The sequence below is a fragment of the Haliotis asinina genome, chromosome 11, assembly GCF_037392515.1.
Source record: "Haliotis asinina isolate JCU_RB_2024 chromosome 11, JCU_Hal_asi_v2, whole genome shotgun sequence".
NCBI classification, from domain to species: domain Eukaryota; kingdom Metazoa; phylum Mollusca; class Gastropoda; order Lepetellida; family Haliotidae; genus Haliotis; species Haliotis asinina.
In genome coordinates this window covers 30,648,669-30,720,757 of record NC_090290.1, presented here as the reverse complement: position 1 = coordinate 30,720,757, position 72,089 = coordinate 30,648,669, and positions in this window count along the sequence as shown.

Sequence of the window (72,089 nt, the reverse complement as noted above, 5' to 3'; positions counted from 1 at the left end):
GTCAAAACACAGTTTCGTGAAAGTCAACTTTGGCACCCCAGGAAAAGTAATCACGTGAAAGGGGAAAGTGGATACATCATGTTTTGGAAATAGGTAAAAATGTGAATCGGAGCTACAGCTCACACAACCAGCTCAAATGATAGAGGAGGGTTCCTTACGGAGTGCTAGAGGGTCCAAACACAGTTTTGTGAAAGTCAACTTTGGCACCCATTGAAGGCTAATTCCGTCAAATCGTAATAAGGGACACATCATGGTTTGGAAATAGGTAAAAAGGTGAATCGGAGCTACAGGTTTTAAAACCACCTCAAATGATAGGGTAGTGTTCCTGTTGGAGTGCTAGACAGTCCAAACACTGTTTCGTGAAAGTCAACTTTGGCACCCCATAAAGGGTAATCCCGTGAAAGGGAAATAAGGGATACATCATGGTTTGGAAATAGGTGAAAATGTGAGTCGGAGCTACAGGTTTTAAAACCAGCTCAAATGATAGAGGACGGTTCCTGGTGGAGTGCTAGAGGGTCTAAACACAAATTCGTCAAATTTAGCTTTGGCACCCCAGGAAGGGTAATCCTGTTAAAGGGTCATAGGGGATACATCATGGTTTGGAAATAGGTGAAAAGGTGAGTCGGAGATATAGTTCTAAAAACCAGCTCAAATGATAGAGGAGGGTCCCTGATGGAGTGCTAGAGGGTCAACATACATTTTTGTGAAGGTCAACTTTGGCACCTCAGGTAGGGTCATCCCGTGAAAGTATAATAGTGGATACATCATGGTTTGGAAATAGGTAAAATGGGGAATCGGAGCTACAGGTTGTGAAACCAGCTCAAATGATAGAGGAGGGTTCCTGATGGAGTACTAGAGGGTCAAAACACAGTTTCGTGAAAGTCAGCTTTGGCACCACAGGAAGGGTAATCAGGTCAAAGGGTGATAGTGGATACATCATGCTTTGGAAATAGGTAAAAATGTGAATCGGAGCTACAGCTCTCAAAACCAGCTCAAATAATAGAGGAGGGTTCCTGATGGAGTGCTTGAAGGTCAACACACATTTTTGTGAAAGTCATCTTTGGCACCCCAGGAAGGGTAATCCCGTGAAAGGGACATAGGGGATAGATCATTGTTGGGAAATAGGTAAAAATGTGAATCGGAGGTACAGCTCTCAAAACCAGCTGAAATGATAGAGGAGGGTTCCTAATGGAGTGCTAGAGGGTCCAAACACAAATTTGTGAAAGTCAACTTTAGCACCCCAGGGAGGGTAATCCCGTGAAAGGGTAATAGTGGATACATCATGCTTTGGAAATAGGTGAAAAGGTGAATCGGAGCCACAATTCTAAAAACCAGCTCAAATGATAGAGGAGGGTTTCTGGTGGAGTGCTAGAGGGTCAACACACTTTTTTGTGAAAGTCAACTTTGGCATCCCAGGAAGGGTAGACCCGTGAAAGCGTCATAGTGGACATATTGTGGTTTTTCAAAAAGGTAAAAATGTGAATCGGAGGTACAGTTAAAAAAACCAGCTCAAATGATAGAGGAGGGATCCTGATGGAGTGCTAGAGGGTCCAAACACAAATTCGTGAAAGTCAACTTTGGCACCCCAGGAAGGGTAATCCCGTGAAAGGGTAATCAGTGGATACATCATGGTTGGGAAATAGGTAAAAATGTGAATCGGAGGTACAGCTCTCAAAACCAGCTGAAATGATAGAGGAGGGTTCCTGGTGGAGTGCTAGAGGGTCAACACACATTTTTGTGAAAGTCAACTTTGGCACCCCAGTAAGGGTAATCCCGTGAAAGGGTCATAGCGGATACATCATGGTTTGAAAATAGGTGAAAATGTGAATCGGAGCTACAGCTCTCAAAACCAGCTCAAATGATAGAGGAGGGTTCCTGATGGAGTGCTAGAGGGTCCAAACACAAATTTGGAAAAGTCAGGTTTGGCACCCCAGGAAGGGTAATCCCGTGAAAGGGTAATAGTGGATACATCATGGTTTGGAAATAGGTAAAAATGTGAATCGGAGCTACAGTTCTAAAAACCATCTCAAATGATAGAGGAGAGTTCCTGATGGAGTGCTAGAGGGTCCAAACACAAATTTGTGAAAGTCAACTTTGGCACCTGAGCAAGGGTAATAACGTGAAAGGGTCATACATCATGGTTTGGAAATAGGTAAAAATGTGAATCGGAACTACAGCTCTTAAAACCAGCTCAAGTGATGGAGGAGGGTTCCTAAAGGAGTGCTAGAGGGTCAAAACACAGTTTCGTGAAAGTCAACTTTGGCACCCCAGGAAAAGTAATCACGTGAAAGGGGAAAGTGGATACATCATGTTTTGGAAATAGGTAAAAATGTGAATCGGAGCTACAGCTCACACAACCAGCTCAAATGATAGAGGAGGGTTCCTTACGGAGTGCTAGAGGGTCCAAACACAGTTTTGTGAAAGTCAACTTTGGCACCCCTTGAAGGCTAATTCCGTCAAATCGTAATAAGGGACACATCATGGTTTGGAAATAGGTAAAAAGGTGAATCGGAGCTACAGGTTTTAAAACCACCTCAAAGGATAGAGTAGTGTTCCTGATGGAGTGCTGGAGAGTCCAAACACTGTTTCGTGAAAGTCAACTTTGGCACCCCATAAAGGGTAATCCCGTGAAAGGGAAATAAGGGATACATCATGGTTTGGAAATAGGTGAAAATGTGAGTCGGAGCTACAGGTTTTAAAACCAGCTCAAATGATAGAGGACGGTTCCTGGTGGAGTGCTAGAGGGTCTAAACACAAATTCGTCAAATTTAGCTTTGGCACCCCAGGAAGGGTAATCCTGTTAAAGGGTCATAGGGGATACATCATGGTTTGGAAATAGGTGAAAAGGTGAGTCGGAGATATAGTTCTAAAAACCAGCTCAAATGATAGAGGAGGGTCCCTGATGGAGTGCTAGAGGGTCAACATACATTTTTGTGAAGGTCAACTTTGGCACCTCAGGTAGGGTCATCCCGTGAAAGTATAATAGTGGATACATCATGGTTTGGAAATAGGTAAAATGGGGAATCGGAGCTACAGGTTGTGAAACCAGCTCAAATGATAGAGGAGGGTTCCTGATGGAGTACTAGAGGGTCAAAACACAGTTTCGTGAAAGTCAGCTTTGGCACCACAGGAAGGGTAATCAGGTCAAAGGGTAATAGTGGATACATCATGGTTTGGAAATAGGTAAAAATGTGAATCGGAGCTACAGCTCTCAAAACCAGCTCAAATAATAGAGGAGGGTTCCTGATGGAGTGCTTGAAGGTCAACACACATTTTTGTGAAAGTCATCTTTGGCACCCCAGGAAGGGTAATCCCGTGAAAGGGACATAGGGGATAGATCATTGTTGGGAAATAGGTAAAAATGTGAATCGGAGGTACAGCTCTGAAAACCAGCTGAAATGATAGAGGAGGGTTCCTAATGGAGTGCTAGAGGGTCCAAACACAAATTTGTGAAAGTCAACTTTGGCACCCCAGGGAGGGTAATCCCGTGAAAGGGTAATAGTGGATACATCATGCTTTGGAAATAGGTGAAAAGGTGAATCGGAGCCACAATTCTAAAAACCAGCTCAAATGATAGAGGAGGGTTTCTGGTGGAGTGCTAGAGGGTCAACACACTTTTTTGTGAAAGTCAACTTTGGCATCCCAGGAAGGGTAGACCCGTGAAAGCGTCATAGTGGACAGATTATGGTTTTTCAAAAAGGTAAAAATGTGAATCGGAGGTACAGTTAAAAAAACCAGCTCAAATGATAGAGGAGGGATCCTGATGGAGTGCTAGAGGGTCCAAACACAAATTCGTGAAAGTCAACTTTGGCACCCCAGGAAGGGTAATCCCGTGAAAGGGTAATCAGTGGATACATCATGGTTGGGAAATAGGTAAAAATGTGAATCGGAGGTACAGCTCTCAAAACCAGCTGAAATGATAGAGGAGGGTTCCTGGTGGAGTGCTAGAGGGTCAACACACATTTTTGTGAAAGTCAACTTTGGCACCCCAGTAAGGGTAATCCCGTGAAATGGTCATAGCGGATACATCATGGTTTGAAAATAGGGAAAAAGGTGAATCGGAGGTACAGCTCTCAAAACCATCTCAAATGATAGAGGAGGGTTCCTGGTGGAGTGCTAGAGGGTCCAAACACAAATTCGTGAAAGTCAACTTTGGCACCCCAGGAAGGGTAATCCCGTGAAAGGGTAATAGTGGATACATCATGGTTTGGAAATAGGGAAAAAGGTGAATCGGAGCCACAATTGTAAAAACCAGCTCAAATGATAGAGGAGGGTTCCTGATGGAGTGCTAGAGGGTCCAAACACAGTTTCGTGAAAGTCAACTTTGGCACCCCAGGAAGGGTAATCCCGTGAAAGCGTCATAGGGGATATATTATGGTTTTTGAAATAGGTAAAAATGTGAATCGGAGCTACAGTTCAAAAAACCAGCCCAAATGATAGAGGAGGGTTCCTGATGGAGTGCTAGAGGGTCCAAACACAAATTGGTGAAAGTCAACTTTGGCACCCCATTAAGGGTAATCCCGTGAAAGGGTCATAGGGGATACATCATGGTTTGGAAATAGTTAAAAGTGTGAATCGGAGCTACAGCTCCTAAAACCAGCTCAAATGATAGAGGAGGGTTAATGGTGGAGTGCTAGAGGGTCCAAACACAGTTTTGAGAAGGTCAACTTTTGCACCCCAGGAAGGGTATTCCCGTCAAAGGGTCATAGGGGATACATCATGGTTTGGAAATAGGTAAAAATGTGAATCGGAGCTACAGTTCAAAAAACCAGCTCAAATGATAGAGGAGGGTTCCTGATGGAGTGCTAGAGGTTTAAAACACAGTTTCGTGAAAGTCAACTTTGGCGCCCCAGGGAGGGTAATCCCGTGAGAAGGAAATAGGGGATACATCATAGTTTGGAAATAGGTGAAAATGTGAATCGGGGCTACAGTTCTAAAAACGAGCTCAAATAATAGAGGAGGGTTCCTGCTGGAGTGCTAGAGTGTACAAACACAGTTTCGTGAAGTTCAACTTTGGCACCAAAGGAAGGTTAATCCCTTGAAAGGGTCATAGTGGATACATCATGGTTTGGAAATAGGTAAAAATATGAATCGGAGCTACAGTTCTATAAACCAGCTCAAATGATAGAGGAGGGTTCCTGATGGAGTGTTAGAGGGTCAAAACACAGTTTCGTGAACGTCAACTTTGGCACCCCAGCGAGGGTAATCAGGTCAAACGGTAATAGTGGATACATCATGGTTGGGAAATAGGTAAAAATGTGAATCGGAGCTACAGTTCCAAAAACCAGCTCAAATGATAGAGGAGGGTTCCTGATGGAGTGCTAGAGGGTCCAAACACAGTTTCGTGAAAGTCAACTTTGGCACCCCAGGAAGGGTAATCACGTGAAAGAGTCATAGTGGATACATCATGGTTTGGAAATATGTAAAAATGTGAATCGGAGCTACAGTTCCAAAAACCAGCTCAAATGATAGAGGAGGGTTCCTGATGGAGTGCTAGAGGGTCAAAGCACAGTTTCGTGAAAGTGAACTTTGGCACCCCAGGAAGGATAATCCCGTGAAGTTTTACTAATATCAATCTGATCACTGTCATTGTGACTTTTGTGTATTGCTAAAGTGTGTATATGTTTTTGGACATATATTTGCTTTTGAAAATAATGGAAATGACCGCCATTTTGAATTGTCTTCTCGGCAGTTACATTTACATAAAAATTAACACCGAATGTGTCCATTTACGGCCAATGTTGATACTTTTTATGTTTTTTGACACTTGTATCTTCTAGAGTGGTGACTCGGGCACAAAACAGGTGATGTCGTAGTCTCCCCAGTACTGACTTTGTTTGACACTATCTTCAATTAGTATGATGTCTTTGGCTCATGAAAAGGCCTTTAATACTCAAGTTTTCACAGGCCATTTTATGTGGTGGAGGTCTGTGAGCATTTTCATGACATTTGGTTTGCTGGCCGACAACATCTCAAAGTTAATCATGGATAGTTTAACTAATATCAATCTGATCACTGTCATTGTGACGTTTGTGTATTGCTAAAGGGTGTAAAATTTTTTGACATATATTTGCTTTTGAAAATAATGAAAATGACCGCCATTGACTATTTGATGAAATAGCAGTATCCAAAGTATTAGAAAACTATGCTTCACGATCGATAACTGACTCTAAGCTCTCGTAGTAGCTATTCAAATGGTCTGTCAGATAACTGTTAATCACTTTTGATACATTCAGAAGCTTACAATTTGTTCAGTTTATCTGCTTTGATATAGATCTCTCTCTGATGGCATACTGACTTTATTGCATTTACTCTGTGTCAGTTCAACCATTCCATGGAGAGCAGCATCTCTCGACATCTGAACACCTGAACAGGGGTACGCTGACCATCACAAATGCTCTAACCATGGTCAACTGGTAAAGGAATATGATTGGCAAACATGCACTTGGTTGTTTACTTGCGCAATGTAATATTCTAGACTGTTGGATGTTGGTGGGAGCTTTTCATTTAATGTCTTGTCTCATCTACAGACACCACTGGATTGTTTAGTACATACATTGAACTAAAGGTCTGTGCGATGTGATCTAGTAATGTTGATAGGCTTTTGTATTGTACGTTCTGGTTTGTAGACATTAGAATACCCCCGTGTATTGATCTATTGTTTTAACGTTGGACTTGTTTCGTGATGTGTTTCTGTGTTGGCGGTGTTTAGCAGTGCATGGCAGTGTATGGCTAAAATCAAGCACTCCTATAAGGCGATAAAGTCGTGCACATCCGATTTCCATGGACAAAAACAATTCTTCTCCAGTTCACAAGTTTCACAAACAAAACAGCAAAACAAACAAGTACAATTGGACCAGCTGTGCGGATTATGTTTTATTAATGTCATCATTCCCAACATGGAACAGTACCAAATCCTCGAACAGAAACACCAACATTGTTGTCGCAGATTGTGTGTCTAAATTGATCTTGATCAAATTTGGGATTTGAACAAGGTCAAAGGTAACTGAAGCCCGACACGTAAAACCAGAGATAAAAAACATTTTTGAGAAAAAAAACTCTGGAACCGTGTTCCCTCAACGTATGCAACGCTACCTATTCTACTGGAGGGTTTACAGTAGTAGACACGCAGAGTACATTGTCACAAAATGTCCGAACAGTAAAACATCCACATGCTGCTCCAGAAGAGACCTTGATCCACCGCTGTCCACGGAATATCTTCTCGGCAGTCGTCCTGCCTCTGGGGGACTTCAGGGTCCATTTCCGCCCCCAGGACGATGGCATCCACGCTCCTGATAATAAAGGTAAACATATTTTACATCATTTGTACTGTGTGAATAAATGCAAAATGTATGATTCCACGAGAACATATCTCAAACACGAAAATCAAGTTGTGACTTGGCAGTAGACGTCATTGTACACAAGGAGGCACTGTGTGTTTTCTTTAAAAGATCGTTTGGAAGAAGACAGTGGCTTCTGCTAATAAAGGTAAACAGTATTCTGTATCATAATTTATACTTCCAGCACATATTAAGACTGCACGAGTGTCGTTTTTACACTGCTTTAACCAGCATACCAGCTATATCACGGTGAGAAACAACAAATATCGGCTCCACACATCATTCAGATATTGAAAATCGAAATAGGTTTGTTTGGAGCGTCATGAGCGAACACTTTAACCATGCGGGTATTCGACGATCCCCTTACATTTAAATGCAAAGCAAATATGTCGGGACGTGGAAAACAAAAGTCTTAAACTGAAATAGTGAATGCTTTACCAGCAGGTGGCCAGTACACTGACTTTCAAAGTGACCATCCGGGACATGCTTTGCCTCGAACTACCTATTGAAGGACGGAATGGTGGGTTAACACTAAGTTATACTATCTATAGATAGCATCGTACAGGGCATGCACGAAGGGGGCCCTATGTACACTAACCCCTAATCTACCAGTCAAGTGCAGTCAGCATTGGGTCTACTGGGGGTGCTGAAAAGACTGGGGCCACAGAGTGTGCCAACCCTAAACTAGCTGGGTTGCTGTAACAACCATCCTGACTGTACAGTCAGGCCCTAGCACCGAACCTACTCCATGTACGCTCGGCAGGGGGCTACGCGGAGAGCAGACGCACAGTGGAGCCACCATGAGACAAAAGCTCATCCCATCGGACCCTCGGAAAGCCAGTGTACTAAAGTCCAGGTGGAAGGGTTTAGAGTGACACAACACCAAATCCAGAGTGTGCCAGGGTTCCTGCGTCTGAAAGAAATGAGTCATGCATAAGCATCAGTAATCACATTTCTCGCGTTTGTAGATTGCATTAACAACAGCGAGTAAGTGTGGTTTTCTGCCGCTTTGGGCAATATTCCAACGACTTGCCTCATAAGTGGGCGTGGGACATAATATTTAAGTGAGGACTCGAACAATGGTACTGAACATGACGTGTCAACACTTGAACAACTAGGCTACACTACAACTCCGTTTACATGCAGAAACCAGTATCAACCTTTCCCATCTATACCTAAAGGGCTGTGTACTATGAGAGACTTTTTGAAGATGCATATTTTCTTCCAAATAGATATGGATACACCTACCTGTATGGTCCTCTGTCGCCCCTCCGAAGAATCCTTGAAGTCGTCCTACCTCTACAGGATTTCAAGACTTTCTGTCCCCACGACGAATATTTCACGTCACTATAGGTGGGTGCTCAAACTCCAAGCGGGCTTCAGTCGCTCGCTTCGGGTCGCTCGCTTACGCAACCTAATCCCAGTCGCCGAACCCGAAACAAAGGATTAGAGCTATTGACAGCACCTCAATCACAAGTGTTTGCACGGAGGCATGTTTTCTTATTTAGCGTGAGCCAAGTAAGACCTGGTAATATTCATTATTGAAAGAAAACGAAACAAAATTTTCTTTCATTAATTACAGATGTATTTATGTAAGACATTATAGCTAAAACATAATCAACGGCTAATACAATACAGGTATAACCCATTGTAAATTTAAAATTACAAGTTAAACCCAAAGTGACATAGGGGTATGGAACATTCAATGTAAATGAATTAAAACAAACTGTCGTCCGTGGGTGGGAATGTTGTAAATTGTGATGTGCTTATCACTGCTCATCGCTTTCGTGATTATAGTCCGTTTGCCGTGAAAGCGTACCGATGAATGTCTCTTTAAGCAAAAACGTAAATCGAATTAAATGAAATAACGATGGCAGATTTCTTATAATTTTATACCTTGCCAATTGAACATTTAATTCCCAGAAGTTTATTCAACTTAAGATGAAAGTTGTTAAACAAACGATCGTAATTTCAAATCACTTTCTTTGTTTCTATTACAGGGGGTTTGGGGTGCACATTAAATAAAACGTCGAGAAATTGGGTTGGTCTAAGTTAACGCTCATCGCGTACCGCACGTGCACTTATTTCACTGTTCTAACTGCTGCGCTTACCTCCTTGCAATACAAACCAGTAATCACGATTTGAATCTATAATCGTTTGTTAAACAACTTCTATCCTAAGTTGAATAAAATTCTAAGACTTAAATTTTCAGTTGCAAGATAAAATGACGTGGATTCGAAATATTAATTTCACTAAGTCTGGTTTACGTTTTGTTTAAAGTCAAAAAGAACATCTCAGCATCGTACATCACAATACATGTAAATGAGACACCACCATCACATTCACAAATGCATGGCGCACCACCGCCGGCATTACATGGGACACTAAAACATCCACCAATGCATGGCGCACCACCACCGGCATACATGAGTACACCACGACATCCACCAATGCATGGTACACCGCCAGCCTCATACAAGAGACATAACCATCACATCCACCAATGAATGGCACACCACCGCTGATATACATGACTACACCCCAACATCCACCAATGCATGGTGCACCACCACAGGCTTACATGAGACATAACCATCACTTCCACCAATGCATGGCACACCACCACTGACATACACCACTACACCACAACATCCACCAATGAATGGCACACCGCCACTGGTATACATGAGCACACAACAACATCCACCAATCCATGGCGCACCGCCACTGGTATACATGAGTACACCATAACATCCACCAATGCATGGTGCACCACCAGCCTCATACAAGAGACATAACCATCACATCCACGAATGAATGGCACACCACCACTGACATACATGAGTACACCACGACATCCACCAATCCATGGCGCACCGCCGCTGGTATACATGAGTACACCATAACATCCACCAATGCATGGTGCACCACCAGCCTCATACAAGAGACATAACCATCACATCCACCAATGAATGGCACACCACCACTGACATACACCACTACACCACAACATCCACCAATGCATGGCACACCGCCACTGGTATACATGAGCACACCACAACATCCACCAATGCATTTTGCACCACCATCGGCATACATGAGTACACCACGACATCCACAAATCCATGGCGCACCGCCACCGGCATCCATGAGTACACCACAACATCCACCAATGCATGGCACACCGCCACCGACATACATGAGTACACCACCATCACATCCACCAATGAATGGCACACCACCACTGACATACATGACTACACCACAACATCCACCAATGCATGGTGCACCACCATCGGCATACATGAGTACACCACAAAATGCACCAATGCACGGGGCACCACCAACGGCATACATGAGTACATCACAACCTCCACGAATGCATTTTGCACTGACACCGGCATCCATGAGTACACCACAACATCCACCAATGCATGGCACACCGCCAACGATATACATGACTACACCACAACATCCACCAATGCATGGTGCACCACCACCGGCATACATGAGTACACCACAAAATGCACCAATGCACGGGGCACCACCAACGGCATACATGAGTACATCACAACCTCCACGAATGCATTTTGCACCGCCACCGGCATCCATGAGTACACCACAACATCCACCAATGCATGGCACACCGCCACCGACATACATGAGTACTCCACCATCACATCCACCAATGCATGGCGCACCTCTAGCTTCATACATGAGACAAAACCATCACATCCACAAATGAATGGCACCCCACCACTGATATACATGACTACACCACAACATCCACCAATGCATGGCACACCGCCACAGGCATACATGAGACATAACCATCATATCCACCAATGCATGGCACACCGGCACTGACATACATGAGAACACCACGACATCCACAAATCCATGGCGCACCGCCACTGGTATACATGAGTACACCATAACATCCACGAATGCATTTTGCACCGCCACCGACATACATGAGTACACCACCATCACATCCACCAATGCATGGCGCACCACTAGCCTCATACAAGAGACATAGCCATCACATCCACCAATGAATGGCACACCACCACTGACATACATGAGTACACCACGACATCCACAAATCCATGGCGCACCGCCACTGGTATACATGAGTACACCACAACATCCACCAATGCATGGTGCACCACCAGCCTCATACAAGAGACATAACCATAACATCCACCAATGAATGGCACACCACCACTGACATACACCACTACACCACACCATCCACCAATGCATGGCACACCGCCACTGGTATACATGAGCACACCACAACATCCATCAGTGCATGGCACATCGGCACTGACATACATGAGTACACCACAACATCCACCAATGCATTTTGCACCGCCACCGGCATCCATGAGTACACCACAACATCCACCAATGCATGGCGCACCGCCACCGACATACATGAGTACACCACCATCACATCCACCAATGCATGGCGCACCACTAGCCTCATACAAGAGACATAACCATCACATCCACCAATGAATGGCACACCACCACTGATATACATGACTACACCACAACATCCACCAATGCATGGTGCACCACCACCGGCATACATGAGTACACCACAAAATGCACCAATGCACGGGGCACCACCAACGGCATACATGAGTACATCACAACCTCCACGAATGCATTTTGCACCGCCACCGGCATCCATGAGTACACCACAACATCCACCAATGCATGGCACACCGCCACCGACATACATGAGTACTCCACCATCACATCCACCAATGCATGGCGCACCTCTAGCTTCATACATGAGACAAAACCATCACATCCACCAATGAATGGCACACCGCTACTGACATACACCACTACACCACACCATCCATCAGTGCATGGCACACCGGCACTGACATACATGAGTACACCACAACATCCACCAATGCATGGTGCACCACCACCGGCATACATGAGTACACCATAACATCCACCAATGCATGGTGCACCGCCACCGGCATCCATGAGTACACCACAACATCCACCAATGCATGGGGCACCGCCAGCATCATACAAGAGACATAACCATCACATCCACCAATGAATGGCACACCGCCACCGGCATACATGAGTACACCACAACATCCACCAATACAAGCACACCGCCACTGGTATACATGAGTACACCATAACATCCACCAATGCATGGAGCACCAGCACATGCATACATGAGACAAAACCATCACATCCACCAACGGATGGCACACCCCCACCGTCATGGGCAACACCACCGGTATACATGACTACATCACAACATCCACCAATGAATGGTGCACCGCCACCGACATCCATGAGTACACCACGACATCCATCAATGAATGGCACACCGCCACTTGTATACATGAGCACACCACAACAACCACCAATACATTTTGCACCGCCACCGGCATCCATGAGTACACCACAACATCCACCAATGCATGGCACACCGCCACCGACATACATGAGTACACCACCATCACATCCACCAATGCATGGTACACCACCAGCCTCATACAAGAGACATAACCATCACATCCACCAATGAATGGCACACCACCACTGACATACACCACTACACCACAACATCCACCAATGCATGGCACACCGCCACTGGTATACATGAGCACACCACAACATCCACCAATGCATGGCGCACCGACACCGGCATACATGAGTACACCATAACATCTATCAATGCATGGAGCACCACCACATGCATACATGAGACAAAACCATCACATCCACCTATGGATGGCACAAACCCAGCGACATGGGGCACCTCCACCGGTATACAGTGAGTACATCACAACCTCCACGAATGCATTTTGCACCGCCACCGGCATCCATGAGTACACCGCAACATCCACCAATGCATGGCACACCGCCACTGACATACATGAGTACACCACCATCACATCCACCAATGCATGGCGCACCACTAGCCTCATACAAGAGACATAACCATCACATCCAACAATGAATGGTACCCCACCACTGATATACGTGACTACACCACAACATCCACCAATGCATTGGGCACCGCCACAGGCACACATGAGATAAAACCATCACATCCACCAATGCATGGCACACCGGCACTGACATACATCAGTACAACATAACATCCACCAATGCATGGTGCACCACCAACAACCAGCTCAAATGATAGAGGAGGGTTCCTGGTGGACTGCTAGAGGGTCCAAACACAGTTTCGTGAAAGTCAACTTTGGCACCCCAGGGAGGGAATCAGGTCAAAGGGTAATAGTGGATACATCATGCTTTGGAAATAGGTAAAAATGTGAATCGGAGCTACAGTTCTAGAAGAAGGCTCAAATGATAGAGGAGGGTTCCTGATGGAGTGCTAGAGGGTCCAAACACAGTTTCGTGAAAGTCAACTTTGGCACCCCAGGGAGGGTAATCCCGTGAAAGTATAATAGTGGATACATCATGGTTGGGAAATAGGTAAAAATGTGAATCGGAGCTACAGCTCTCAAAACCAGCTGAAATGATAGAGGAGGGTTCCTGATGGAGTGCTAGAGGGTCAAAACACAGTTTCGTGAAAGTCAACTTTGGCACCCCAGGGAGGGTAATCAGATCAAAGTTTACTAGTGGATACATCATGCTTTGGAAAGAGGTAAAAAGGTGAATCGGAGCCACAGTTCTAAAAAACAGCTCAAATGATTGAGGAGGGTTCCTGATGGAGTGCTAGAGGGTCAAAACACAGTTTCGTGAAAGTCAACTTTGGCACCCCAGGGAGGGTAATCAGATCAAAGTTTACTAGTGGATACATCATGCTTTGGAAAGAGGTAAAAAGGTGAATCGGAGCCACAGTTCTAAAAAACAGCTCAAATGATTGAGGAGGGTTCCTGATGGAGTGCTAGAGGGTGAACACACTTTTTTGTGAAAGTCAACTTTGGCACCCCAGGAAGGGTAAATCGGTCAAAGGGTCATAGCGCATACATCATGGTTTGGAAATAGGTAAAATGTGAATCGGAGCTACAGCTCTCAAAACCAGCTCAAATGATAGAGGAGGGTTCCTGATGGAGTGCTAGAGGGTCCAAACACAAATTTGTGAAAGTCAACTTTGGCACCCTATAAAGGGTAATCCCGTGGAAGGGTAATAGTGGATAAATCATGGTTGGGAAATAGGTAAAAATGTGAATCGGAGGTACAGCTCTTAAAACCAGCTCAAATGATAGAGGAGGGTTCCTGATGGAGTGGTAGAGGGTCCAAACACAGTTTCGTGAAAGTCAACTTTGGCACCCTATAAAGGGTAATCACGTGAAAGGGTTATAGTGGATACATCATGGTTTGGAAATAGGTAGAAATGTGAATCGGAGCTACAGGTTTTAAAACCAGCTCAAATGATAGAGGAGGGTTCCTGATGGAGTGCTAGATGGTCCAAACACAGTTTCGTGAAAGTCAACTTTGCCACCCCAAGAAGAGTAATCCTGTGAAAGGGTCATAGGGGATACATCATGGTTTGGAAATAGGTAGAAAGGTGAATCGCAGCCACAGTTCTAAAAACCACCTCAAATGAGAGAGGAGGGTTCCTGATGGAGTGCTAGAGGGTCCAAACACAGTTTCGTGAAAGTCAAATTTAGCACCTGAGGAAGGGTAATCCCGTGAAAGGGTCATAGTGGATACATCATTGTTTGGAAAAAGGTAGAAATGTGAATCGGAGCTACAGTTCTCAAAACCAGCTCAAATGATAGAGGAGGGTTCCTGATGGAGTGCTAGAGGGTCAACACACATTTTTGTGAAAGTCAACTTTGGCACCCCGTGAATGGCAATCCCGTGAAAGGGTCATAGGGGATACATCATGTTTTGGAAATAGGTAAAAAGGGCAATCGGAGCTACAGTTCTAAAAACCAGCTGAAATGATAGAGGAGGGTTCCTGATGGAGTGCTAGAGGGTCCAAACACAGTTTCGTGAGAGGCAACTTTGGCACCCCAGGAAGGGTAATCAGGTCAGAGGGTAATAGTGGATACATCATGGTTTGGAAATAGGTAAAATGTGAATCGGAGCTACAGCTCTCAAAACCAGCTCAAATGATAGAGGAGGGTTCCTGATGGAGTGGTAGAGGGTCCAAACACAGTTTCGTGAAAGTCAACTTTAGCACCTCAGGAAGGTTAATGACGTGAAAGGGTCATAGTGGATACATCATTGTTTGGAAATAGGTAGAAATGTGAATCGGAGCTACAGTTCTCAAAACCAGCTCAAATGATAGAGGAGGGTTCCTGATGGAGTGCTAGAGGGTCAACACACATTTTTGTGAAAGTCAACTTTGGCACCCCGTGATTGGTAATCCCGTGAAAGGGTCATAGTGGATACATCATGGTTGGGAAATAGGTAAAAAGGGCAATCGGAGCTACAGTTCTAAAAACCAGCTCAAATGATAGAGGAGGGTTCCTGATGGAGTGCTAGAGGGTCAACACACTTTTTTGTGAAAGTCAACTTTGGCACCCCAGGGAGGGTAATCAGGTCAAAGGGTCATAGTGGATACATCATGGTTTGGAAAGAGGTAAAATGTGAATCGGAGCTACAGCTCTCAAAACCAGCTCAAATGATAGATAAGGGTTCCTGATGGAGTGCTAGAGGGTCAACACACTTTTTTGTGAAAGTCAACTTTGGCACCCCAGGAAAGGTATTTCGGTCAAAGGATCATACCGGATACATAATGGTTTGGAAATAGGTAAAAAGGTGAATCGGAGCCACAGTTCTAAAAACCAGCTCAAATGATAGAGGAGGGTTCCTGATGGAGTGCTAGAGGGTCCAAACAAAGTTTCGTGAAAGTCAACTTTGGCACCCCAGGAAGTGTAATCACGTGAAAGGGTTATAGTGGATACATCATGGTTTGGAAATAGGTAAAAATGTGAATCGGAGCTACAGGTTTTAAAACCAGCTCAAATGATAGAGGAGGGTTCCTGATGGAGTGCTAGAGGGTCCAAACACAGTTTCGTGAAAGTCAACTTTGGCACCACAAGAAGGGTAATCCTGTGAAAGGGTAATAGGGGATACAATATGGTTGGGAAATAGGTAAAATTTTGAATCGGAGCTACAGGTTTTAAAACCACCTCCAATGATAAAGGAGGGTTCCTGATAGAGTGCTAGAGGGTCCAAACACAGTTTCGTGAGAGGCAACTTTGGCACCCCAGGAGGGGTAATCAGGTCAAAGGGTAGTAGTGGATACATCATGCTTTGGAAATAGGTAAAATGTGAATCGGAGCTACAGCTCTCAAAACCAGCTCAAATGATACAGGAGGGTTCCTGATGGAGTGCTACAGGGTCCAAACACAGTTTCGTGAAAGTCAAATTTAGCACCTCAGGAAGGGTAATCCCGTGAAAGGGTCATAGGGGATACATCATGGTTGTGAAATAGGTAAAAAGGGCAATCGGAGCTACAGTTCTAAAAATCAGCTCAAGTGATAGAGGAGGGTTCCTGATGGAGTGCTAGGGGATCCAAACAAACATTTGTGAAAGTCAACTTTGGCACCCCAGGAAGGGTAATCCTGTGAAAGGGTCATAGTGGATACATCATGGTTTGGAAACAGGTAAAAAGGTGAATCGGAGCCACAGTTCTAAAAACCAGCTCAAATGATAGAGAAGGGTTCCTGATGGAGTGCTAGAGGGTCAACACACATTTTTGTGAAAGTCAACTTTGGCACCCCGTGAATGGTAATCCCGTGAAAGGGTCATAGGGGATACATCATGTTTTGGAAATAGGCAAAAAGGGCAATCGGAGCTACAGTTCTAAAAACCAGCTCAAATGATAGAGGAGGGTTCCTGATGGAGTGCTAGGGGATCCAAACAAACATTTGTGAAAGTCAACTTTGGCACCCCAGGAATTGTAATCCTGTGAAAGGGTCATAGTGGATATATAATGGTTTGGATATAGGTAAAAAGGTGAATCGGAGCCACAGTTCTAAAAACCAGCTCAAATGATAGAGGAGAGTTCCTGATGGAGTGCTAGAGGGACCAAACACAGTTTCGTGAAAGCCAAATTTAGCACCTCAGGAAGGGTAATCCCGTGAAAGGGTCATAGTGGATACATCATGGTTTGGAAATAGGTAAAAATGTGAATCGGAGCTACAGCTCTCAAAACCAGCTGAAATGATAGAGGAGGGTTCCTGATGGAGTGCTAGAGGGTCCAAACACAGTTTCGTGAACGTCAACTTTGGCACCCCAGGTATGGTAATCAGGTCAAAGGGTCATAGCGCATACATCATGGTTTCGAAATAGGTAAAATGTGAATAGGAGCTACAGCTCTCAAAACCAGCTCAAATGATAGAGGAGGGTTCCTGATGGAGTGCTAGAGGGTCCAAACACAGTTTCGTGAACGTCAACTTTGGCACCCCAGGAAGGGTAATCCCGTGAAAGGGTTATCGTGGATACATCATGGTTTGGAAATAGGTAAAAATGTGAATCGGAGGTACAGCTCTCAAAACCAGCTGAAATGATAGAGGAGGTTTCCTGATGGAGTGGTAGAGGGTCAAAACACAGTTTCGTGAAAGTCAACTTTGGCACCCCAAGAAGGGTAATCCTGTGAAAGGGTAATAGGGGATGGATAATGGTTTGGAAATAGGTAAAAAGGTGAATCGGAGCCACAGTTCTAAAAACCAGCTCAAATGATAGAGGAGGGTTCCTGATGGAGTGCTAGAGGGTCCAAACACAGTTTCGTGAAAGTCAACTTTGGCACTCCAGCAAGGGTAATCCCGTGAAAGGGTCATGAGGGGATACATCATGGTTTGGAGATAGGTAAAAAATGTGAATCGGACCCACAGGTTTTAAAACCAGCTCAAATGATAGAGGAGGGTTCCTGATTTAGTGCTAGATAGTCCAAACACAGTTTCGTGAACGTCAACTTTGGCACCCCAGGATGGGTAATCCCGTGAAAGGGTAATCGTGGATACATGATGGTTGGGAAATAAGTAAAAATGTGAATCGGAGGTACAGCTCTCAAAACCAGCTCAAATGATAGAGGAGGGTTCCTGATGGAGTGCTAGAGGGTCCAAACACAGTTTCGTGAAAGTCACCTTTGGCACCCCATAAAGGGTAATCAAGTGAAAGGGTTATAGTGGATACATCATGGTTTGGAAATAGGTAAAAATGTGAATCGGAGCCACAGTTCTAAAAACCAGCTCAAATGTAAGAGGAGGGTTCCTGATGGAGTGCTAGAGGGTCAACACACATTTTTGTGAAAGTCAACTTTGGCACCCCGTGAATGGTAATCCCGTGAAAGGGTCATAGGGGACACATCATGGTTGGGAAGTAGGTAAAAAGGGCAATCGGAGCTACAGTTCTAAAAACCAGCTCAAATGATAGAGGAGGGTTCCTGATGGAGTGCTAGGGGATCCAAAGAAACATTTGTGAAAATCAACTTTGGCACCCCATGAAGGGTAATCCTGTGAAAGGGTAATAGTGGATACATAATGGTTTGGAAATAGGTAAAAAGGTGAATCGGAGCCACAGTTCTAAAAACCAGCTGAAATGATAGAGGGGGGTTCCTGGTGGAGTTGTAGAGGGTCAACACACTTTTTTGTGAAAGTCAACTTTGGCACCCCAGGAAGGGTAATTCGGTAAAAGGGTCATAGGGGATACATCATGGTTTGGAAATAGGTAAAAATGTTAATCGGAGCCACAGATCTAAAAACCAGATCAAATGAGAGAGGAGGGTTCCTGGTGGAGTGCTAGAGGGTCAACACGCTTTTTTGTGAAAGTCAACTTTGGCACCCCAGGGAGGGTAATTCGGTCAAAGGGTCATAGGGGATACATCATTCTTTCGAAATAGGTAAAAATGTGAATCGGAGCTACAGTTCTCAAAACCAGCTCAAATGATAGAGGAGGGTTCCTGATGGACTGCTAGAGGGTCCAAACACAGTTTCGTGAAAGTCAACTTTGGCTCCCCAGGGAGGGTAATCAGGTCAAAGGGTAAAAGTGGATACATAATGGCTTGGAAATAGGGAAAAATGTGAATTGGAGATACAGCTCTCAAAACCAGCTCAAATGATAGAGGAGGGTTCCTGATGGAGTGCTAGAGGGTCAACACACTTTTTTTGTGAAAGTCAACTTTGGCACCCCAGGAAGTTTAATTCGGTCAAAGGGTCATAGAGGATACATCATGGTTTGGAAATAGGTAAAATTTTGAATCGGAGCTAGAGGTTTTAAAACCACCTCTATTGATAGTGGAGGGTTCCTGATGGAGTGCTAGAGGGTCCAAACACAGTTTCGTGAAAGTCAACTTTGGCATCCCAGGGAGGGTAATCATGTCAAAGGGTAATAGCGGATACATCATGCTTTGGAAATAGGTAAAGAGTGAATCGGAGCTACAGCTCTCAAAACCAGCTCAAATGATAGAGGAGGGTTCCTGATGGAGTGCTAGAGGGTCGAAACACAGTTTCGTGAAAGTCAGCTTTTTCACCCCAGGGAGGGTAATCAGGTCAAAGGGTAATAGTGGATACATCATGCCTTGGAAATAGGTAAAAATGTGAATCGGAGGTACAGCTCTCAAAACCAGCTCAAATGATAGAGGAGGGTTCCTGATGGAGTGCTAGAGGGTCCAAACACAGTTTCGTGAAAGTCAAATTTAGCACCTCAGGAAGGGTAATCCCGTGAAAGGGTAATAGTGGATACATCATGGTTTGAAAATAGGTAAAAATGTGAATCGGAGCTACAGCTCTCAAAAGCAGCTCAAATGATGGAGGAGGGTTCCTGATGGAGTGCTAGAGGGTCCAAACAGTTTTTTGTGAAAGTCAACTTTGGCACCCCAGGAAGGGTAATCCCGGTGAAAGGGTAATAGGGTATACATAATGGTTTGGAAATAGGTAAAAAGGTGAATCTAAGCTACAGGTTTTAAAAGCAGCTCAAATGATAGAGGAGGGTTCCTGATGAAGTGCTAGAGAGTCAAATCACAGTTTCGTGAAAGTCAACTTTGGCATCCCAGGAAGGGTAATCCCGTGAAAGGGTAATAGGGGATACATAATGGTTTGGAAATAGGTAAAAAGGTGAATCGGAGCTACAGGTTTTAAAAGCAGCTCAAATGATGGAGGAGGGTTCCTGATGGAGTGCTAGAGGGTCCAAACACAGTTTCGTGAAAGTCAACTTTGGCTCCCCAGGGAGGGTAAGCAGGTCAAAGGGTAAAAGTGGATACATCATGCTTTGGAAATAGGGAAAAATGTGAATCGGAGCTACAGGTCTCAAAACCAGCTCAAATGATAGAGGAGGGTTCCTGATGGAGTGCTAGAGGGTCAACACACTTTTTTTGTGAAATTCAACTTTGGCACCGCAGGAAATATAATTCGGTCAAAGGGTCATAGAGGATACATCATGGTTTGGAAATAGGTAAAATTTTGAATCGGAGCTAGAGGTTTTAAAACCACCTCTATTGATAGTGGAGGGTTCCTGATGGAGTGCTAGAGGGTCCAAACACAGTTTCGTGAAAGTCAACTTTGGCACCCAAGGGAGGGTAATCAGGTCAAAGGGTAATAGCGGATACATCATGCTTTGGAAATAGGGAAAGTGTGAATCGGAGCTACAGTTCTCAAAACCAGCTCAAATGATAGAGGAGGGTTCCTGATGGAGTGCTAGAGGGTCCAAACACAGTTTTGTGAAAGTCAACTTTGGCACCCCAGGAAGGGTAATTCGGTCAAACTGTCATAGGGGATACATCATGGTTTGGAAATAGGTAAAAATGTGAATCGGAGGTACAGCTCTCAAAAGCAGCTCAAATGATGGAGGAGGGTTCCTGATGGAGTGCTAGAGGGTCCAAACACAGTTTCGTGAAAGTCAACTTTGGCTCCCCAGGGAGGGTAAGCAGGTCAAAGGGTAAAAGTGGATACATCATGCTTTGGAAATAGGGAAAAATGTGAATCGGAGCTACAGGTCTCAAAACCAGCTCAAATGATAGAGGAGGGTTCCTGATGGAGTGCTAGACGGTCAACACACTTTTTTTGTGAAATTCAACTTTGGCACCGCAGGAAATATAATTCGGTCAAAGGGTCATAGAGGATACATCATGGTTTGGAAATAGGTAAAATTTTGAATCGGAGCTAGAGGTTTTAAAACCACCTCTATTGATAGAGGAGGGTTCCTGATGGAGTGCTAGAGGGTCCAAACACAGTTTCGTGAAAGTCAAATTAAGCACCTCAGGAAGGGTAATCCCGTGAAAGGGTTATAGTGGATATATTGTGGTTTGGAAATAGGTAGAAATGTGAATCGGAGCTACAGCTCTCAAAACGAGCTCAAATGATAGAGGAGGGTTCCTGATGGAGTGCTAGAGGGTCCAAACACAGTTTTGTGAAAGTCAACTTTGGCACCCCAGGAAGGGTAATTCGGTCAAAGTGTCATAGGGGATACATCATGGTTTGGAAATAGGTGAAAAGGTGAATCGGAGCTACAGTTCTAAAAACTACCTCAAATGATAGAGGAGGCTTCCTGATGGAGTGGTGGAGGGTCCAAACACAGTTTCGTGAAAGTCAACTTTGGCACCCCAGGAAGGGTTATCCAGTGAAAGTATAATAGTGGATACATCATGGTTTGGAAATAGGTGAAATTTGAATCAGAGTTACAGCTCTCAAAACCAGCTCAAATGATAGAGGAGGGTTCCTGGTGGAGTCCTAGAGGGTCAACACACTTCTTTGTGAAAGTCATCTTTGGCACCCCAGGAAGGGTAATCCCGTGAAAGGGTCATAGGGGATACATCATGCTTGGGAAATTGGTAAAATTGTGAATCGGAGCTACAGCTCTGAAAACCAGCTCAAATGATAGAGGAGGGTTCCTGATGGAGTGCTAGAGGGTCCAAACACAGTTTCGTGAAAGTCAACTTTGGCTCCCCAGGGAGGGTAATCCCGTCAAAGGGTCATAGGGGATACATCATGGTTTGGAAATAGGTAAAAATGTGAATCGGAGGTACAGCTCTCAAAAGCAGCTCAAATGATGGAGGAGGGTTCCTGATGGAGTGCTAGAGGGTCCAAACACAGTTTCGTGAAAGTCAACTTTGGCTCCCCAGGGAGGGTAATCCCGTGAAAGGGAAAAAGTGGATACATCATGCTTTGGAAACAGGCAAAAATGTGAATCGGAGCTACAGCTCTCAAAACCAGCTCAAATGATAGAGGAGGGTTCCTGATGGAGTGCTAGAGGGTCAACACACTTTTTTTTGTGAAAGTCAACTTTGGCACCCCAGGAAGGGTAGTTCGGTCAAAGGATCATAGAGGATACATCATGGTTTGGAAATAGGTAAAATTTTGAATCGGAGCTACAGGTTTTAAAACCACCTCCAATGATGGAGGAGGGTTCCTGATGGAGTGCTAGAGGGTCGAAACACAGTTTCGTGAAAGTCAACTTTGGCACCCCATAAAGGGTAATCAGGTCAAAGGGTAATAGTGGATACATCATGCTTTGGAAATAGGTAAAAATGTGAATCGGAGCTACAGTTCTTAAAACCAGCTCAAATGATAAAGGAGGGTTCCTGATGGAGTGCTAGAGGGTCCAAACACAGTTTCGTGAAAGTCAAATTTAGCACCTCAGGAAGGGTAATCCCGTGAAAGGGTTATAGTGAATATATTGTGGTTTGGAAATAGGTAGAAATGTGAATCGGAGCTACAGCTCTCAAAACGAGCTCAAATGATAGAGGAGGGTTCCTGATGGAGTGCTAGAGGGTCCAAACACAGTTTTGTGAAAGTCAACTTTGGCACCCCAGGAAGGGTAATTCGGTCAAAGTGTCATAGGGGATACATCATGGTTTGGAAATAGGTGAAAAGGTGAATCGGAGCTACAGTTCTAAAAACTACCTCAAATGATAGAGGAGGCTTCCTGATGGAGTGGTAGAGGGTCCAAACACAGTTTCGTGAAAGTCAACTTTGGCACCCCAGGAAGGGTAATCCAGTGAAAGTATAATAGTGGATACATCATGGTTTGGAAATAGGTGAAATGTGAATCAGAGTTACTGCTCTCAAAACCAGCTCAAATGATAGAGGAGGGTTCCTGGTGGAGTCCTAGGGGGTCAACACACTTCTTTGTGAAAGTCATCTTTGGCACCCCAGGAAGGGTAATCCCGTGAAAGGGTCATAGGGGATACATCATGCTTGGGAAATTGGTAAAATTGTGAATCGTAGCTACAGCTCTGAAAACCAGCTCAAATGATAGAGGAGGGTTCCTGATGGAGTGCTAGAGGGTCCAAAAACATTGTTGTGAAAGTCAACTTTGGCACCCCAGGAAGGCTAATCCCGTGAAAGTATATTAGTGGATACATCATGGTTTGGAAATAGGTAAAAATGTGAATCGGAGCTACAGTTTTAAAAACCAGCTCAAATGATAGAGGGGGTCTCTGATGGAGTGCTAGAGGGTCAACATACATTTTTGTGAAAGTCATCTTTGGCATCCCAGGAAGGGTAATCCCGTGACAGGGTGATGGGGGATACATCATGGTTTGGAAATAGGTAAAACTGAGAATCGGAGGTACAGTTTTTAAAAACAGATTCATATAATAGAGGAGGGATCCTGATGGAGTGCTAGAGTGTACAAACACAGTTTTGTGAAGGTTAACTGTGGCACACCTTGAAGGGTAATCCCGTGAAAGGGTAATAGGGGATACATCATGGTTTGGAAATAGGTAAAAATTTGAAGCGGAGCTACAGCTCTCAAAACCAGCTCAAATGATAGAGGAGCGTTCCTGATGGAGTGCTAGAGGGTCCAAACACAGTTTCGGGAAAGTCAACTTTGGCACCCCAGGGAGGGTAATCCCGTGAAAGTGTCATAGTGTATACATCATGGTTTCGAAATAGGTAAAAATGTTAATGGGAGCAACAGCTCTCAAAACCAGCTGAAATGATAGAGGAGGGTTCCTGGTGGAGTGCTAGAGGGTCCAAACAGAGTTTCGTGAAAGTCAACTTTTTCACCAAAGGAAGGGTAATCCCGTGAAAGGGTCATAGCGAATACATCATGGTTTGGAAATAGGTAAATATGTGAATCGGAGCTACAGCTCTCAAAACCAGCTCAAATGATAGAGGAGGGTTCCTGATGGAGTACTAGAGGGTCCAAACACAGTTTCGTGAAAGTCAACTTTGGCACCCCAGGAAAGGTAATCAAGTGAAAGTATAATGGTGGATACATCATTGTTTGGAAATAGGTAAAAAGGTGAATCGGAGCTACAGCTCTCAAAACCAGCTCAAATGATAGAGGAGGGTTCCTGGTGGAGTCCTAGCGGGTCAAGAAACCTTTTTGTGAAAGTCAACTTTGGCACCACAGGAAGGGTAATCCATTGAAAGGGTCATAGGGGATACATCATGCTTGGGAAATAGGTAGAAATTTGAATCGGAGCTACAGTTCTCAAACCCAGCTCAAATGATAGAGGAGGGTTCCTGATGGAGTGCTAGAAGGTCCAAAAACATTGTTGTGAAAGTCAACTTTGGCACCCCAGGAAGGGTAATCCCGTGAAAGGGTCATGGGGGATACATCATGGTTTGGAAATAGGTAAAACTGTGAATCGGAGGTACAGTTTTTAAAACCAGATCAAATAATAGAGGAGGGTTCCTGATGGAGTGCTAGAGTGTACAAACACAGTTTTGTGAAGGTTAACTTTGGCACCCCTTGAAGGGTAACCCCGTGAAAGGGTAATAGTGCATACATCATGGTTTCGAAATAGGTAAAAATGTGAATCGGAGGTACAGCTCTGAAAACCAGCTCAAATGATAGAGGAGGGTTCCTTGTGGAGTGCTAGAGGGTCCAAACACAGTTTCGTGAAAGTCAACTTTGGCACCCCAGGAAGGGTAATCCCGTGAAAGGGTCATAGGGAATACATCATGGTTTAGAAAAAGGTAAAAATGTGAATCGGAGCTACAGCTCTTAAAACCAGCTCAAATGATAGAGGAGGGTTCCTGATGGAGTGCTAGAGGGTACAAACACAGTTTTGTGAAGGTCAACTTTGGCACCCCATGAAGGTTCATCCCGTGAAAGGGTAATAGGGGATACATCATGGTTTGGAAATAAGTAAAAAGATGAATCGGAGCTACAGGTTTTAAAACCACCTCAAATGATAGAGGAGTGTTCATGTTGGAGTGCTAGAGAGTCCAAACACAGTTTCGTGAAGGTCAACTTTGGCACCCCAGGAAGGGTAATCCCGTGAAAGGGTAATAGTGGATACATCATGGTTTGGAAAAAGGTAAAAAGGTGAATCGGAGCTACAGCTCTCAAAACCACCTCAAATGATAGAGGAGGGATGCTGATGGAGTGCTAGAGGGTCAACACACATTTCTCTGAAAGTCAACTTTGGCACCCCAGGAAGGGTAATCCTGTGAAAGGGTCATGGGGGATACATCATGGTTTGGAAATAGGTAAAAATGTGAATCGGAGCTACAGCTCTCAAACCCAGCTCAAATGATAGAGGAGGGTTCCTGATGGAGTGCTAGACGGTCAACACACATCTTGGTGAAAGTCAACTTTGGCACCCCTTGAAGGATAATCACGTGAAAGGGTGACAGGGGATACATCATGGTTTGGAAATAGGTAAAAATGTGAATTTGGAGCTACAGCTCTCAAAACCAGCTCAAATGATAGAGGAGCGTTCCTGATGGAGTGCTAGAGGGTCCAAACACAGTTTCGTGAAAGTCAACTTTGGCACCCCAGGAAGGGTAATCAGGCCAAAGGGTAATAGTGGATACATCATGGTTTGGAAATAGGTAAAATTTGAATCGGAGCCACAGTTCAAAAAACCAGCTCAAGTGATAGAGGAGGGTTCCTGGTGGAGTGCTAGAGTGTCATCACACTTTTTTGTGAAAGTCAACTTTGGCACCCCATTGAGGGTAATTCGGTCAAAGTGTCATAGGGGATACATCATGGCTTGGCAATAGCTAAAAATGTGAATCGGAGCTACAGTTCTCTAAACCAGCTCAAATGATAGAGGAGGGTTCCTGGTGGAGTGCTAGAGGGTCCAAACAGAGTTTCGTGAAAGTCAACTTTTTCACCCCAGGAAGGGTAATATCGTGAAAGGGTCATAGGGAATACATCATGGTTTGGAAATAGGTAAAACTGTGAATCGGAGGTACAGTTCTTAAAACCAGCTCGAATAATAGAGGAAGGTTCCTGATGGAGTGCTAGGGGATCGAAAGAAACATTTGTGAAAGTCAACTTTGGCACCCCAGGAAGGGTAAACCTGTGAAAGTATAATTTTGGATACATCATGGTTTGGAAATAGGTAAAAAGGTGAATCGGAGCCACAGTTCTAAAAACCAGCTCAAATGATAGAGGAGGGTTCCTTGTGGAGTTGTAGAGGGTGAACACACTTTTTTGTGAAAGTCAACTTTGGCACCCCAGGAAGGGTAATTCGGTCAAAGGGTCATAGGGGATACATCGTGGTTTGGAAATACATGTAAAAATGTGAATCGGAGCTACAGTTCTGAAAACCAGCTCAAATGATAGAGGAGGGTTCCTGATGGAGTGCTAGAGGGTCCAAACACAGTTTCGTGAAAGTCAACTTTGGCACCCCAGGAAGGGTAATCCCGTGAAAGCGTCATAGTGGATACATCATGGTTTCGAAATAGGTAAACATGTTAATCAGAGCCACAGTTCTAAAAACCAGCTCAAATGAGAGAGGAGGGTTCCTGGTGGAGTGCTAGAGGGTCAACACACTTTTTTGTGAAAGTCAACTTTGGCACCCAAGGGAGGGTAATCAGGTCAAAGGGTAATAGTGGATACATCATGCTTTGGAAATAGGTAAAATGTGAATCGGAGCCACAGTTCTAAAAACCAGCTGAAATGATAGAGGAGGGTTCCTGATGGAGTGCTAGAGGGTCCAAACACAGTTTCGTGAAAGTCAAATTTAGCACCTCAGGAAGGGTAATCCCGTGAAAGGGTAATAGTGGATACATCATGGTTTGGAAATAGGTAGAAATGTGAATCGGAGCTACAGGTTTTAAAACCACCTCAAATGATTGAGGAGGGTTCCTGATGGAGTGCTAGAGAGTCCAAACACAGTTTCGTGAAAGTCAACTTTGGCACCCCAAGAAGGGTAGTCCTGTGAAAGGGTCATAGGGGATACATTATGGTTTGGAAATAGGTAAAAAGGTGAATCGGAGCCACAGTTCTAAAAACCACCTCAAATGATAGAGGAGGGTTCCTGATGGAGTGCTAGAGGGTCCAAACACAGTTTCGTGAAAGTCAACTTTAGCACCTCACGAAGGGTAATCCTGTGAAAGTATAATAGGGGATACATCATGGTTGGAAAAGAGGTAAAAATGTGAATCGGTGCTACAGTTCTATGAACCAGCTCAAATGATAGAGGAGGGTTCCTGGTGGAGTGCTAGAGAGTCCAAACACAGTTTCGTGAAAGTCAACTTTGGCACCCCAGGGAGGGTAATTCGGTCAAAGGGTCATAGAGTATTCATCATCTTTTGGAAATAGGTAAAATTTTGAATCGGAGCTACAGGTTTTAAAACCACCTCCAATGATAGAGGAGGGTTCCTGATGCAGTGCTAGAGGGTCCAAACACAGTTTCGTGAAAGTCAACTTTGGCACCCCAGGGAGGGTAATCAGGTCAAAGGGTGGTGGTGGATACATCATGCTTTGGAAATAGGTAAAAATGTGAATCGGAGCTACAGTTCTCAAAACCAGCTCAAATGATAGAGGAAGGTTCCTGATGGAGTGCTAGAGGGTCCAAACACAGTTTCGTGAAAGCCAAATTTAGCACCTGAGGAAGGGTAGTCTCGTGAAAGGGTCATAGGGGATACATCATGGTTTGGAAATAGGTAGAAATGTGAATCGGAGCTACAGCTCTCAAAACCAGCTCAGATGATAGAGGAGGGTTCCTGATGGAGTGCTAGAGGGTCCAAACACAGCTTCGTGAAAGTCAAATTTAGCACCTAAGAAAGGGTAATCCCGTGAAAGGGTCATAGTGGATACATCATGGTTTGGAAAAAGGTAGAAATGTGAATCGGAGCTACAGCTCTGAAAACCAGCTCAAGCGATAGAGGAGGGTTCCTGATGGAGTGTTAAAGGGTCTAAACACAGTTTCGTGAAAGTGAAATTTAGCACCCCAGGAAGGGTAATCCCGTGAAAGGGTCATGGTTGATACATCATGGTTTGGAAACAGGTAAAATTGTGAATCGGAGGTACAGTTCTTAAATCCAGCTCAAATAATAGAGGAGGGTTCCTGATGGAGTGCTAGAGGGTACAAACACAGTTTTGTGAAAGTCAACTTTGGCACCCCATGAAGGTTCATCCCGTGAAAGGGTAATAGGGGATACATCATGGTTTGGAAATAAGTAAAAAGGTGAATCGGAGCTACAGGTTTTAAAACCACCTCAAATGACAGAGGAGTGTTCATGTTGGAGTGCTAGAGAGTCCAAACACAGTTTCGTGAAGGTCAACTTTGGCACCCCAGGAAGGGTAATCCCGTGAAAGGGTAATAGTGGATACATCATGGTTTGGAAAAAGGTAAAAAGGTGAATCGGAGCTACAGCTCTCAAAACCACCTCAAATGATAGAGGAGGGATGCTGATGGAGTGCTAGAGGGTCAACACACATTTCTCTGAAAGTCACCTTTGGCACCCCAGGAAGGGTAATCCTGTGAAAGGGTCATGGGGGATACATCATGGTTTGGAAATAGGTAAAAATGTGAATCGGAGCTACAGCTCTCAAACCCATCTCAAATGATAGAGGAGGGTTCCTGATGGAGTGCTAGACGGTCAACACACAGCTTCGTGAAAGTCAACTTTGGCACCCCTTGAAGGATAATCACGTGAAAGGGTAACAGTGGATACATCATGGTTTGGAAATAGGTAAAAATGTGAATTTGGAGCTACAGCTCTCAAAACCAGCTCAAATGATAGAGGAGCGTTCCTGATGGAGTGCTAGAGGGTCCAAACACAGTTTCGTGAATGTCAACTTTGGCACCCCAGGAAGGGTAATCAGGCCAAAGGGTAATAGTGGATACATCATGGTTTGGAAATAGGTAAAAATGTGAATCGGAGCCACAGTTCAAACTACCAGCTCAAGTGATAGAGGAGGGTTCCTGGTGGAGTGCTAGAGTGTTAATACACTTTTTTGTGAAAGTCAACTTTGGCACCCCATTGAGGTTAATTCGGTCAAAGGGTCATAGGGGATACATCATGGCTGGGCAATAGCTAAAAATGTGAATCGGAGATGCAGCTCTCTAAACCAGCTCAAATGATAGAGGAGGGTTCCTGGTGGAGTGCTAGAGGGTCCAAACAGAGTTTCGTGAAAGTCAACTTCTTCACCCCAGGAAGCTTAATATCGTGAAAGGGTCATAGGGAATACATCATGGTTTGGAAATAGGTAAAACTGTGAATCGGAGGTACAGTTCTTAAAACCAGCTCGAATAGTAGAGGAAGGTTCCTGATGGAGTGCTAGGGGATCCAAAGAAACATTTGTGAAAGTGAACTTTGGCACCCCAGGAAGGGTACACCTGTGAAAGTATAATTTTGGATACATCATGGTTTGGAAATAGGTAAAAAGGTGAATCGGAGCCACAGTTCTAAAAACCAGCTCAAATGATAGAGGAGGGTTCCTGGTGGAGTTGTAGAGGGTGAACACACTTTTTTGTGAAAGTCAACTTTGGCACCCCAGGAAGGGTAATTCGGTCAAAGGGTCAGAGGGGATACATCGTGGTTTGGAAATATATGTAAAAATGTGAATCGGAGCTACAGTTCTGAAAACCAGCTCAAATGATAGAGGAGGGTTCCTGATGGAGTGCTAGAGGGTCCAAACACAGTTTCGTGAAAGTCAACTTTGGCACCCCAGGAAGGGTAATGCCGTGAAAGCGTCATAGTGGATACATCATGGTTTGGAAATAGGTAAACATGTTAATCGGAGCCACAGTTCTACAAACCAGCTCAAATGAGAGAGGAGGGTTCCTGGTGGAGTGCTAGAGGGTCAACACACTTTTTTGTGAAAGTCAACTTTGGCACCCAAGGGAGGGTAATCAGGTCAAAGGGTAATAGTGGATACGTCATGCTTTGGAAATAGGTAAAATGTGAATCGGAGCCACAGTTCCAAAAATTAGCTCAAATGATAGAGGAGGGTTCCTGGTGGAGTTGTAGAGGGTGAACACACTTTTTTGTGAAAGTCAACTTTGGCACCCCAGGAAGGGTAATGAGGTCAAAGGGTCATAGGGGATACATCATTGTTTGGAAATAGGTAAAACTGTGAATCGGAGCTACAGTTCTCAAAACCAGCTCAAATGATAGAGGAAGGTTCCTTATGGAGTGGTAGAGGGTCAAAACACAGTTTCGTGAAAGTGAACTTTGGCACCCCATAAAGGGTAATCACGTGAAAGGGTTATAGTGGATACATCATGGTTTGGAAATAGGTAAAAATGTGATTCGGAGCTACAGGTTTTAAAACCACCTCAAATGATAGAGGAGGGTTCCTGATGGAGTGCTAGAGGGTCCAAACACAGGTTCGTGAAAGTCAAATTTAGCACCTGAGAAAGGGTAATCCCGTGAAAGGATAATAGTGGATACATCATGGTTTGGAAAAAGGTAGAAATGTGAATCGGAGCTCCAGCTCTGAAAACCAGCTCAAGTGATAGAGGAGGGTTCCTGATGGAGTGTTAAAGGGTCCAAACACAGTTTCGTGAAAGTCAAATTTAGCACCCCAGGAAGGGTAATCCCGTGAAAGTATAATAGTGGATACATGATGGTTTGGAAATAGGTAAAAAGGGGATTCGGAGCTACAGGTTTCAAAACCAGCTCATATGATAAAGGAGGGTTCCTGATGGAGTGCTAGAGGGTCCAAACACAGTTTCGTGAAAGTCAACTTTAGCACCTCAGGAAGGGTAATCCTGTGAAAGTATAATAGGGGATACATCATGGTTGGAAAAGAGGTAAAAATGTGAATCGGAGCTACAGTTCTATAAACCAGCTCAAATGATAGAGGAGGGTTCCTGGTGGAGTGCTAGAGGGTCCAAACACAGTTTCGTGAAAGTCAACTTTGGCACCCCAGGTAGGGTAATTCGGTCAAAGGGTCATAGAGGATACATCATTTTTTGGAAATAGGTAAAAATGTGAATCGGAGATACAGCTCTCAAAACCAGCTCAAATGATAGAGGAGGGTTCCTGATGGAGTGCTAGATGGTCCAAACACAGTTTCGTGAAAGTCAAATTTAGCACCTGAGGAAGGGTAATCCCGTGAAAGGATAATATTGGATACATCATGGTTTGGAAAAAGGTAGAAATGTGAATCGGAGCAACAGCTCTGAAAACCAGCTCAAGTGATAGAGGAGGGTTCCTGATGGAGTGTTAAAGGGTCCAAACACAGTTTCGTGAAAGTCAAATTTAGCACCCCAGGAAGGGTAATCCCGTGAAAGTGTCATAGTGGATACATCATGGTTGGGAAAAAGGTAAAAATGTGAATCGGAGGTACAGTTCTCAAAACCACCTCAAATGATAGAGGAGGGTTCCTGATGGAGTGCTAGAGGGTGAACACACATTTTCGTGAAAGTCAACTTTGGCACCCCAGGAAGGGTAATCCCGTGAAAGGGTCATAGGGGATACATCATGGTTGGGAAATAGGTAAAAATGTGAATCGGAGCTACAGCTCTCAAAACCACATCAAATGATAGAGGAGGGTTCCTGATGGAGTGCTAGAGGGTCCAAACACAGTTTCGTGAAAGTCAACTTTGGCACCCCAGCAAGGGTAATTCCGTGAAAGGGTTACAGTGGATACATCATGGTTTGGAAATAGGTAAAAATGTGAATGGGAACTACAGCTCTTAAAATGAGCTCAAGTGATAGAGGAGGGTTCCTGGTGGAGTGCTAGAGGGTCCAAACACAGTTTCGTGAAAGTCAACTTTTTCACCCCAGGAAGGGTAATCCCGTGAAAGGGTCATAGGTAATACGTCATGGTAGGGAAATAGGTAGAAATGTTAATCAGAGGTACAGTTCTTAAAACCAGCTCAAATGATAGAGGAGGGTTCCTGATGGCGTGCTAGAGGGTCCAAACACAGTTTCGTGAAAGTCAGCTTTGGCACCCCAGGAAGGGTAATCCCGTGAAAGGGTTATAGGGGATACATCATGGTTCGGAAATAGGTAAAATGAGGAATCGGAGATACACCTCTCAAAAACCAGCTCAAATGCTAGAGGAGGGTTCCTGATGGAGTGCTAGAGGTTCCAAACACAGTTTCGTGAAAGTCATCTTTGGCACCCCAGGAAGGGTTTTCCTGTGAAAGTATAATTTTGGATACATAATGGTTTGGAAATAGGTAAAAAGGTGAATCGGAGCCACAGTTCTAAAAACCAGCTCAAATGATAGAGGAGGGTTCCTGGTGGAGTTGCAGAGGGTCAAAACACACTTTTTTGTGAAAGTCAACTTTGGCACCCCAGGAATTGTAAATCGGTCAAAGGGTCATAGGGGATACATCGTGGTTTGGAAATATATGTAAAAATGTGAATCGGAGCTACAGTTCTAAAAAGCAGCTCAAGTGATAGAGGAGGGTTCCTGATGGAGTGCTAGAGGGTCCAAACACAGTTTCGTGAAAGTCAACTTTGGCACCCCAGGAAGGGTAACCCCGTGAAAGCGTCATAGTGGATACATCATGCTTTCGAAATAGGTAAACATGTTAATCGGAGCCACAGTTCTAAATCCTGCTCAAATGAGAGAGGAGGGTTCCTGGTGGAGTGCTAGAGGGTCAACACACTTTTTTGTGAAAGTCAACTTTGGCACCCCAGGAAGGGTAATTCGGTCAAAGGGTCATAGGGGATACATCATTGTTTGGAAATAGGTAAAAATGTGAATCGGAGCTACAGTTCTCAAAACCAGCTCAAATGATAGAGGAAGGTTCCTGATGGAGTGCTAGAGGGTCAAAACACAGTTCCGTGAAAGTCAAATTTAGCACCTCAGGAAGGGTTATCCCGAGAGAGTATGATAGTGAATACATCATGGTTTGGAAAAAGGTAAAAATGTGAATCGGAGCTACAGTTCTCAAAAAAAAAGCTCAAATGATAGAGGAGGGTTCCTGGTGGAGTGCTAGAGGATCAACACACATTTTTGTGACGGTCAACTTTGGCGCCCCAGGAAGGGTAATCCCGCATAAGGGTAATGGTGGATACATCATGGTTGGGAAATAGGTAAAAATGTGAATCGGAGGTGCAGCTCTCAAAACCACCTCAAATGATAGAGGAGGGTTCCTGATGGAGTGCTAGAGGGTCAAAACACATTTTCGTGAAAGTCAACTTTGGCACCCCAGGAAGGGTAATCCCGTGAAAGTGTCATAGTGGATACATCATGGTTGGGAAATAGGTAAAAATGTGAATCGGAGGTACAGTTCTCAAAACCACCTCAAATGATAGAGGAGGGTTCCTGATGGAGTGCTAGAGGGTGAACACACATTTTCGTGAAAGTCAACTTTGGCACCCCAGGAAGGGTAATCCCGTGAAAGGGTCATAGGGGATACATCATGGTTGGGAAATAGGTAAAAATGTGAATCGGAGCTACAGCTCTCAAAACCACATCAAATGATAGAGGAGGGTTCCTGATGGAGTGCTAGAGGGTCCAAACACAGTTTCGTGAAAGTCAACTTTGGCACCCCAGCAAGGGTAATTCCGTGAAAGGGTTACAGTGGATACATCATGGTTTGGAAATAGGTAAAAATGTGAATGGGAACTACAGCTCTTAAAATGAGCTCAAGTGATAGAGGAGGGTTCCTGGTGGAGTGGTAGAGGGTCCAAACACAGTTTCGTGAAAGTCAACTTTTTCACCCCAGGAAGGGTAATCCCGTGAAAGGGTCATAGGTAATAAGTCATGGTAGGGAAATAGGTAGAAATGTTAATCAGAGGTACAGTTCTTAAAACCAGCTCAAATGATAGAGGAGGGTTCCTGATGGCGTGCTAGAGGGTCCAAACACAGTTTCGTGAAAGTCAGCTTTGGCACCCCAGGAAGGGTAATCCCGTGAAAGGGTTATAGGGGATACATCATGGTTCGGAAATAGGTAAAATGAGGAATCGGAGATACACCTCTCAAAAACCAGCTCAAATGCTAGAGGAGGGTTCCTGATGGAGTGCTAGAGGTTCCAAACACAGTTTCGTGAAAGTCATCTTTGGCACCCCAGGAAGGGTTTTCCTGTGAAAGTATAATTTTGGATACATAATGGTTTGGAAATAGGTAAAAAGGTGAATCGGAGCCACAGTTCTAAAAACCAGCTCAAATGATAGAGGAGGGTTCCTGGTGGAGTTGCAGAGGGTCAAAACACACTTTTTTGTGAAAGTCAACTTTGGCACCCCAGGAATTGTAAATCGGTCAAAGGGTCATAGGGGATACATCGTGGTTTGGAAATATATGTAAAAATGTGAATCGGAGCTACAGTTCTAAAAAGCAGCTCAAGTGATAGAGGAGGGTTCCTGATGGAGTGCTAGAGGGTCCAAACACAGTTTCGTGAAAGTCAACTTTGGCACCCCAGGAAGGGTAACCCCGTGAAAGCGTCATAGTGGATACATCATGCTTTCGAAATAGGTAAACATGTTAATCGGAGCCACAGTTCTAAAAACCTGCTCAAATGAGAGAGGAGGGTTCCTGGTGGAGTGCTAGAGGGTCAACACACTTTTTTGTGAAAGTCAACTTTGGCACCCCAGGAAGGGTAATTCGGTCAAAGGGTCATAGGGGATACATCATTGTTTGGAAATAGGTAAAAATGTGAATCGGAGCTGCAGTTCTCAAAACCAGCTCAAATGATAGAGGAAGGTTCCTGATGGAGTGCTAGAGGGTCAAAACACAGTTCAGTGAAAGTCAACTTTGGCACCCCATAAAGGGTAATCACGTGAAAGGGTTATAGTGGATACATCATGGTTTGGAAATAGGTAAAAATGTGAATCGGAGCTACAGGTTTTAAAACCAGCTCAAATGATAGAGGAGGGTTCCTGATGGAGTGCTAGAGGGTCCAAACACAGTTTCGTGAAAGTCAACTTTGGCACCCCAAGAAGGGTAATCCTGTGAAAGGGTCATAGGGGATACATTTTGGTTTGGAAATAGGTAAAAAGGTGAATCGGAGCCACAGTTCTAAAAACCAGCTCAAATGATAGAGGAGGGTTCCTGATGGAGTGCTAGAGGGTCCAAACACAGTTTCGTGAAAGTCAACTTTGACACCTCACGAAGGGTAATCCTGTGAAAGTATAATAGTTGATACATCGTGGTTGGAAAAGAGGTAAAAATGTGAATCGGAGCTACAGTTCTATAAACCAGCTCAAAAGATAGAGGAGGGTCCTGGTGGAGTGCTAGAGGGTCCAAACACAGTTTCGTGAAAGTCAACTTTGGCACCCCATTGAGGGTAGTTCGGTCAAAGGGTCATAGAGGATACATCATGGTTTGGAAATAGGTAAAAAAGTGAATCGGAGCTACAGTTCTCAAAACCAGGTCAAATGATAGAGGAGGGTTCCTGATGGAGTGCTAGAGGGTCCAAACACAGTTTCGTGAAAGCCAAATTTAGCACCTGAGGAAGGGTAATCCCGTGAAAGGGTCATAGGGGATATATCATGGTTTGGAAATAGGTAAAAATGTGAATCGGAGGTACAGCTCTCAAAACCAGCTCAAATGATAGAGGAGGGTTCCTGATGGAGTGCTAGAGGGTCCAAACACAGTTTCGTGAAAGTCAAATTTAGCACCTCAGGAAGGGTAATCCCGTGAAAGTATAATAGTGGATACATCATGGTTTGGAAAAAGGTAGAAATGTGAATCGGAGCTACAGCTCTGAAAACCAGCTCAAGTGATAGAGGAGGGTTCCTGATGGAGTGTTAAAGGGTCCAAACACAGTTTCGTGAAAGTCAAATTTAGCACCCCAGGAAGGGTAATCCCGTGAAAGTATAATAGTGGATACATCATGGTTTGGAAATAGGTAAAAAGGGGATTCGGAGCTACAGGTTTCAAAACCAGCTCAAATGATAGAGGAGGGTTCCTGATGGAGTGCTAGAGGGTCCAAACACAGTTTCGTGAAAGTCAACTTTAGCACCTCAGGAAGGGTAATCCTGTGAAAGTATAATAGTGGATACATCATGGTTTGGAAATAGGTAAAAAGGGGATTCGGAGCTACAGGTTTCAAAACCAGCTCAAATGATAGAGGAGGGTTCCTGATGGAGTGTTAAAGGGTCCAAACACAGTTTCGTGAAAGTCAAATTTAGCACCCCAGGAAGGGTAATCCCGTGAAAGTATAATAGTGGATACATCATGGTTTGGAAATAGGTAAAAATGTGAATCGGAGCTACAGTTCTATAAACCAGCTCAAATGATAGAGGAGGGTTCCTGGTGGAGTGCTAGAGGGTCCAAACACAGTTTCGTGAAAGTCAACTTTGGCACCCCAAGGAGGGTTATGAGGTGAAAGGGTAATAGTGGATACATCATGGTTTGGAAATAGGTAACATGTGAATCCCAGCTACAGCTCTCAAAACCAGCTCAAATGATGGAGGAGGGTTCTTGATGGAGTGCTAGAGGGTCCAAACACAGTTACGTGAAAGTAAAATTTAGCACCTCAGAAAGGGTTATCCCGAGAGAGTATGAAAGTGAATATATCATGGTTTGGAAAAAAGGTAAAAATGTGAATCGGAGCTACAGTTCTCAAATAAAAGCTCAAATGATAGAGGAGGGTTTCTGGTGGAGTGCTAGAGGGTCAATACAGATTTTTGTGAAGGTCAACTTTGGCACCCCAGGAAGGGTAATCCCGTGAAAGTATAATAGTGGATACATCATGGTTTGGAAATAGGTAAAAAGGGAATTCGGAGCTACAGGTTTCAAAACCAGCTCAAATGATAGAGGAGGGTTCCTGATGGAGTGTTAAAGGGTCCAAACACAGTTTCGTGAAAGTCAAATTTAGCACCCCAGGAAGGGTAATCCCGTGAAAGTATAATAGTGGATACATCATGGTTTGGAAATAGGTAAAAATGTGAATCGGAGCTACAGTTCTATAAACCAGCTCAAATGATAGAGGAGGGTTCCTGGTGGAGTGCTAGAGGGTCCAAACACAGTTTCGTGAAAGTCAACTTTGGCACCCCAAGGAGGGTTATGAGGTGAAAGGGTAATAGTGGATACATCATGGTTTGGAAATAGGTAACATGTGAATCCCAGCTACAGCTCTCAAAACCAGCTCAAATGATGGAGGAGGGTTCTTGATGGAGTGCTAGAGGGTCCAAACACAGTTACGTGAAAGTAAAATTTAGCACCTCAGAAAGGGTTATCCCGAGAGAGTATGAAAGTGAATATATCATGGTTTGGAAAAAAGGTAAAAATGTGAATCGGAGCTACAGTTCTCAAATAAAAGCTCAAATGATAGAGGAGGGTTTCTGGTGGAGTGCTAGAGGGTCAATACAGATTTTTGTGAAGGTCAACTTTGGCACCCCAGGAAGGGTAATCCCGCATAAGGGTAACAGTGGATACATCATGGTTGGGAAATAGGTAAAATATGAATCGGATCTACAGCTCTCAAAACTACCTCAAATGATAGAGGAGGGTTCCTGATGGAGTGTTACAGGGTGAACACACATTTTTGTGAAAGTCAACTTTGGCACCCAAGGAAGGGTAATCCCGTGAAAGTGTCATAGGGGTACATCATGGTTTGGAAATAGGTAAAAATGTGAATCGGAGCTACAGCTCTCAAAACCACCTCAAATGATAGAGGAGGGTTCCTGATGGAGTGCTAGAGGGTCCAAACACAGTTTCGTGAATGTCAACTTTAGCACCCCATCAAGGGTAATCCCGTGAAAGGGTTATAGTGGATACATCATGGTTTGGAAATAGGTAAAAATGTGAATGGGAACTACAGCTCTTAAAATGAGCTCAAATGATAGAGGAGGGTTCCAGGTGGAGTGCTAGAGGGTCCAAACACAGTTTCGTGGAAGTCAACTTTTTCACCCCCGGAAGGGTAATCCCGTGAAAGGGTCATAGGTAATACGTCATGGTAGGGAAATAGGTAAAAATGTGAATCAGAGGTACAGTTCCTAAAACCAGCTCAAATGATAGAGGAGGGTTCCTGATGGAGTGCTAGAGGGTCCAAACACAGTTTCGTGAAAGTCAGCTTTGGCGCCTCAGGAAGGGTAATCCCGTGAAAGGGTCATAGGGGATACATCATGGTTCGGAAATAGGTAAAATGGGGAATCGCAGCTACAGCTCTCAAAACCAGCTCAAGTGATAGAGGAGGGTTCCTGATGGAGTGCTAGAGGGTCCAAAAACATTGTTGTGAAAGTCAACATTGGCACCCCATGAGGGGTAATCCCGTGAAAGGGTCATAGGGGATACATCATTGTTTGGAAATAGGTAAAAATGTGAATCGAAGCTAGAGTTCTCAAAACCACATCAAATGATCGAGGAGGGTTCCTGATGGAGTGCTAGAGGGTCCAAACACATTTTTGTGAAAGGCAACTTTGGCACCCCAGGAAGGGTAATCCCGTGAAAGGGTCATGGGGGATACATCATGGTTTGGAAATAGGTAAAACTGTGAATCGGAGGTACAGTTTTTAAAACCAGATCAAATAATAGAGGAGGGTTCCTGATGGAGTGCTAGAGGGTCCAAACACAGTTTCGTGAAAGTCAACTTTGGCAGCCCAGGAAGGGTAATCAGGTCAAAGGGTAATAGCGGATCCATCATGCTTTGGAAATAGGTAAAAATGTGAATCGGAGCTACAGCTCTCAAAACCAGCTGAAATGATAGAGGAGGGTTCCTGATGGAGTGCTAGAGGGTCCAAACACAGTTTCGTGAATGTCAACTTTAGCACCCCATCAAGGGTAATCCCGTGAAAGGGTTATAGTGGATACATCATGGTTTGGAAATAGGTAAAAATGTGAATGGGAACTACAGCTCTTAAAATGAGCTCAAATGATAGAGGAGGGTTCCAGGTGGAGTGCTAGAGGGTCCAAACACAGTTTCGTGGAAGTCAACCTTTTCACCCCCGGAAGGGTAATCCCGTGAAAGGGTCATAGGTAATACGTCATGGTAGGGAAATCGGTAAAAATGTGAATCAGAGGTACAGTTCCTAAAACCAGCTCAAATGATAGAGGAGGGTTCCTGATGGAGTGCTAGAGGGTCCAAACACAGTTTCGTGAAAGTCAGCTTTGGCGCCTCAGGAAGGGTAATCCCGTGAAAGGGTCATAGGGGATACATCATGGTTCGGAAATAGGTAAAATGGGGAATCGGAGCTACAGCTCTCAAAACCAGCTCCAATGATAGAGGAGGGTTCCTGATGGAGTGCTAGAGGGTCCAAACACATTTTTGTGAAAGGCAACTTTAACACCCCAGGAAGGGTAATCCCGTGAAAGGGTCATGGGGGATACATCATGGTTTGGAAATAGGTAAAACTGTGAATCGGAGGTACAGTTTTTAAAACCAGATCAAATAATAGAGGAGGGTTCCTGATGGAGTGCTAGAGGGTCCAAACACAGTTTCGTGAAAGTCAACTTTGGCAGCCCAGGAAGGGTAATCAGGTCAAAGGGTAATAGCGGATCCATCATGCTTTGGAAATAGGTAAAATGTGAATCGGAGCTACAGCTCTCAAAACCAGCTGAAATGATAGAGGAGGGTTCCTGATGGAGTGCTAGATTGTCCAAACACAGTTTCGTGAAAGTCAACTTTGGCACCCCAGGAAGGGTAAACCCGTGAAAGGGTCATGGGGGATACATCATGGTTTGGAAATAGGTAAAAATGTGAATCGGAGGTACAGTTTTTAAAACCAGATCAAATAATAGAGGAGGGTTCCTGATGGAGTGCTAGAGGGTCCAAACACAGTTTCGTGAAAGTCAAATTTAGCACCTGAGGAAGGTTAATCCCGTGAAAGTATAATAGTGGATACATCATGGTTTGGAAAAAGGTAGAAATGTGAATCGGAGCTACAGCTCTGAAAACCAGCTCAAATGATAGAGGAGGGTTCCTGATGGAGTGTTAAAGGGTCCAAACACAGTTTCGTGAAAGTCAAATTTAGTACCCCAGGAAGGGTAATCCCGTGAAAGTATAATAGTGGATACATCATGGTTTGGAAATAGGTAAAAAGGGGATTCGGAGCTACAGGTTTCAAAACCAGCTCAAATGATAGAGGAGGGTTCCTGATGGAGTGCTAGAGGGTCCAAACACAGTTTCGTGAAAGTCAAATTTAGCACCTCAGGAAGGGTAATCCCGTGAAAGGGTAATAGTGGATACATCATGGTTTGGAAAAAGGTAAAAAGGTGAATCGGAGCTACAGCTCTCAAAACCACCTCAAATGATAGAGGAGGGATCCTGATGGAGTGCTAGAGGGTCAACACACATTTCTCTGAAAGTCAACATTGGCACCCCAGGAAGGGTAATCCCGTGAAAGGGTCATAGGGGATACATCATGGTTTGGAGATAGGTAAAAATGTGAATCGGAGCTACAGCTCTCAAAACCACATCAAATGATAGAGGAGGGTTCCTGATGGAGTGCTAGACGGTCAACACACAGCTTCGTGAAAGTCAACTTTGGCACCCCAGGAAGGGTAATCCCGTGAAAGGGTCATGGGGGATACATCATGGTTTGGAAATAGGTAAAACTGTGAATCGGAGGTACAGTTCTTAAAACAAGATCAAATAGTAGAGGAGGGTCCCTGATGGAGTGCTAGAGTGTACAAACACAGTTTTGTGAAGGTCAACTTTGGCACCCCTTGAAGGGTAATCCCGTGAAAGGGTAATAGGGGATACATCATGGTTTTGAAATAGGTAAAAATGTGAAGCGGAGCTACAGCTCTCAAAACCAGCTCAAATGATAGAGGAGCGTTCCTGATGGAGTGCTAGAGGGTCCATACACAGTTTCGGGAAGGTCAACTTTGGCACCCCAGGAAGGGTAATCCAGTGAAAGTATAATAGTGGATACATCATGCTTTGGAAATAGGCAAAAAGGTGAATCGGAGGTACAGCTCTCAAAACCAGCTCAAATGATAGAGGGGGGTTCCTGATGGAGTGTTAAAGGGTCCAAACACAGTTTCGTGAAAGTCAAATTTAGTACCACAGAAAGGGTAATCCGGTGAAAGTATAATAGTGGATACATCATGGTTTGGAAATAGGTAGAAAGGGGATTCGGAGCTATAGGTTTCAAAACCAGCTCAAGTGATAGAGGAGGGTTCCTGATGGAGTGCTAGAGGGTCCCAACACAGTTTCGTGAAAGTCAAATTTAGCACCTCAGGAAGGGTAATCCCGTGAAAGTATAATAGTGGATACATCATGGTTTGGAAAAAGGTAGAAATGTGAATCGGAGCTACAGTTCTGAAAAAAAGCTCAAATGATAGAGGAGGGTTCCTGATGGAGTGCTAGACGGTCAACACACAGCTTCGTGAAAGTCAACTTTGGCACCCCAGGAAGGGTAGTCCCGTGAAAGGGTCATAGGGGATACATCATGGTTTGGAAATAGGTAAAAATGTGAATCGGAGCAACAGTTCTCAAAACCAGCTCAAATGATAGAGGAGGGTTCATGATGGAGTGCTAGAGGGTGAACACACATTTTCGTGAAAGTCAACTTTGGCACCCCAGGAAGGGTTATCCCGTGAAAGTATAATAGTGGATACATCATGGTTGGGAAATAGGTAAAAATGTGAATCGGAGCCACAGCTCTCAAAACCACATCAAATGATAGAAAGCATTCGTTCCTGATGGAGTGGTAGAGGGTCAAAACACAGTTTCGTGAATGTCAACTTTAGCACCCCAGCGAGGGTAATCCCGTGAAAGGGTTATAGTGGATACATCATGGTTTGGAAATAGGTAAAACTGTGAATCGGAGCTACAGCTCTCAAAACCAGCTCAAATGATAGAGGAGGGTCCCTGATGGAGTGCTAGAGAGTCAACATACATTTTTGTGAAAGTCAACTTTGGCACCCCAGGAGGGTAATCCCGTGAAAGTTTAATAGTGGATACATTATGGTTTGGAATTGGGTAAAAAGGTGAATCGGAGCTACAGGTTTTAAAACCAGCTCAAATGATAGAGGAGGGTTCCTGATGGAGTACTAGAGGGTCCCAACACAGTTTTATGAACGTCAACTTTGGCACTCCAGGGAGGGTAAACAGGTCAAAGGGTCATAGTGGATACATCATGGTTTGGAAACAGTGAAAAATGTGAATCGGAGCTACAGCTCTCAAAAAGATCTCAAATGACAGAGGAGGGTTCCTGATGGAGTGCTAGATTGTCAACACACAGCTTCGTGAAAGTCAACTTTGGCACCCGAGGAAGGGTAATCCCGTGAAAGGGTCATGGGGGATACATCATGGTTTGGAAATAGGTAAAACTGTGAATCGGAGGTACAGTTCTTAAAACCAGCTCAAATAATAGAGGAGGGTCCCTGATGGAGTGGTAGAGTGTACAAACACAGTTTTGTGAAGGTCAACTTTGGCAACCCTTGAAGGGTAATCCCGTGAAAGGGTTATAGGGGATACATCATGGTTTGGAAATAGGTAAAACTGTGAATCGGAGCTACAGCTCTCAAAACCAGCTCAAATGATAGAGGAGGGTCCCTGATGGAGTGCTAGAGAGTCAACATACATTTTTGTGAAAGTCAACTTTGGCACCCCAGGAGGGTAATCCCGTGAAAGTTTAATAGTGGATACATTATGGTTTGGAATTGGGTAAAAAGGTGAATCGGAGCTACAGGTTTTAAAACCAGCTCAAATGATAGAGGAGGGTTCCTGATGGAGTACTAGAGGGTCCAAACACAGTTTCGTGAAAGTCAACTTTGGCACCCCAGGGAGGGTAATCCCGTGAAAGTATAATAGTGGATACATCATGGTTTGGAAATAGGTAAAAATGTGATTCGGAGCTACAGCTCTCAAAACCACCTTAACTGATAGAGGAGGGATTCTGATGGAGTGCTAGAGGGTCAAAACACAGTTTTATGAACGTCAACTTTGGCACTCCAGGGAGGGTAAACAGGTCAAAGGGTAATAGTGGATACATCATGGTTTGGAAACAGTGAAAAATGTGAATCGGATCTACAGCTCTCAAAAAGATCTCAAATGACAGAGGAGGGTTCCTGATGGAGTGCTAGATTGTCAACACACAGCTTCGTGAAAGTCAACTTTGGCACCCGAGGAAGGGTAATCCCGTGAAAGGGTCATGGGGGATACATCATGGTTTGGAAATAGGTAAAACTGTGAATCGGAGGTACAGTTCTTAAAACCAGCTCAAATAATAGAGGAGGGTCCCTGATGGAGTGCTAGAGGGTACAAACACAGTTTTGTGAAGGTCAACTTTGGCAACCCTTGAAGGGTAATCCCGTGAAAGGGTTATAGGGGATACATCATGGTTTGGAAATAGGTAAAAATGTGAATCGGAGCTACAGCTCTCAAAACCAGCTCAAATGATAGAGGAGGGTTCCTGATGGAGTGCTAGAGGGTCCAAACAGAGTTTCGTGAAAGTCAACTTTGGCACCCCAGGAAGGGTAATCCCGTGAAAGTATAATAGTGGATACATCATGGTTTAGAAATAGGTAAAAAGGTGAATCGGAGGTACAGCTCTCAAAACCAGCTCAAATGATAGAGGAGGGTTCCTGATGGAGTGCTAGAGGGTCAACACACATTTTTGTGAAGGTCAACTTTGGCACCCCAGGAAGGGTAATCACGTGAAAGTATAATAGTGGATACATCATGGTTTGGAAATTGGTAAAAATGTGAATTAGAGCTACAGCTCTCAAAACCAGTTCAAATGATAGAGGAGGGTTCCTGATGGAGTGTTAAAGGGTCCAAACACAGTTTCGTGAAAGTCAAATTTAGTACCCCAGGAAGGGTAATCCCGTGAAAGTATAATAGTGGATACATCATGGTTTGGAAATAGGTAGAAAGGGGATTCGGAGCTACAGGTTTCAAAACCAGCTCAAATGATAGAGGAGGGTTCCTGATGGAGTGCTAGAGGGTCCAAACACAGTTTCGTGAAAGTCAAATTTAGCACCTCAGGAAGGGTAATCCCGTGAAAGGGTAATAGTGGATACATCATGGTTTGGAAAAAGGTAAAAAGGTGAATCGGAGCTACAGCTCTCAAAACCACCTCAAATGATAGAGGAGGGATCCTGATGGAGTGCTAGAGGGTCAACACACATTTCTCTGAAAGTCAACATTGGCACCCCAGGAAGGGTAATCCCGTGAAAGGGTCATAGGGGATACATCATTGTTTGGAGATAGGTAAAAATGTGAATCGGAGCTACAGCTCTCAAAACCACATCAAATGATAAAGGAGGGTTCCTGATGGAGTGCTAGACGGTCAACACACAGCTTCGTGAAAGTCAACTTTGGCACCCCAGGAAGGGTAATCCCGTGAAAGGGTCATGGGGGATACATCATGGTTTGGAAATAGGTAAAACTGTGAATCGGAGGTACAGTTCTTAAAACCAGATCAAATAATAGAGGAGGGTCCCTGATGGAGTGCTAGAGTGTACAAACACAGTTTTGTGAAGGTCAACTTTGGCACCCCTTGAAGGGTAATCCCGTGAAAGGGTAATAGGGGATACATCATGGTTTGGAAATAGGTAAAAATGTGAAGCGGAGCTACAGCTCTCAAAACCAGCTCAAATGATAGAAGAGCGTTCCTGATGGAGTGCTAGAGGGTCCATACACAGTTTCGGGAAGGTCAACTTTGGCACCCCAGGAAGGGTAATCCCGTGAAAGTATAATAGTGGATACATCATGCTTTGGAAATAGGTAAAAAGGTGAATCGGAGGTACAGCTCTCAAAACCAGCTCAAATGATAGAGGGGGGTTCCTGATGGAGTGTTAAAGGGTCCAAACACAGTTTCGTGAAAGTCAAATTTAGTACCACAGGAAGGGTAATCCGGTGAAAGTATAATAGTGGATACATCATGGTTTGGAAATAGGTAGAAAGGGGATTCGGAGCTATAGGTTTCAAAACCAGCTCAAATGATAGAGGAGGGTTCCTGATGGAGTGCTAGAGGGTCCAAACACAGTTTCGTGAAAGTCAAATTTAGCACCTCAGGAAGGGTAATCCCGTGAAAGTATAATAGTGGATACATCATGGTTTGGAAAAAGGTAGAAATGTGAATCGGAGCTACAGTTCTCAAAAAAAAGCTCAAATGATAGAGGAGGGTTCCTGATGGAGTGTTACAGGGTCAACACACATTTTTGTGAAAGTCAACTTTGGCACCCCAGGAAGGGTAATCCCTTGAAAGGGTCATAGGGGATACATCATGGTTTGGAAATAGATAAAAATGTGAATCGGAGCAACAGTTCTCAAAACCAGCTCAAATGATAGAGGAGGGTTCATGATGGAGTGCTAGAGGGTGAACACACATTTTCGTGAAAGTCAACTTTGGCACCCCAGGAAGGGTTATCCCGTGAAAGGGTCATTGGGGATACATCATGGTTGGGAAATAGGTAAAAATGTGAATCGGAGCCACAGCTCTCAAAACCACATCAAATGATAGAAAGCATTCGTTCCTGATGGAGTGCTAGAGGGTCAAAACACAGTTTCGTGAATGTCAACTTTAGCACCCCAGCAAGGGTAATCCCGTGAAAGGGTTATAGTGGATACATCATGGTTTGGAAATAGGTAAAAATGTGAATGGGAACTACAGCTCTTAAAATCAGCTCAAATGATAGAGGAGGGTTCCTGGTGGAGTGCTAGAGGGTCCAAACACAGTTTCGTGAAAGTCAACTTTTTCACCCCGGAAAGGGTAATCCCGTGAAAGGGTTATAGGTAATACGTCATGGTAGGGAAATAGGTAAAAATGTGAATCAGAGGTACAGTTCTTAAAACCAGCTCAAATGATAGAGGAGGGTTCCTGATGGAGTGCTAGAGAGTCCAAACACAGTTTCGTGAAAGTCAGCTTTGGCACCCCAGGAAGGGTAATCCCGTGAAAGGGTCATAGAGGATACATCATGGTTCGGAAATAGGTAGAATGGGGAATCGGAGATACAGCTCTCAAAAACCAGCTCAAATGCTAGAGGAGGGTTCCTGATGGAGTGCTAGAGGTTCCAAACACAGTTTCGTGAAAGTCATCTTTGGCACTCCATGAAGGGTAATCAAGTGAAAGGGTGATAGTGGATACATCATGGTTTGGAAATAGGTAAAAATGTGAATCGAAGCTACAGCTCTCAAAACCAGCTCAAATGATCGAGGAGGGTTCCTAATGGAGTGCTAGATGGTCAACACACATTTTTGTGAAAGTCAACTTTGGCACACCTTGAAGGTTGATCCCATGAAAGGGTCATGGGGGATACATCATGGTTTGGAAATAGGTAAAACCGTGAATCTTAGGTACAGTTTTTAAAATAAGATCAAATAATAGAGGAGGGTTCCTGATGGAGTGCTAGAGTGTACAAACACAGTTTTGTAAAAGTAAACTTTGGCACCCCTTGAAGGGTAATCCCGTGAAAGGGTAATAGGGGATACATCATGGTTTTGAAATAGGTAGAAATGTGAATTTGGAGCTACAGCTCTCAAAACCACATCAAATGATGGAGGAGGGTTCCTGGTGGAGTGCTAGAGGGTCCAAACAGAGTTTCGTGAAAGTCAACTTTTTCACCCCAGGAAGGGAAATCCCGTGAAAAGGTCATAGGGAATACATCATGGTTTGGAAATAGGTAAAATTGTGAATCGGAGGTACAGTTCTGAAAACCAGATCAAATAATGGAGGAGGGTTCCTGATGGAGTGCTAGAGGGTACAAACTCAGTTTTGTGAAGGTCAACTTTGGCACCCCTTGAAGGTTGATCCCGTGAAAGGGTAAGAGGGGATACATCATGGTTTGGAAATAGGTAAAACTGTGAATCGGAGCTACAGCTCTCAAAACCAGCTCAAATGATAGAGGAGGGTCCCTGATGGAGTGCTAGAGAGTCAACATACATTTTTGTGAAAGTCAACTTTGGCACCCCAGGAGGGTAATCCCGTGAAAGTTTAATAGTGGATACATTATGGTTTGGAATTGGGTAAAAAGGTGAATCGGAGCTACAGGTTTTAAAACCAGCTCAAATGATAGAGGAGGGTTCCTGATGGAGTACTAGAGGGTCCAAACACAGTTTCGTGAAAGTCAACTTTGGCACCCCAGGGAGGGTAATCCCGTGAAAGTATAATAGTGGATACATCATGGTTTGGAAATAGGTAAAAATGTGATTCGGAGCTACAGCTCTCAAAACCACCTCAACTGATAGAGGAGGGATTCTGATGGAGTGCTAGAGGGTCAAAACACAGTTTTATGAACGTCAACTTTGGCACTCCAGGGAGGGTAAACAGGTCAAAGGGTCATAGTGGATACATCATGGTTTGGAAACAGTGAAAAATGTGAATCGGAGCTACAGCTCTCAAAAAGATCTCAAATGACAGAGGAGGGTTCCTGATGGAGTGCTAGATTGTCAACACACAGCTTCGTGAAAGTCAACTTTGGCACCCGAGGAAGGGTAATCCCGTGAAAGGGTCATGGGGGATACATCATGGTTTGGAAATAGGCAAAACTGTGAATCGGAGGTACAGTTCTTAAAACCAGCTCAAATAATAGAGGAGGGTCCCTGATGGAGTGGTAGAGTGTACAAACACAGTTTTGTGAAGGTCAACTTTGGCAACCCTTGAAGGGTAATCCCGTGAAAGGGTTATAGTGGATACATCATGGTTTGGAAATAGGTAAAAATGTGAATCGGAGCTACAGCTCTCAAAACCAGCTCAAATGATAGAGGAGGGTTCCTGATGGAGTGCTAGAGGGTCCAAACAGAGTTTCGTGAAAGTCAACTTTGGCACCACAGGAAGGGTAATCCCGTGAAAATATAATAGTGGATACATCATGGTTTGGAAATAGGTAAAAAGGTGAATCGGAGGTACAGCTCTCAAAACCAGCTCAAATGATAGAGGAGGGGTCCTGATGGAGTGCTAGAGGGTCAACACACATTTTTGTGAAGGTCAACTTTGGCACCCCAGGAAGGGTAATCACGTGAAAGTATAATAGTGGATACATCATGGTTTGGAAATTGGTAAAAATGTGAATCAGAGCTACAGCTCTCAAAACCAGCTCAAATGATAGAAGAGGGTTCCTGATGGAGTGCTAGATGGTCGAAACACAGTTTCGTGAAAGTCAACTTTGGCACCACAGCAAGGGTAATCCCGTGAAAGGGTAATAGGGGATACATAATGGTTTGGAAATAGGTAAAAAGGTGAATCGGAACCACAGTTCTAAAAACCAGCTCAAATGATAGAGGAGGGTTCCTGGTGAAGTGCTAGAGGGTCAACACACATTTTTGTGAAAGTCAACTTTGGCACCCCAGGAAGGGTAATCCAGTGAAAGTATAATAGTGGATACATCATGGTTTGGAAATAGGTAAAAATGTGAATCAGAGCTACAGCTCTCAAAAACAGCTCAAATGATAGAGGAGGGTTCCTGATGGAGTGCTAGATGGTCGAAACACAGTTTCGTGAAAGTCAACTTTGGCACCACAGCAAGGGTAATCCCGTGAAAGGGTAATAGGGGATACATAATGGTTTGGAAATAGGTAAAAAGGTGAATCGGAGCCACAGTTCTAAAAACCAGCTCAAATGATAGAGGAGGGTTCCTGATGGAGTGCTAGCGGGTCAACACACTTTTTTCCTGAAAGACAACTTTTTGGCACCCCAGGACGGGTAATCCCGTGAAAGGGTCATAGGGGATACATCATGGTTGGGAAATAGGTAAAAATGTGAGTCGGAGATAGAGCTCTTAAAACCAGCTCAAATGATAGAGGAGGGTTCCTGATGGAGTGCTAGAGGGTCAAAGCACAGTTTTGTGAAGGTCAACTTTGCCACCCCAAGAAGGGTAATCCCGTGAAAGGGTCATAGTGGGTACATCATGGTTTGGAAATAGGTAAAAATGTGAACCGAAGCTACAGCTCTTAAGACCAGCTCAAATGATAGAGGAGGGTTCCTGATGGAGTGCTAGAGGGTCAACACACATTTTTCTGATAGTCAACTTTGGCACCCCATTTAGGGTAATCCCGTGAAAGGGTCATAGTGGATACATCATGGTATGGAAATAGGTAAAAAGGTGAATCGGAGCTACAGCTCTCAAAATCATCTCAAATGATAGAGGAGGGTTCCTGATGGAGTGCTAGAGGGACCAAACACAGTTTTGTGAAAGTCAACTTTGGCACCCCAGGAAGGGTAATCCCGTCAAAGGGTTATAGTGGATTCATCATGGTTTGGAAATAAGTAAAAAGGTGAATCCTAGATAGAGGTTTTAAAACCAGCTGAAATGATAGAGGAGGGTTCCTGATGGAGTGCTAGAGGGTCCAAACACAGTTTGGTGAAAGTCAACTTTGGCACCCCAGGAAGGGTAATCCCGTGAAAGGGTCATAGTGGATACATCATGGTTTGGAAATAGGTAAAAATGTGAATCGGAGCTACAGGTTTTAAAACCAGCTCAAATGATAGAGGAGGGTTCCTGATGGAGTGCTAGAGGGTCAAAACACAAATTCGTCAAAGTCAACTTTGGCACCCCAGAAAGTTAATCCTGTGAAAGTATAATAGTGGATACATCATGGTTTGGAAATAGGTAAAAATGTGAATCGGAGCTACATCTCTTAGAACTAGGTGAAATGATAGAGGAGGGTTCCTGATGGAGTGCTAGAGAGTCAACACACATTTTTGTGAGAGTCATCTTTGGCACCCCAGGAAGGGTAATCCCGTGAAAGGGTAATAGTGGATACATCATGGTTTGGAAATAAGTAAAAAGGTGAATCGGAGATAGAGGTTTTAAAACCAGCTCAAATGATGGAGGAGGGTTCCTGATGGAGTGCTAGAGCGTCAAAACACAGTTTCGTGAAAGTCATCTTTGGCACCCCAGGAAGGGTAGTCAAGTTAAAGGGTATTAGTGGATACATCATGGTTTGGAAATAAGTAAAAAGGTGAATCGGAGATAGAGGTTTTAAAACCAGCTCAAATGATGGAGGAGGGTTCCTGATGGAGTGCTAGAGCGTCAAAACACAGTTTCGTGAAAGTCATCTTAGGCACCCCAGGAAGGGTAATCCCTTGAAAGGGTCATAGGGGATACATCATGGTTTCGAAATAGGTAAAAAGGTGAATCGGAGATACAGGTTTTAAAACCAGCTCAAATGATAGAGGAGGGTTCCTGATGGAGTGCTAGTGGGTAAAAACACAGTTTCGTGAAAGTCAACTTTGGCACCCCAGGAAGGGTAATCAGCTCAAAGGGTAATAGTGGATACATCATGGTTTCGAAGAAGGTAAAAATGTGAATCGGAGCTACAGCTCTTGAAACTAGGTGAAAAGATAGAGCAGGGTTCCTGATGGAGTGCTAGCGGGTCAACACACTTTTTTCCTGAAAGACAACTTTTTGGCACCCCAGGAAGGGTTTTCCCGTCAAAGGGTCATTGTGGATACATCATGGTTTGGAAATAAGTAAAAAGGTGAATCGGAGATTCAAGTTTTAAAACCAGCTCAAATGATAGAGGAGGGTTCCTGATGGAGTGCTAGCCTGTATAAACACAGTTTGGTGAAAGTCAACTTTGGCACCCCAGGAAGGGTGATCCCGTGAAAGGGTGACAGGGGATACATCATGGTTTGGAAATAGGTAAAAATGTGAATCGGAGCTACAGTTGTTAAAACAACCTCAAATGATAGAGCAGGGTTCCTGATGGAGTGCTAGAGAGTCAATACAAAATTTTGTGAAAGTCCACTTTGGCACCCCAGGAAGGGTAATCCCGTGAAAGGCTCATAGGGGATACATCATGGTTTGGTAATAGGTAAAAATGTGATTCTTAACTACAGGTTTTAAAACCAGCTCAAATGATAGAGGAGGGTTCCTGATGGAGTGCTAGAGGGTCCAAACACAGTTTCGTGAAAGTCAACTTTGGCACCCGAGGAAGGGTTGTCCCGTTAAAGGGTCATAGGGGATACATCATGGTTTGGAAACAGGTAAAAATGTGAATCGGAGCTACAGTTCTCAAAACCACCTCAAAAGATAGAGGAGGGTTCCTGATGGAGTGCTAGAGGGTCCAAACACAGTTTCGTGAAAGTCAACTTTTGGCACCCCAGGAAGGGTAATCCCGTGAAAGGGTAATAGTGGATACATCATGGCTTGGAAATAGGTAAAAATGTGAATCGGAGATAGAGCCCTTAAAAGCAGCTCAAATGATAGAGGAGGGTTCCTGACGGAGAGCTAGAGGGTCAAAACACAGTTTCGTGAAAGTCAACTTTGGCACCCCAGGAAGGGTAATCTCGTGAAAGGCTGATAGGGGATACATCATGGTTTGGAAAAAGGTAAAAATGTGAATGGGAGATAGAGCCCTTAAAACCAGCTCAAATGATAGAGGAGGGTTCCTGACGGAGTGCTAGAGGGTCCAAACACAGTTTCGTGAAAGTCAACTTTGGCACCCCAGGAAGGGTAATCCCGTGAAAGGCTGATAGGGGATACATCATGGTTTGGTAATAGGTGAAAATGTGATTCTTAACTACAGGTTTTAAAACCAGCTCAAATGATAGAGGAGGGTTCCTGATGGAGTGCTAGAGGGTCCAAACACAGTTTCGTGAAAGTCAACTTTTGGCACCCCAGGAAGGGTAATCCCGTGAAAGGGTAATAGTGGATACATCATGGTTTGGAAATAGGTAAAAATGTGAATCGGAGATAGAGCCCTTAAAAGCAGCTCAAATGATAGAGGAGGGTTCCTGACGGAGTGCTAGAGGGTCAAAACACAGTTTTGTGAAAGTCAACTTTGGCACCCCAGGAAGGGTAATCCCGTGAAAGGGTCATAGGGGATACATCATGGTTTGGAAATAGGTAAAAATGTGTATCATAGCTACAGCTCACACAACCAGCTCAAATGATAGAGGAGGGTTCCTGATGGAGTGCTAGAGAGTCAAAACACTGTTTAGTGAAAGTGAACTTTGGCACCCCAGCAAGGAAAATCCAGTGAAAGGGTAATAGTGGATACATCATTGTTTGGAAATAGGTAAAAATGTGAATCGGAACAATAGCTCTCAAAACCAGCTCAAATGATGGAGGAGGGTTCCTGATGGAGTGCTAGAGGGTCCAAACACAGTTTTGTGAATGTCAACTTTGGCACCGCAGCAAGGGTAATCACGTGAAAGGGTCATAGGGGATACATCATGGTTTGGAAATAGGTAAAAATGTGAATCGGAGATACAGCTCTTAAAAACATCTCAAATCATAGAGGAAGGTTCCTGATGGAGTGCTAGAGGGTCCAAACACAGTTTCGTGAAAGTCCACTTTGGCACCCCAGGAAGGTTAATCGTGTGAAAGGGTAATAGTGGATACATCATGGTTTGGAAATAGGTAAAAATGTGAATCGGAGCTACAGCTTTCAAAACCTCCTCCAAAGATAGAGGAGGGTTCCTGATGGAGTGCTAGAGGGTGAAAAAACAGTTTCGTGAAAGTCAAGTTTGGCACCCCAGGAAGGGTAATCCCGTCAAAGGGTCATAATGGATATATCATGGTTGGGAAATAGGTAAAAATGTGAATCGGAGCTACAGCTCTAAAAACCTCCTCAAATGATAGAGGTGGGTTCCTGATGGAGTGCTAGAGGGTCCAAACACAGTTTCGTGAAAGTCAACTTTGGCACCCCAGGGAGGGTAATCCCGTCAAAGGGTAATAGTTAACACATCATGGTTTGGAAATAGGTAAAAAGGTGAATCGGAGCTACAGCTCTTAACACCACCTCAATTGATAGAGGAGGGTTCCTGATGGAGTGCTAGAAGGTCCAAACACAGTTTCGTGAAAGTCCACTTTGGCACCCCAGGAAGGGTAATCCCCTCAAAGGGTAATAGTTGATACATCATGTTTTCCAAAAACGTAAAAATGTGAATCGGAGCTACAGCTCTTAAAACTAGGTCAAATGATAGAGCAGGGTTCCTGATGGAGTGCTAGAGCGTCAAAACACAGTTTCGTGAAAGTCATCTTTGGCACCCCAGGAAGGGTAATCCCTTGAAAGGGTCATAGGGGATACATCATGGTTTGGAAATAGGTAAAAAGGTGAATCGGAGATACAGGTTTTAAAACCAGCTCAAATGATAGAGGAGGGTTCCTGATGGAGTGCTAGTGGGTAAAAACACAGTTTCGTGAAAGTCAACTTTGGCACCCCAGGAAGGGTAATCCGCTCAAAGGGTAATAGTGGATACATCATGGTTTCGAAGAAGGTTAAAATGTGAATCGGAGCTACAGCTCTTGAAACTAGATTAAAAGATAGAGCAGGGTTCCTGATGGAGTGCTAGCGGGTCAACACACTTTTTTCCTGAAAGACAACTTTTTGGCACCCCAGGAAGGGTTTTCCCGTGAAAGGGTCATAGTGGATACATCATGGTTTGGAAATAAGTAAAAAGGTGAATCGGAGATAGAGCTCTTAAAACCAGCTCAAATGATAGAGGAGGGTTCCTGATGGAGTGCTAGCCTGTATAAACACAGTTTGGTGAAAGTCAACTTTGGCACCCCAGGAAGGGTAATCCCGTGAAAGGGTGACAGGGGATACATCATGGTTTGGAAATAGGTAAAAATGTGAATCGGAGCTACAGTTGTTAAAACAACCTCAAATGATAGAGCAGGGTTCCTGATGGAGTGCTAGAGAGTCAATACAAAATTTTGTGAAAGTCCACTTTGGCACCCCAGGAAGGGTAATCCCGTGAAAGGCTCATAGGGGATACATCATGGTTTGGTAATAGGTAAAAATGTGATTCTTAACTACAGGTTTTAAAACCAGCTCAAATGATAGAGGAGGGTTCCTGATGGAGTGCTAGAGGGTCCAAACACAGTTTCGTGAAAGTCAACTTTGGCACCCGAGGAAGGGTTGTCCCGTTAAAGGGTCATAGGGGATACATCATGGTTTGGAAACAGGTAAAAATGTGAATCGGAGCTACAGTTCTCAAAACCACCTCAAAAGATAGAGGAGGGTTCCTGATGGAGTGCTAGAGGGTCCAAACACAGTTTCGTGAAAGTCAACTTTTGGCACCCCAGGAAGGGTAATCCCGTGAAAGGGTAATAGTGGATACATCATGGCTTGGAAATAGGTAAAAATATGAATCGGGGATAGAGCCCTTAAAAGCAGCTCAAATGATAGAGGAGGGTTCCTGACGGAGAGCTAGAGGGTCAAAACACAGTTTCGTGAAAGTCAACTTTGGCACCCCAGGAAGGGTAATCCCGTGAAAGGCTGATAGGGGATACATCATGGTTTGGAAATAGGTAAAAATGTGAATGGGAGATAGAGCCCTTAAAACCAGCTCAAATGATAGAGGAGGGTTCCTGACGGAGTGCTAGAGGGTCCAAACACAGTTTCGTGAAAGTCAACTTTGGCACCCCAGGCAGGGTAATCCCGTGAAAGGCTGATAGGGGATACATCATGGTTTGGTAATAGGTGAAAATGTGATTCTTAACTACAGGTTTTAAAACCAGCTCAAATGATAGAGGAGGGTTCCTGATGGAGTGCTAGAGGGTCCAAACACAGTTTCGTGAAAGTCAACTTTTGGCACCCCAGGAAGGGTAATCCCGTGAAAGGGTAATAGTGGATACATCATGGTTTGGAAATAGGTAAAAGTGTGAATCGGAGATAGAGCCCTTAAAAGCAGCTCAAATGATAGAGGAGGGTTCCTGACGGAGTGCTAGAGGGTCAAAACACAGTTTTGTGAAAGTCAACTTCGGCACCCCAGGAAGAGTAATCCCGTGAAAGGGTCATAGGGGATACATCATGGTTTGGAAATAGGTAAAAATGTGAATCATAGCTACAGCTCACACAACCAGCTCAAATGATAGAGGAGGGTTCCTGATGGAGTGCTAGAGAGTCAAAACACTGTTTAGTGAAAGTGAACTTTGGCACCCCAGCAAGGAAATTCCAGTGAAAGGGTAATAGTGGATACATCATTGTTTGGAAATAGGTAAAAATGTGAATCGGAACTATAGCTCTCAAAAACCAGCTCAAATGATGGAGGAGGGTTCCTGATGGAGTGCTAGAGGGTCCAAACACAGTTTTGTGAAAGTCAACTTTGGCACCGCAGCAAGGGTAATCACGTGAAAGGGTCATAGGGGATACATCATGGTTTGGAAATAGGTAAAAATGTGAATCGGAGATACAGCTCTTAAAAACATCTCAAATCATAGAGGAAGGTTCCTGATGGAGTGCTAGAGGGTCCAAACACAGTTTCGTGAAAGTCCACTTTGGCACCCTAGGAAGGTTAATCGTGTGAAAGGGTAATAGTGGATACATCATGGTTTGGAAATAGGTAAAAATGTGAATCGGAGCTACAGCTTTCAAAACCTCCTCCAAAGATAGAGGAGGGTTCCTGATGGAGTGCTAGAGGGTGAAAAAACAGTTTCGTGAAAGTCAAGTTTGGCACCCCAGGAAGGGTAATCCCGTCAAAGGGTCATAATGGATATATCATGGTTGGGAAATAGGTAAAAATGTGAATCGGAGCTACAGCTCCAAAAACCTCCTCAAATGATAGAGGTGGGTTCCTGATGGAGTGCTAGAGGGTCCAAACACAGTTTCGTGAAAGTCAACTTTGGCACCCCAGGGAGGGTAATCCCGTCAAAGGGTAATAGTTAACACATCATGGTTTGGAAATAGGTAAAAAGGTGAATCGGAGCTACAGCTCTTAACACCACCTCAATTGATAGAGGAGGGTTCCTGATGGAGTGCTAGAAGGTCCAAACACAGTTTCGTGAAAGTCCACTTTGGCACCCCAGGAAGGGTAATCCCCTCAAAGGGTAATAGTTGATACATCATGGTTTCCAAAAACGTAAAAATGTGAATCGGAGCTACAGCTCTTAAAACTAGGTCAAATGATAGAGCAGGGTTCCTGATGGAGTGCTAGAGGGTACAAACACAGTTTTGTGAAGGTCAACTTTGGCACCCCAGGAAGGGTAGTCAAGTGAAAGGGTCATAGGGGATACATCATGGTTTGGAAATAGGTAAAAATGTGAATCGGAGCTACAGTTCTCAAAACCACCTCAAAAGATAGAGGAGGGTTCCTGATGGAGCGCTAGAGGGTCCAAACACAGTTTTGTGAAGGTCAACTTTGGCACCCGAGGAAGGGTAATCCCTTGAAATTGTCATAGTGGATACATCATGGTTTGGAAGTAGGTAAAAATGTGAATCGGAACTACAGTTCTCAAAACCAGCTCAAATGATAGAGGAGGGTTCCTGATGGAGTGCTAGAGTGTCCAAACACAAATTCGTGAAAGTCACCTTTGGCACCCGAGGAAGGGTAATCCTGTGAAAGTATAATAGTGGATACATCATGCTTTGGAAATAGGTAAAAATGTGAATCGGAGGAACAGCTCTCAAAACCAGCTCAAATGATAGAGGACAGTTCCTGATGGAGTGCTAGACGGTCAACACACAGCTTCGTGAAAGTCAACTTTGGCAACCCAGGAAGGGTAATCCCGTGAAAGGGTCATAGGGGATGCATCACGGTTTGGAAATAGGTAAAAATGTGAATCGGAGCTACAGCTTTTAAAACCAGCTGAAATGATAGAAGAGGGTTCCTGATGGAGTGCTAGAGGGTCCAAACACAAATTCGTCAAAGTCAACTTTGGCACCCCAGGAAGGGTAATCCCGTGAAAGGGTCATAGTTGATACATCATGGTTTAAAAATAGGTGAAAAGGGGAATCGGAGCTACAACTCTCAAAACCACCTGAAATAATAGAGGAGGGTTCCTGATTGAGTGCTAGAGTGTACAAACACAGTTTTTTGAAAGTCAACTTTGGCACCCCTTGAAGGGTAATCCCGTCAAAGGGTAATAGGGGATACATTATGTTTTGGAAATAAGTAAAAAGGTGAATCGGAGCTACAGTTTTTAAAACCACCTGAAATGATATAGGAGTGTTCCTGTTGGAGTGCTAGAGAGTCCAAACACTGTTTCGTCAAAGTCAACTTTGGCACCCCAGGAAGGGTAATCCCGTGAAAGGGTCATAGTGGATACATCATGGTTTGGAAAAAGGTAAAAACGTGAATCGGAGCTACAGGGTTTAAAACAAGCTCAAATGAGAGAGGACGGTTCCTGGTGGAGTGCTAGAGGGTCGAAACACTGTTTCGTCAAAGTCAACTTTGGCACCCCAGGAAGGGTAATCCCGTGAAAGGGTCATAGTGGATACATCATGGTTTGGAAATAGGTAAAAATGTGAATCGGAGGTACAGCTCTCAAAACCAGCTCAAATGATAGAGGAGGGTTCCTGATGGAGTGCTAGAGGGTCAACACACATTTTTCTGAAAGTCAACTTTGGCACCCCAGGGAGAGTAATCCCGTGAAAGGGTCATAGTGGATACATCATGGTTTGGAAAAAGGTAAAAAGGGGAATCGGAGATACAGCTCTCAAAACCACCTCAAATGATAGAGGAGGGTTCCTGATGGAGTGCTAGAGGGTCAACACACATTTTTCTGAAAGTCAACTTTGGCACCCCAGGAAGGGTAATCCCGTGAAAGAGAAATAGGGGATACATCATGGTTTGGAAATAAGTAAAAATGTGAATCGGAGCTACAGTTCTCAAAACCAGCTCAAATGATAGAGGAGGGTTCCTGATGGAGTGCTAGAGGGTCCAAACACAAATTCGTGAAAGTCACCTTTGGCACCCCAGGAAGGGTAATCCTGTGAAAGTATAACAGTGGATACATCATGGTTTGGAAATAGGGAAAAATGTGAATCGGAAGTACAGCTCTCAAAACCAGCTCAAATGATAGAGGAGGGTTCCTGATGGAGTGCTAGAGAGTCAACACACATTTTTGTGAAAGTCAACTTTGGCACCCCAGGAAGAGTAATCCCGTGAAAGGGTCATAGGGGATACATCATGGTTGGGAAAAAGGAAAAAAGGGGAATCGGAGCTACAGCTCTCAAAACCACATCAAATGATATAGGAGCGTTCCTGATGGAGTGGTAGAGTGTCAAAACACAGTTTCGTGAAAGTCAACTTTGGCACCCCAGGAAGGGTAATCCCGTGAAAGGGTCACAGGGGTACATCATGGTTTGGAAATAGGTAGAAATGTGAATGGGAGCTACAGCTCATAAAAGCAGCTCAAATGATAGAGGAGGGTTCCTGGTGGAGTGCTAGAGGGTCAAAACACAGTTTCGTGAAAGTCAACTTTTTTACCCCAGGAAGGGTAATCCCGTGAAAGGGAAATAGGGGATACATCACGGTTTGGAAGTAGGTAAAAATGTGAATCGGAACTACAGTTCTCAAAACCAGCTCAAATGGTAGAGGAGGGTTCCTGATGGAGTGCTAGAGTGTCCAAACACAAATTCGTGAAAGTCACCTTTGGCACCCCAGGAAGGGTAATCCTGTGAAAGTATAATAGTGGATACATCATGCTTTGGAAATAGGTAAAAATGTGAATCGGAGGTACAGCTCTCATAACCAGCTCAAATGATAGAGGAGAGTTCCTGATGGAGTGCTAGACGCTCAACACACAGCTTCGTGAAAGTCAACTTTGGCACCCCAAGAAGGGTAATCCCGTGAAAGGGTCATAGGGGATACATCACGGTTTGGAAATAGGTAAAAATGTGAATGTTAGCTACAGCTTTCAAAACCAGCTGAAATGATAGAAGAGGGTTCCTGATGGAGTGCTAGAGGGTCCAAACACAAATTCGTCAAAGTCAACTTTGGCACCCCAGGAAGGGTAATCCCGTGAAAGGGTCATAGTGGATACATCATGGTTTGGAAATATCTAAAAAGGGGAATCGGAGCTACAGCTCTCAAAACCACCTCAAATAATAGAGGAGGGTTCCTGATTGAGTGCTAGAGTGTACAAACACAGTTTTGTGAAGGTCAACTTTGGCACCCCTTGAAGGGTAATCCCGTGAAAGGGTAATAAGGGATACATTATGGTTTGGAAATAAGTAAAAAGGTGAATCGGAGCTACAGGTTTTAAAACCACCTGAAATGATAGAGGACTGTTCCTGATGGAGTGCTAGAGGGTCCAAACACTGTTTCGTCAAAGTCAACTTTGGCACCCCAGGAAGGGTAATCCCGTGAAAGGGTCATAGTGGATACATCATGGTTTCGAAATAGGTAAAAATGGGAATCGGAGCTACAGCTCTCAAAACCACCTCAAATGATAGAGGATGGTTCCTGATGGAGTGCTAGAGGGTCAACACACATTTTTGTGAAAGTCAACTTTGGCACCCCAGGAAGGGTAATCCCGTGAAAGGGTCATAGGGGATACATCATGGTTTGGCAATAGGGAAAAATTTGAGTCGGAGCTACAGCTCTCAAAACCACATCAAATGATAGAGGAGCGTTCCTGATGGAGTGCTAGAGATTTAACAAACAATTTCGTGAAGGTCACCTTTGGCACCCGAGGAAGGGGGTGTGTTGACCCTCTAGCACTCTATCAGGAACCCTCCTCTCATTTGAGCTGGTTTTGAGAGGTGTAGCTCCGATTCACATTTTTACCTATTTCCAAACCATGATGTTTCCACTATTACCCTTTCACGGCACCCCTCCAGGGGTGCCAAATTTGACTTTCACAAAAAAGTGTGTTGACCCTCTAGCACTTCACCAGGAACCCTCCTCTATCATTTGAGCTGGTTTAGAGAGCTGTAGCTTCATTTCCCCTTTTTACCTATTTCCCAACCATGATGTATCCCCTATGACCCTTTGAGCGAATTACCCTTCCTGGAGTGCCAAAGTTGACTTTCACAAAAATGTGTGTTGACCCTCTAGCACTCCATCAGGAACCCTCCTCTATCATTGGAAATGGTTTTTAGAACTGTACCTCCGATTCGCATTTTTACCTATTTCCAAACCATGATGTATCCACTATTATACTTTGACCTGATTACCCTTCCTGGGGTGCCAAAGTTGACATTCAGAAAAATGTGTGTTGACCCTCTAGCACTCCATCAGGAACCCTCCTCTATCATTTGAGCTGGTTTTGAGAGGTGTAACTCCGATTCACATTTTTACCTATTTCCCAACCATGATGTATCCACTATTATACTTTGACCTGAGTACCCTTCCTGGGGTGCCAAAGTTGACTTTGACGAAACTGTGTTTGGAAGCTCTAGCACTCCATCAGGAACCCTCCTCTATCATTTGAGCTGGTTTTGAGAACTGTAGCTCCGATTCACATTTTTACCTATTTCCAAACCATGACGTATCCCCTATGACCTTTTTACGGGATTACCCTTCCTGGGGTGCCAAAGTTGACTTTCATGAAACTGTGTTTGGACCCTCTAACACTCCATCAGGAACCCTCCTCTATCATTTGAACTGGTTTTGAGAGCTGTAGCTCCGATTCACATTTTACCTATTTCCCAACCATGATGTATCCACTATTACCCTTTGACCTGATTACCCTTCCTTAGATGCCAAAGTTGACTTTCACGAAACTGTTTGGACCCTCTAGCACTCCACCAGGAACCCTCCTCTATCATTTGATGTGGTCATTAGAACTGTAGCTCCGATTCACATTTTTACCTATTTCAAAACCATGATGTATCCATTATTATATTTTCACGGGATTACCCTTGCTGTGGTGCCAAAGTTGACTTTCACGAAACTGTGTTTGGACTCTCTAGCACTAAATCAGGAACCCTCCTCTATCATTTGAGCTCGTTTTAAGAGCTGTACATCCGATTCACATTTTTACCTATTTCCAAACCATGATGTATCCCCTATGACCCTTCCACGGGATTACCCTTCCTGGGGTGCCAAAGTTGACTTTCATGAAACTGTGTTTTGACTCTCTAGCACTCCATCAGGAACCCTCCTCTATCATTTGAGCTGGTTGTGTGAGCTGTAGCTTCGATTCACATTTTTACCTATTTGCAAAACATGATGTATCCCCTATGACCCTTTCACGTGATTACCCTTCCTGGGGTGCCAAAGTTGACTTTCACGAAACTGTGTTTGGACCCTCTAGCACTCCATCAGGAACCCTCCTCTATTATTTAAGGTGGTTTTGAGAGCTGTAGCTACGATTCACATTTTTACCTATTTTCAAAACATGATGTATCCACTTTTCCCCTTTCACGTGATTACCCTTCCTGGGGTGCCAAAGCTGACTTTCACGAAACTGTGTTTGGACCCTCTAGCACTCCATCAGGAACCCTCCTCCATCATTTGAGCTGGTTTTAAAACCTGTAGCTCCGATTCACATTTTTACCTATTTCCCAACCATGATGTATCAGCTATGACCCTTTTACGGGATTACCCTTCCTGGGGTGCCAAAGTTGACTTTCATGAAACTGTGTATAGACCCTCTAGCACTCCATCAGGAACCCTCCTCTATCATTTGAGCTGGTTTTGAGAGCTGTAGCTCCGATTCAAATTTTACCTATTTCCAAAGCATGATGTATCCATTGTTTTTCTTTCACGGGATTACTCTTGCTGTGGTGCCAAAGTTGACTTTCACGAAACTGTGTTTGGACTCTCTAGCACTAAATCAGGAACCCTCCTCTATCATTTGAGCTGGTTTTAAGAGCTGTAGCTACGATTCACATTTTTACCTATTTCCCAACCATGATGTATCCCCTATGACCCTTTCACGGGATTACCCTTCCTGGGGTGCCAAAGTTGACTTTCACGAAACTGTGTTTTGACTCTCTAGCACTCCATCAGGAACCCTCCTCTATCATTTGAGCTGGTTGTGTGAGCTGTAGCTTCGATTCACATTTTTACCTATTTCCAAACCATGATGTATCCACTGTTATACTTTCACAGAATTACCCTTCCTGGGGTGCCAAAGTTGACTTTCACGAAACTGTGTTTGGACCCTCTAGCACTCCATCAGGAACCCTCCTCTATCATTTGAGCTGGCTTTAAGAGCTGTAGCTCCGATTCACATTTTTACCTATTTCAAAACCATGATGTATCCATTGTTTTTCTTTCTCGGGATTACTCTTGCTGTGGTGCCAAAGTTGACTTTCACGAAACTGTGTTTGGACTCTCTAGCACTAAATCAGGAACCCTCCTCTATCATTTGAGCTGGTTTTAAGAGCTGTACATCCGATTCACATTTTTACCTATTTCCAAACCATGATGTATCCCCTATGACCCTTCCACGGGATTACCCTTCCTGGGGTGCCAAAGTTGACTTTCATGAAACTGTGTTTTGACTCTCTAGCACTCCATCAGGAACCCTCCTCTATCATTTGAGCTGGTTGTGTGAGCTGTAGCTTCGATTCACATTTTTACCTTTTTGCAAAACATGATGTATCCCCTATGACCCTTTCACGTGATTACCCTTCCTGGGGTGCCAAAGTTGACTTTCACGAAACTGTGTTTGGACCCTCTAGCACTCCATCAGGAACCCTCCTCTATCATTTGAGCTGGTTTTAAGAGCTGTACCTCCGATTCACATTTTTACCTATTTCCCAACCATGATGTATCCCCTATGACCCTTACACGGGATTACCCTTCCTGGGGTGCCAAAGTTGACTTTCACGAAACTGTGTTTGGACCCTCTAGCACTCCATCAGGAACCCTCCTCTATTATTTAAGGTGGTTTTGAGAGCTGTAGCTACGATTCACATTTTTACCTATTTTCAAAACATGATGTATCCACTTTTCCCCTTTCACGTGATTACCCTTCCTGGGGTGCCAAAGTTGACTTTCACGAAACTGTGTTTGGACCCTCTAGCACTCCATCAGGAACCCTCCTCTATTATTTAAGGTGGTTTTGAGAGCTGTAGCTACGATTCACATTTTTACCTATTTTCAAAACATGATGTATCCACTTTTCCCCTTTCACGTGATTACACTTCCTGGGGTGCCAAAGCTGACTTTCACGAAACTGTGTTTGGACCCTCTAGCACTCCATCAGGAACCCTCCTCTATCATTTGAGCTGGTTTTAAAACCTGTAGCTCCGATTCACATTTTTACCTATTTCCCAACCATGATGTATCCCCTATGACCATTTTACGGGATTACCCTTCCTGGGGTGCCAAAGTTGACTTTCATGAAACTGTGTATAGACCCTCTAGCACTCCATCAGGAACCCTCCTCTATCATTTGAGCTGGTTTTGAGAGCTGTAGCTCCGATTCAAATTTTACCTATTTCCAAAGCATGATGTATCCATTGTTTTTCTTTCACGGGATTACTCTTGCTGTGGTGCCAAAGTTGACTTTCACGAAACTGTGTTTGGACTCTCTAGCACTAAATCAGGAACCCTCCTCTATCATTTGAGCTGGTTTTAAGAGCTGTAGCTACGATTCACATTTTTACCTATTTCCCAACCATGATGTATCCCCTATGACCCTTTCACGGGATTACCCTTCCTGGGGTGCCAAAGTTGACTTTCACGAAACTGTGTTTTGACTCTCTAGCACTCCATCAGGAACCCTCCTCTATCATTTGAGCTGGTTGTGTGAGGTGTAGGTTCGATTCACATTTTTACCTATTTCCGAAACATGATGTATCCACTTTTCCCTTTTCACATGATTACCCTTCCTGGGGTGCCAAAGTTGACTTTCACGAAACTGTGTTTGGACCCTCTAGCACTCCATCAGGAACCCTCCTCCATCATTTGAGCTGGTTTTAAAACCTGTAGCTCCGATTCACATTTTTACCTATTTCCCAACCATGATGTATCCCCTATGACCCTTTTACGGGATTACCCTTCCTGGGGTGCCAAAGTTGACTTTCATGAAACTGTGTATAGACCCTCTAGCACTCCATCAGGAACCCTCCTCTATCATTTGAACTGGTTTTGAGAGCTGTAGCTCCGATTCACATTTTACCTATTTCCAAAGCATGATGTATCCATTGTTTTTCTTTCTCGGGATTACTCTTGCTGTGGTGCCAAAGTTGACTTTCACGAAACTGTGTTTGGACTCTCTAGCACTAAATCAGGAACCCTCCTCTATCATTTGAGTTGGTTTTAAGAGCTGTAGCTACGATTCACATTTTTACCTATTTCCCAACCATGATGTATCCCCTATGACCCTTTCACGGGATTACCCTTCCTGGGGTGCCAAAGTTGACTTTCACGAAACTGTGTTTTGACTCTCTAGCACTCCATCAGGAACCCTCCTCTATCATTTGAGCTGGTTGTGTGAGCTGTAGCTTCGATTCACATTTTTACCTATTTCCGAAACATGATGTATCCACTTTTCCCCTTTCACATGATTACCCTTCCTGGGGTGCCAAAGTTGACTTTCACGAAACTGTGTTTTGACTCTCTAGCACTCCATCAGGAACCCTCCTCTATCATTTGAGCTGGTTGTGTGAGCTGTAGCTTCGATTCACATTTTTACCTATTTCCAAACCATGATGTATCCACTGTTATACTTTCACAGAATTACCCTTCCTGGGGTGCCAAAGTTGACTTTCACGAAACTGTGTTTGGACCCTCTAGCACTCCATCAGGAACCCTCCTCTATCATTTGAGCTGGCTTTAAGAGCTGTAGCTCCGATTCACATTTTACCTATTTCCAAAGCATGATGTATCCATTGTTTTTCTTTCTCGGGATTACTCTTGCTGTGGTGCCAAAGTTGACTTTCACGAAACTGTGTTTGGACTCTCTAGCACTAAATCAGGAACCCTCCTCTATCATTTGAGCTGGTTTTAAGAGCTGTAGCTACGATTCACATTTTTACCTATTTCCCAACCATGATGTATCCCCTATGACCCTTTCACGGGATTACCCTTCCTGAGGTGCCAAAGTTGACTTTCACGAAACTGTGTTTTGACTCTCTAGCACTCCATCAGGAACCCTCCTCTATCATTTGAGCTGGTTGTGTGAGCTGTAGCTTCGATTCACATTTTTACCTATTTCCAAACCATGATGTATCCACTGTTATACTTTCACAGAATTACCCTTCCTGGGGTGCCAAAGTTGACTTTCACGAAACTGTGTTTGGACCCTCTAGCACTCCATCAGGAACCCTCCTCTATCATTTGAGCTGGCTTTAAGAGCTGTAGCTCCGATTCACATTTTTACCTATTTCCAAAGGATGATGTATCCATTGTTTTTCTTTCTCGGGATTACTCTTGCTGTGGTGCCAAAGTTGACTTTCACGAAACTGTGTTTGGACTCTCTAGCACTAAATCAGGAACCCTCCTCTATCATTTGAGCTGGTTTTAAGAGCTGTAGCTACGATTCACATTTTTACCTATTTCCCAACCATGATGTATCCCCTATGACCCTTTCACGGGATTACCCTTCCTGGGGTGCCAAAGTTGACTTTCACGAAACTGTGTTTTGACTCTCTAGCACTCCATCAGGAACCCTCCTCTATCATTTGAGCTGGTTGTGTGAGCTGTAGCTTCGATTCACATTTTTACCTATTTCCAAACCATGATGTATCCACTGTTATACTTTCACAGAATTACCCTTCCTGGGGTGCCAAAGTTGACTTTCACGAAACTGTGTTTGGACCCTCTAGCACTCCATCAGGAACCCTCCTCTATCATTTGAGCTGGCTTTAAGAGCTGTAGCTCCGATTCACATTTTACCTATTTCCAAAGGATGATGTATCCATTGTTTTTCTTTCTCGGGATTACTCTTGCTGTGGTGCCAAAGTTGACTTTCACGAAACTGTGTTTGGACTCTCTAGCACTAAATCAGGAACCCTCCTCTATCATTTGAGCTGGTTTTAAGAGCTGTAGCTACGATTCACATTTTTACCTATTTCCCAACCATGATGTATCCCCTATGACCCTTTCACGGGATTACCCTTCCTGGGGTGCCAAAGTTGACTTTCACGAAACTGTGTTTTGACTCTCTAGCACTCCATCAGGAACCCTCCTCTATCATTTGAGCTGGTTGTGTGAGCTGTAGCTTCGATTCACATTTTTACCTATTTCCGAAACATGATGTATCCACTTTTCCCCTTTCACATGATTACCCTTCCTGGGGTGCCAAAGTTGACTTTCACGAAACTGTGTTTGGACCCTCTAGCACTCCATCAGGAACCCTCCTCTATCATTTGAGCTGGTTTAAAAACCTGTAGCTCCGATTCACATTTTTACCTATTTCCCAACCATGATGTATCCCCTATGACCCTTTTACGGGATTACCCTTCCTGGGGTGCCAAAGTTGACTTTCATGAAACTGTGTATAGACCCTCTAGCACTCCATCAGGAACCCTCCTCTATCATTTGAACTGGTTTTGAGAGCTGTAGCTCCGATTCACATTTTACCTATTTCCAAAGCATGATGTATCCATTGTTTTTCTTTCACGGGATTACTCTTGCTGTGGTGCCAAAGTTGACTTTCACGAAACTGTGTTTGGACTCTCTAGCACTAAATCAGGAACCCTCCTCTATCATTTGAGCTGGTTTTAAGAGCTGTAGCTACGATTCACATTTTTACCTATTTCCCAACCATGATGTATCCCCTATGACCCTTTCACGGGATTACCCTTCCTGGGGTGCCAAAGTTGACTTTCACGAAACTGTGTTTTGACTCTCTAGCACTCCATCAGGAACCCTCCTCTATCATTTGAGCTGGTTGTGTGAGCTGTAGCTTCGATTCACATTTTTACCTATTTCCAAACCATGATGTATCCACTGTTATACTTTCACAGAATTACCCTTCCTGGGGTGCCAAAGTTGACTTTCACGAAACTGTGTTTGGACCCTCTAGCACTCCATCAGGAACCCTCCTCTATCATTTGAGCTGGCTTTAAGAGCTGTAGCTCCGATTCACATTTTACCTATTTCCAAAGGATGATGTATCCATTGTTTTTCTTTCTCGGGATTACTCTTGCTGTGGTGCCAAAGTTGACTTTCACGAAACTGTGTTTGGACTCTCTAGCACTAAATCAGGAACCCTCCTCTATCATTTGAGCTGGTTTTAAGAGCTGTAGCTACGATTCACATTTTTACCTATTTCCCAACCATGATGTATCCCCTATGACCCTTTCACGGGATTACCCTTCCTGGGGTGCCAAAGTTGACTTTCACGAAACTGTGTTTTGACTCTCTAGCACTCCATCAGGAACCCTCCTCTATCATTTGAGCTGGTTGTGTGAGCTGTAGCTTCGATTCACATTTTTACCTATTTCCGAAACATGATGTATCCACTTTTCCCCTTTCACATGATTACCCTTCCTGGGGTGCCAAAGTTGACTTTCACGAAACTGTGTTTGGACCCTCTAGCACTCCATCAGGAACCCTCCTCTATCATTTGAGCTGGTTTAAAAACCTGTAGCTCCGATTCACATTTTTACCTATTTCCCAACCATGATGTATCCCCTATGACCCTTTTACGGGATTACCCTTCCTGGGGTGCCAAAGTTGACTTTCATGAAACTGTGTATAGACCCTCTAGCACTCCATCAGGAACCCTCCTCTATCATTTGAACTGGTTTTGAGAGCTGTAGCTCCGATTCACATTTTACCTATTTCCAAAGCATGATGTATCCATTGTTTTTCTTTCACGGGATTACTCTTGCTGTGGTGCCAAAGTTGACTTTCACGAAACTGTGTTTGGACTCTCTAGCACTAAATCAGGAACCCTCCTCTATCATTTGAGTTGGTTTTAAGAGCTGTAGCTACGATTCACATTTTTACCTATTTCCCAACCATGATGTATCCCCTATGACCCTTTCACGGGATTACCCTTCCTGGGGTGCCAAAGTTGACTTTCACGAAACTGTGTTTTGACTCTCTAGCACTCCATCAGGAACCCTCCTCTATCATTTGAGCTGGTTGTGTGAGCTGTAGCTTCGATTCACATTTTTACCTATTTCCAAACCATGATGTATCCACTGTTATACTTTCACAGAATTACCCTTCCTGGGGTGCCAAAGTTGACTTTCACGAAACTGTGTTTGGACCCTCTAGCACTCCATCAGGAACCCTCCTCTATCATTTGAGCTGGCTTTAAGAGCTGTAGCTCCGATTCACATTTTACCTATTTCCAAAGGATGATGTATCCATTGTTTTTCTTTCTCGGGATTACTCTTGCTGTGGTGCCAAAGTTGACTTTCACGAAACTGTGTTTGGACTCTCTAGCACTAAATCAGGAACCCTCCTCTATCATTTGAGCTGGTTTTAAGAGCTGTAGCTACGATTCACATTTTTACCTATTTCCCAACCATGATGTATCCCCTATGACCCTTTCACGGGATTACCCTTCCTGGGGTGCCAAAGTTGACTTTCACGAAACTGTGTTTTGACTCTCTAGCACTCCATCAGGAACCCTCCTCTATCATTTGAGCTGGTTGTGTGAGCTGTAGCTTCGATTCACATTTTTACCTATTTCCGAAACATGATGTATCCACTTTTCCCCTTTCACATGATTACCCTTCCTGGGGTGCCAAAGTTGACTTTCACGAAACTGTGTTTGGACCCTCTAGCACTCCATCAGGAACCCTCCTCTATCATTTGAGCTGGTTTAAAAACCTGTAGCTCCGATTCACATTTTCACCTATTTCCCAACCATGATGTATCCCCTATGACCCTTTTACGGGATTACCCTTCCTGGGGTGCCAAAGTTGACTTTCATGAAACTGTGTATAGACCCTCTAGCACTCCATCAGGAACCCTCCTCTATCATTTGAACTGGTTTTGAGAGCTGTAGCTCCGATTCACATTTTACCTATTTCCAAAGCATGATGTATCCATTGTTTTTCTTTCACGGGATTACTCTTGATGTGGTGCCAAAGTTGACTTTCACGAAACTGTGTTTGGACTCTCTAGCACTATATCAGGAACCCTCCTCTATCATTTGAGTTGGTTTTAAGAGCTGTAGCTACGATTCACATTTTTACCTATTTCCCAACCATGATGTATCCCCTATGACCCTTTCACGGGATTACCCTTCCTGGGGTGCCAAAGTTGACTTTCACGAAACTGTGTTTTGACTCTCTAGCACTCCATCAGGAACCCTCCTCTATCATTTGAGCTGGTTGTGTGAGCTGTAGCTTCGATTCACATTTTTACCTATTTCCAAACCATGATGTATCCACTGTTATACTTTCACAGAATTACCCTTCCTGGGGTGCCAAAGTTGACTTTCACGAAACTGTGTTTGGACCCTCTAGCACTCCATCAGGAACCCTCCCCTATCATTTGAGCTGGCTTTAAGAGCTGTAGCTCCGATTCACATTTTACCTATTTCCAAAGCATGATGTATCCATTGTTTTTCTTTCTCGGGATTACTCTTGCTGTGGTGCCAAAGTTGACTTTCACGAAACTGTGTTTGGACTCTGTAGCACTAAATCAGGAACCCTCCTCTATCATTTGAGCTGGTTTTAAGAGCTGTAGCTACGATTCACATTTTTACCTATTTCCCAACCATGATGTATCCCCTATGACCCTTTCACGGGATTACCCTTCCTGGGGTGCCAAAGTTGACTTTCACGAAACTGTGTTTTGACTCTCTAGCACTCCATCAGGAACCCTCCTCTATCATTTGAGCTGGTTGTGTGAGCTGTAGCTTCGATTCACATTTTTACCTATTTCCGAAACATGATGTATCCACTTTTCCCCTTTCACATGATTACCCTTCCTGGGGTGCCAAAGTTGACTTTCACGAAACTGTGTTTGGACCCTCTAGCACTCCATCAGGAATCCTCCTCTATCATTTGAGCTGGTTTTAAAACCTGTAGCTCCGATTCACATTTTTACCTATTTCCCAACCATGATGCATCCCCTATGACCCTTTTACGGGATTACCCTTCCTGGGGTGCCAAAGTTGACTTTCATGAAACTGTGTATAGACCCTCTAGCACTCCATCAGGAACCCTCCTCTATCATTTGAACTGGTTTTGAGAGCTGTAGCTCCGATTCACATTTTACCTATTTCCAAAGCATGATGTATCCATTGTTTTTCTTTCACGGGATTACTCTTCCTGTGGTGCCAAAGTTGACTTTCACGAAACTGTGTTTGGACTCTGTAGCACTAAATCAGGAACCCTCCTCTATCATTTGAGCTGGTTTTAAGAGCTGTAGCTACGATTCACATTTTTACCTATTTCCCAACCATGATGCATCCCCTATGACCCTTTTACGGGATTACCCTTCCTGGGGTGCCAAAGTTGACTTTCATGAAACTGTGTATAGACCCTCTAGCACTCCATCAGGAACCCTCCTCTATCATTTGAACTGGTTTTGAGAGCTGTAGCTCCGATTCACATTTTACCTATTTCCCAACCATGATGTATCCCCTATGACCCTTTCACGGGATTACCCTTCCTGGGGTGCCAAAGTTGACTTTCACGAAACTGTGTTTTGACTCTCTAGCACTCCATCAGGAACCCTCCTCTATCATTTGAGCTGGTTGTGTGAGCTGTAGCTTCGATTCACATTTTTACCTATTTCCAAACCATGATGTATCCACTGTTATACTTTCACAGAATTACCCTTCCTGGGGTGCCAAAGTTGACTTTCACGAAACTGTGTTTGGACCCTCTAGCACTCCATCAGGAACCCTCCTCTATCATTTGAGCTGGTTTTGAGAGCTGTAGCTCCGATTCACATTTTACCTATTTCCAAAGCATGATGTATCCATTGTTTTTCTTTCACGGGATTACTCTTGCTGTGGTGCCAAAGTTGACTTTCACGAAACTGTGTTTGGACTCTCTAGCACTAAATCAGGAACCCTCCTCTATCATTTGAGTTGGTTTTAAGAGCTGTAGCTACGATTCACATTTTTACCTATTTCCCAACCATGATGTATCCCCTATGACCCTTTCACGGGATTACCCTTCCTGGGGTGCCAAAGTTGACTTTCACGAAACTGTGTTTTGACTCTCTAGCACTCCATCAGGAACCCTCCTCTATCATTTGAGCTGGTTGTGTGAGCTGTAGCTTCGATTCACATTTTTACCTATTTCCAAACCATGATGTATCCACTGTTATACTTTCACAGAATTACCCTTCCTGGGGTGCCAAAGTTGACTTTCACGAAACTGTGTTTGGACCCTCTAGCACTCCATCAGGAACCCTCCTCTATCATTTGAGCTGGCTTTAAGAGCTGTAGCTCCGATTCACATTTTACCTATTTCCAAAGGATGATGTATCCATTGTTTTTCTTTCTCGGGATTACTCTTGCTGTGGTGCCAAAGTTGACTTTCACGAAACTGTGTTTGGACTCTGTAGCACTAAATCAGGAACCCTCCTCTATCATTTGAGCTGGTTTTAAGAGCTGTAGCTACGATTCACATTTTTACCTATTTCCCAACCATGATGCATCCCCTATGACCCTTTTACGGGATTACCCTTCCTGGGGTGCCAAAGTTGACTTTCATGAAACTGTGTATAGACCCTCTAGCACTCCATCAGGAACCCTCCTCTATCATTTGAACTGGTTTTGAGAGCTGTAGCTCCGATTCACATTTTACCTATTTCCAAAGCATGATGTATCCATTGTTTTTCTTTCACGGGATTACTCTTCCTGTGGTGCCAAAGTTGACTTTCACGAAACTGTGTTTGGACTCTGTAGCACTAAATCAGGAACCCTCCTCTATCATTTGAGCTGGTTTTAAGAGCTGTAGCTACGATTCACATTTTTACCTATTTCCCAACCATGATGCATCCCCTATGACCCTTTTACGGGATTACCCTTCCTGGGGTGCCAAAGTTGACTTTCATGAAACTGTGTATAGACCCTCTAGCACTCCATCAGGAACCCTCCTCTATCATTTGAACTGGTTTTGAGAGCTGTAGCTCCGATTCACATTTTACCTATTTCCCAACCATGATGTATCCCCTATGACCCTTTCACGGGATTACCCTTCCTGGGGTGCCAAAGTTGACTTTCACGAAACTGTGTTTTGACTCTCTAGCACTCCATCAGGAACCCTCCTCTATCATTTGAGCTGGTTGTGTGAGCTGTAGCTTCGATTCACATTTTTACCTATTTCCAAACCATGATGTATCCACTGTTATACTTTCACAGAATTACCCTTCCTGGGGTGCCAAAGTTGACTTT